We start from the raw sequence: 72089 nt of genomic DNA, 5'->3' as shown, positions 1-72089 counted from the left end.
GCTGGTCAAACAACACATAAAAGATGAGGCCAGGGCAACTGTTAAGTTCATGTTGGATGGGGCAGGAGAGTCCGTCGAGGGCATATTTGAGGTTCTCCTTCAAAACCTATGGAGACAAGGTCCCCATAGGTACCAGGTTGAAGGAGTTCTATGAGAGAAGGCAGATGTCCAGCGAGACGGTCAGAACTTATGCCTATGACCTACAGGAGAAGCTGGCTTTGATTAAGAGGCGAGAACCCAACCGCGTTCCCGACTCAGAGACAGTGTTGAAGGAACAGCTAGTGCTGGGCTTGCGGGATGACCTTTTGAGGCGAGAGATGAAAAGGAGGGTCAAGGAGGAAAAAGGCCTAACCTTCATCGGGCTGCTGCAAGCCGCAGTTGACTGGTCCGAGGAAGAAGAAGCCCAGTCCTCTCTCGCCTCCCAAAGTAGGCTCAGAACTAGAGGTGCGGTGAACGCTGCAGTACCGGCCGAAGATAAACCATCCCCCCTCACCCTGGAGATGCTCCACGAGGAGGTTAGGAAACTAGCTGCTCGTCAAGAAGAGCTGTACTTAGCACTACAGAGCAGGGAAAGAGGGAGCAGCCAGCAGAGTGCACAGCGCAGGCGAACACCCCTGAGGGACGGCGAAGGGCGATATATTTGCTACAGCTGTGGGGAGCCTGGCCACACTAGCCGGCATTGTACCAAAAAGCTAGACGCAGGGGCTCTGGCCCCTATTCCCATAGACCCGGCGCAGGTGGCATTTTCTGGCAATCCAAACGCCAAGGGTGGGGCCAAGAAACACCCCACCACACCGGCCATAGGGCGCCAAGCAGCCGAGTGTCTTCTGACAGAGGTGGAGGAGAGCCTCCAAAGGAGTGCTCTTGGGAGGTGTCGCACAGTCCACCTTAAGATAGGGGGGGTGGACACCACCTGCCTCTGGGACACGGGGTCAAATGTGACGGCTATTACGGAGTCCCATTTCCGTAGGTGTTTTGGGCCACAGGAGTTGAAGTCAGCAGACTGGATTGAGCTCACAGCCGCAAACGGGCTCGATATTCCTGTCTTGGGCTGCTTGGAGGCCGAGGTTGAATGCGCCGGGAGAGTGGTTGGTAAGAAGTGCATTTTTGTACTCACCGACACTCACCCTCAGGTAGACAAAGCTAATGGGCTCCCAGGGATCGTGGGGATGAATGTTATAGAAGACCTCGAAGCGCTCTTTATCGCAGATGGGGGTCGCGTCCACATGGATCCCCACGCTCCAGGCGAGACAGAGGCCACCATCCGTCGGTTGATAGCCCGAGCGAGGAAGGAGTTCCCGCGCACGGGTCCGGGGGGCAAAATCGGGTTCGTCAAGGTGGCCGGCAGGGAACCCGTTATCATCCCCCCGAGGAGCGAGAAAGTGGTAGAGGGCCGTTGCGGGGGTCTCACCTAGGGTTGAGTGCCAAGTGCTGGCAGAGGCGGCAAAAGAGATAGAGCTGCCGCGGGGACTGTTAGTTGCCAACACTATTGCGACAACCAGTGGTGGAAGAATCCCTCTCAGAGTGATGAACACAAGCGAGAGGGCTGTCAAGCTGATGCCAAGAGCCAGGCTTGCCGTTGTAAGCAAACCACGAGCTGTGCTCCCCAAAGAGCTTGTACGGGTAGAGGAGAGAGAGGGGGCACTCGTGGTTAAGCCGCTGGGTCAGGGTGAGAGTATAGCGACAGGGGGCGAGGTTGGGCAGTTGCCGGTCCCTGTACAGGCTAACACCCGGGACCTCACGGAGCTACAGCGTCAAAAGCTTTGTCGGCTGTTAGCCCAACACCAAGACGTATTCTCGGCAAGCGAAGTCGATTACGGCTACACCACCTCGGTGACACACAGTATCCCCACCGAGGCACCCCCAATCAAACAGAGGCACCGAAGGGTCCCACCCCATGTCTTTCAAGAGTTTAAGAGGCATGTTCAGGAGCTCGTTAGCCAGGGGATCCTTAAAGAGAGCTCCAGTCCATGGGCCTCACCTGCGGTGGTGGTTATTAAGAAAGATGGAAGTGTTCGATTCTGCTGCGATTACAGGCGGCTGAACGAAGTGACGTGCAAAGACGCCTACCCACTTCCCCGCATCGAAGAGTCGTTGGATGCGCTGGGCAATGCGCTGTTATTCTCGACCCTGGACCTGACCGCAGGCTACTTCCAAGTGGCCATGAGCGAAAGGGACAGGGGAAAAAACGGCGGTTACAACACCATTTGGCTTGTTTGAATGGACTCGGATGCCATTTGGCTTGTGCAACGCCCCAGCCACTTTTCAGCGGCTGATGGGTATGGTACTGGGGGACCTCAGTTTTGATATACTCCTTGTCTACCTGGATGACATTATAGTCTTCTCCCGGGACTTTGACAGTCACTGCGAGAGGCTTGAGACAGTGTTCGAACGTTTGAAGCAGCACGGGTTGAAGTTGAAGCCGACCAAATGCTTCCTTCTGCGGCCGGAGGTTAAATTCCTTGGCCACGTGATTTCTGCTAAAGGCGTCCAGGTAGATCAAGAAAAGGTCAAGGCCCTGGAGGCATGGCCGGCTCCAAGGAGCGTGCGAGAGGTGAGGCAGGTGCTTGGATTCATGAGCTACTACAGGCGGTTTGTGCCAAGGTTCGCACAGTTGGCCAAGCCTCTGCATGCCCTGGTTGGGAAAGGGTTGAAAAACACGTCAAGGGGCACCCAGATGTTTGTTTGGACCAGTGAGTGCCAGGAGGCACTGGACGAGCTGAAACGGTGCCTGGTGTCCCCTCCAATCCTGGCCTATCCCAACTTTGGCCTACCCTTTATATTGACCACAGATGGGAGTCTGCACGGACTCGGGGCTGTGCTCAGTCAAAAACAGGAGGGCGTAGAGCGTGTGGTAGCCTACGCGAGTCGGGGGCTGAGAGGCTCCGAGAAGAATGACAAGAATTACAGCGCATTTAAACTGGAACTTCTGGCGCTTAAATGGGCTGTTACCAAGAAATTCAGGGACTACCTGATGTACGCCAGATTCACGGTAGTCACGGACCATAACCCGCTGCGCTACCTGGCAACGGCTAACCTGGGGGCTGTCGAACAGCGGTGGGGTAGCACAACTCGCTGAGTATGACTTTGAGGTGTGTTACAAGCCCGGGCGGCAAAACACGAATGCAGACGTCCTCTCCAGAATCCCTGACCAAGAGGAACCTGAGCAGGAGGACACGGGAAAGGACTTTATCAAGGTGGGCCCGGAAGAAGTGCGTGCGTGTCTGTGGCCTGCTAGGTTGGAGGAGGATGGTAGGGCTGATCTGAAAGCCAGAGTGCAAGCGACTGCTGGGAAAGCTCTCGGTGGGCACAGCTGGGAGGAGGTCGAAGTGGCTCAGAAAAACGACCCGGTCGTCGGGCCCGTGTATCGGGTGGTTGAGAGGGGCACGGAGATGAGCCATGCCGATCTCCACGCGTTAACACCGGACGCGAGGCGGCTTCACCAACAGCTTGACCGCCTTAGGCTTTATAAGGGTGTACTGTATAGGCATGTCAGTGACCCTCGTGATGGGGAGGAGATCAGGCAGCTCATTGTCCCAGGGGCCTTACAACGTAAGGTATATGAGAACCAGCATGAGCATGGGGGGCATTTCAGTGCAAAGAGCACCCTCGCGGTGATGAGAAGGAGCTATTACTGGCCTACCATGAGTAGAGATGTTCAAGATTGGGTTCAGCAATGCAGGCGGTGTGCATTGGCAAAGGATGTCTTTCCCAACCACAGGGCCCCCATGACCTGCAGCAATGTCACCGCACCCCTGGAGGTCCTTGCTATGGACTATACGGTGCTAGAAAAGTCTTGTGGGGGATACGAAAATGTCCTTGTCCTTACAGACATGTTCACCAGGTTCACAGTTGCCGTCCCCACCAGAAACCAAACTGCTGAGACGACAGCAAATGCTTTGCTGAAACATTGGTTTACCTATTACGGGTGCCCGGCCCGGTTGCACTCCGATCAGGGGAGGAGCTTCGAGGCTAGTGTTATAAAAGAGCTGTGCAGGGCCTATGGGATTGCCAAGAGTCGCACCAGCCCTTACCATCCGCAGGGGAACGCGCAGTGTGAGAGGTTTAATAGGACCATGCACGACATGCTCAGGACACTGCCACCAGAGAAGAAACGGGATTGGAAAACGTACTTGCCAGAGTTGGTTATGGCTTATAACTCTCGTGAGCACTCCTCCACAGGTTATGCGCCCTTCTACCTCCTGTTCGGGAGGGACGCCAGAATGCCCTTGGACCTCCTGGGAGGGAAAGACATGAGGGAACCAGAGGCGGACAATCTGGACGACTGGGTCCGGGACCACCATGAGAGGCTTAGGACCGCCGTGGAGGTAGCAAGCTCGGCTACCCAGGAGGCCTCTAGGAAGAGGAAGAGGATCTACGACCGGAAGTCCCGCGGCGCCCTGCTTCAGTCTGGTGATCGGGTGCTGTTGCGCAATCACAAACCCAGAGGCAGGAATACGATCCAGGACAAATGGGAACCCAACCCTTATTTGGTGGTGAAACAAAACCACCCCGACATTCCTGTGTTCACGGTCAAGCCAGAGAAAGGTGGCTCAACGAGGGTCGTGCATAGGGATCAGCTCAAATTGTGCACCTTTCAAGCGCCGACATGGCGGCCGAAGCAGGCCAATAGGCTGCCAGCCGAAGTGGAGTCCGATACCGACTTCATGGAGGTTGTTTGTGTTCCACCACTCCCATGTGAGTCGAACCCGAGCGCTCTCGTTGCCCCAGGGGCGGACGAGGTTGGCGACTGTGTCGCCCAGGGGTTGGAGCCGGATTTAGCGGGGGAGGTACAACCAGTTGTGGCCCTAAGTGAGCCAGAGGAGAGCGATGAGGCCTCAGAGGCGAGCGATGAGGTGCACGAGGGGCGAGGGGAGGTTTTGCAGTTTGAACGCCCTTTGAGGCGAACCCGAGGGGTACCTCCTGCGAGGTATAGAGATTATGTTACGAAATGAAGCCATGGATTACTGTTATGCTCATTTGCAATGTAATGTGAGTCATATGTGAATGGTATAGAGTGTTACTGAACATGTGAGTTAATATGTGTTATTCTGTGTTTGTTACAGGGATGAACTGCTTGAGTCGTCGCTGGTGTGGCAGGGTTTAGCTGGGGGGAAATGTGAGGGCACATATTTACGACCCTCAAAAACACGGTCACGGGATTGTTTACAGCCTGAAGCAGCCAAGAGGAAGTGACGTAGCGTGAAGAGGACGGGCATGCGCGGTGAGAGAGAAGACGAGCGGAGCAAAACAAAACACACGTGTCTGGACGAGAGAAGACGCTAGGAAAGACCCGAACAAAGTGTAAACGAGAGGTTAGCGAGACAGTGTGCGGTACCGCAGCGAGTCTAGGCTGGGTTCCCGTCCATGTATGAACTCTGACTCCGGCTACAGCGGCCTTACGGGTGCAGCGCCGGGGCGAAGTGTCGGCGGAGATAGCGCTAGCAGAGGGGCTAATCGAGAGCTAAGGGCTAGCGGCCGCTCCCCTCCAATCTGCCTCAGTTTCCCGGCGTTGCCGGTAGAGTTTGACGGTGAAGAGCGTTTAGAAAGCGAGACAGCACGGCTGGCTGTCTGGCGAAGGACCAGCGAGTTTCCGAGAGAGGAATTGGGCGGCTTCGCTTCACCCGGCCTGGGGACTGCCGTAGCTCCGATAGCCCGCGGGACCGCCATTTTGGGCCTCAACGTCGGCGGTGTTTGGAGTACCCTGCCACCCAGACGACGCTCCGGATGTTCACCCTGCTTTAGCGGGCTGTATGTAAAAGCTTCGCCTACCCGTGAGTTCATCACACCCCATTTCAGGAGGGGCAAAGGTACTGTTTCTGTGTTTTTTCTTTGTTTTGTGTGGACCGGAGAATGGACATTCTATTCCGGCTGTGGAAGTTCTGGACAGCCTAACAGACTGTAACTCCGGTTAACGACACCTACCCCTAGAACTATCTGTCCGTCCCACCCCAGAGACAATTTACTGGATTAAACTGTAAAGACTGAAATGTTCTTTTGGTGTGTCGGACATTGTAAATGATGTGTTGAGACTGTGTCAGCCATTTTAGACAGGATAATTGCTGTGTTAACTTTTACTGTTCTTCTGTATTGTGAGTGCTTTCTCTGTGACTAAGGTGGGTTGTGCTGAGTCGAGGACTCCTAACACTGGGTCCCACTAGTCTGTTTTGATTTATTTTACCTCATTTTATTTCTTTCATCTCTTTGGTCCTGGGGAGGCTCCTTGCTGTTTTCCCCTTTGCTCTCCAGGGCCCGGTGGACATTGTTAACCAAGTTTGGGTTTTTTTTGAGGGCTCTCCAGATAAATAAAAGGAGCCACATGGTTTAAAAAGTCGTTGTTGAATGCTTTTGTCCGACCCAGGTTGCCTTGGAGTAGGGGCGCCCGAGTTATTTGGTTAGGCACAGGACGACGGAGTTAAGTGGGACCGTGCTGGTATTCCATGTGCAGGCGCTACTATCATTGCAGGTCCGGGCCTGGAGTCCTCCTTTTGTGCCTACTGTTGCCAGGTAACTAACCCCATTCTTACTGAAGTAAGTGTCCGGGTCAGTCGTGCTAGAGGGGGTTACGGACTTAGATCCCACCACCCGCTAGTCGTTCAAGGCAGCCTGTGCGCCCCTCTACCCCTACATAGCCGGGCTAGTAGCCCCTCACACTTTTCTTTGGCTGTCACTTCTTCACCCTGACCTGTCTTATTTGGCTCAGCAGAACTGAAATGCTTTTACACACGCACTCACATAAGATCAGCGATTCTCTGCGCGATCAACCTCTCACATGTTTAAGCTGCGGGAGATTTCACTTGTCATGTTTGCATAGTAAGCTAACGATTAATAAGACGATGTCAGAGGAATTGGTGCACAAATTATCATCACTCACAGATCAGTGCTGTCGCTCTCTATACACAGTTCGCAAGATTGCAAAGTGAAAGCAAAAAAACAAGTGCAAATTCAAACACGACTTCAATATGTCACATATTGACAGTGGCTCACCGATGCCAATGACATAATTACCCAGCTACATTTCTGAAAGAATGCAAAAGCATTGACATATATTTTTCCTACAATAGCCCGACGGGCAGGGCAGAGATAGATTTTGGTAGCCCGACTGAAAAAATCGCTAGCTCCGGGACGTCGGGCTAGCGATATTGCGAGTCCTGTATCTGATTGAGGAATCACTCATCTTTGGAAAAGAGAGTTTATTACAGAGAAATGGCTCTTTCCAAAATAAAAGCTATACTATCCGCTTCTTCTGGGCTATATTCTCAGCAGCATAAGGAGAATCATGTGCTAACAGCTGTCTAAATGACTCGGCTAAAGTTAGTAGCATGCTTGCTTTTTTTTGTCTGCTTCCACTTGTCTTTGCACTAGGATGATGTCGGCGTAAATGTGCAGTCATATTCGTTGTGTTCCCACTAGTGCTTTCAGGTTAATCTCGTTGAAATGACCTTAACGCCACAACACGGCAAATCTCCGTTAACGAGCTACTGCCGATCGCTCCGTGCATGGGGCCAACACGTTAACGAGCTAACTGCGCTAACACACTAGTTCACACCAATGTAATTGAGCATTGCATGGCACATCCAACATACTGTTTTACTTTAGTCCATGACTCGCTTACCTTCAGGGTCATACGTCACATGAAAACCAAAATAATTCCAAACGCCAGATCTGAATGAGAGTGGGGGAGGTCCATGTTAAAAGGAGAGCTTAACTTCTGTCTCGCTAGCTTGCCCTGCGCTCTTCCTTCTGACTATGCTGTCTGTGTTGAGCGCTCAGTGGATCTGCGCTCGACAGTGCAGCCTAGGCGGAGTAGTCGAACGCAGATTCACTGAGCGCTCAACACAGACAGCATCGTCAGAAGGAAAATTGATAAAATAAATTACAAATGTTGTATTGTTCGATACATATGCGTACCGAACCGAAAGCACTGTATCGAACGGTTCAATATCGATACTAATATCGTTGCACCCCTAGTATATATATATGTGTGTATATATATATATATGTATATATAATATATATATATATTATATATACATATATAAGTTAAGGTGTGTTTTCCGAACACTTCAACAATTTCTAGCAATTTCTACTAGGGTAAAGATTTTGGAAGCAAAGACAGTTCTGACAAAAATCTGGTTCAGATTTGCTGTACAGGAGTAGCTGGTATCTAATTTATTGATAACAAACTGTGGAAACATCATTGTACTGTATCCATGTTAGTATTTAAAGTCCAACATCTCCCTCTAGTGGTCATATATAAACCATGTGTGAGGATGGTGTTAATGTAAAATGTGAATCATAGTGTTCCAGTCAGTCATCAGTGTGTCTCTGCACAGCTGTAATTAAAATGTGTTCAGAGGGCCTCAGTGTCTGAATGGTTCCAGTTCAGCTCCATAACAGCAGCGTCCCTGGTTTGATTCCTGTGTTTCAGCTCATATCTGCCTCTCTCACTGAGGGGACGTCCACTACATGGACATGGATTTGTTCATCAACCAAACTACAGATCACTGGCACCAGACTGACAAATGAAAAACAAGATACTGCAGAGTATTTTTTTTTCTTTATACTAAGTAAAACGTTAGGTCCCCACCACTCTGAACCAATAGAAAAGCTGGTGCTCAGAGGAAGAGGGCGGGCTTTACTTGGTGTCAGTGACAGAAATGAAAAAAAGCTCAAATGAGTGAGAAGGACGATGAAGGAAACATCTGTGCTGTGTCTGCTCTGTAAGTAGAATCTCTGTGTTTGTTTGAATTCTTGTACTTTGACTGTCTGCTCTCCTGATAACTGATGATGGAGGAGAAGACATGAAAAACAAATCAGGCTGAATTCAAGTTCAAACACCACGAGGACCAACTGCAGGTCTGAACTGACTCTTTATCTTTGCTCATGAGTCACGGAAACACAGCAGGCAGTGAAAAGATCATATCATTCACTCATTATATCAACACAGCTGGACAGTGGACACATGACTTTACTGTGGTATTTAAATGCAGCTGATATTTTATATATACTCAGAGTCTGCGCTAGTCTGTGCTCATGATCACTGTGATCACAAACCTGGAGAACCCAAGAACCATTGTCTTCTATGGAAAATTATGAACTATGCCTTAAATGACTTATATAAGTTCACTGAACACCAAAATATCCACTTTTTCAATATTAACCCTTTATTCCCTGATTTAGGATTTGGGTCAAATTTGACCCATTGGTCTTTAGGCATATCATTTTAAAAAATCACAATAACAAACACTGTCAATGTAAACTATTTTAAAGTTAGGTAAATAAATCAACCTCACAGCTACATTTAACAAGTTTTTTTTCTTTATTTGTTCCATGTCAGAACTGGATTCAGTTTGAAACAAAAGAACACGAGGCATAGTTTTCACAGTCACTGCATATCAGTTTTGAGGTCCTTGCACACAGTTCAATGATGGCAATGTTCCTTCTTGACTGGCCAATGGGCGATTTGGTTGAAACGAACATCTGCACTCTTGTAAACTCAAACTAATTTTGGTGGTGATAGAAAAAACCCAAACCACGGGCATTTTCTTATCCATGAATTCACACTAGACATTGTAGTAGTCTTTGAAGCAATTTATTTTTTTGTTGATGCAGAGTGGAACAGCACATTTTTCACAGTGCATTTCAGTTTTGAGGTCCTTGCACACAGCACATCGACGGCGATTTTCCTCCTTGACAGGCCAAGGGGCGATTTGGTTGAAACGAACATCTGCACTCTTTTAAACTCAAACAAATTTTTGTGGTGGTGGGGAGGAGAGGCCAGAAGTCGTTGGCCTGCCCTGACTTCTTGCTGTTCCAACTTGAACCAAGCCTTCAGCAACCAAACCATGAAACTTGCGAAGTTTGAGTACTTTCAATGTTGGGATTCCCTGGGCTTCACAGTCACGCTGGTAAAGAAGCCATGCGTTGATCACCGCAACAGACAAAAAATGCCAGAAAAGTATCATATACCAGCGACGGGTCCTGATGGGAAACTTATGTGCATCCAGCATGTCAACTCCTCCCATGGAAGCATTGTACTCCTTGATAATGTTTGGCTGATCAATGTTGATGTACTCTTTTTTTAACTTGTCCCAGCGGCGGGCTTTTCCCAAAGGCTCTGGTCCAGCATATGCTGACATCAAAGTGACTGCTTTTGTGTCTTGCCATTTCAAACACACAGTATTGGTGTTGGACTCGATTCGATGATCATATGATCCACGGCCTTTCTTGGACAGATCTTTGTCTGTCATCAGGGTGCACTTTGACATGCGGTTTTTTCGAACAGTTCCTGTGTAGTAGATTCCCTTTGCCAATAATTTCTCAATGAGGGGCATTGAAGTGAAGAACTTGTCAGCAAAAATCAGGAAACTTACTTTCTCTGCAAGCGAGTCGCATAGCTTCACCACCAGTGTTGGGGAGTAACGGAATACATGTACCGCCGTTACGTATTTAAAATACAAAATATGAGTAACTGTATTCCGTTACAGTTACCGTTTAAAAAGGTGGTATTCAGAATACAGTTACTTTGTTGAAATAAATGGATTACACTGCGGTACTTTCCTGTTTCATTTTGTCGCGGGTCAGGACTGTTTGGGTTTTGTTTGACAGCTACGTTCTGTTGTTCCAGGGGGCAGCGTTACGGTTGCCATGGTTACAGGGCGACGCTCTCTCTCTCTCTCTCTCTGCGACTGTGTGTTTCCTGGGTGAGAGAGCGCCTTTTTCGTTGTTGTTGTGCTAAGCTAACAGGCAGAATGCTACAAGCATAGCTCTAAAGAATGTAGCATCATGGGCAGTGTAGTCCGTGCTGCAGGGAGAATGGACTGCCATACACGTTATGTGTCTGTGAGCGCGAGGAGGGAGAAAAAAGGGAGTGGAAAGGTATGAGTTGTCATCGAGGAAAAACGGGAGCTGGAAGCATGTAAATATAATAATAACCACTGCAGCCAAGAAGAGTGCCTGACGAGCCCAGTTGTAAGTAAGCTATTAAGACTCGACTGTACACCGTGTTCGTGTTTTCCTCCGAAAACAATAAGTTCCGTTGGAGCAGTCTTTCAACGCCTCTCTCTGTCTCTCGCAAGAAAAGTTGACCCACACAACAAAGTAAAGCTATTTTTCAGCTACGAGCCGACAGGGACCCCGCCGTATTAGTCAGAGGTCCCTTTACTACAGTTCGGAGTCGCGGACCTTCAGTAATAGTAATAAATCACACAGCAATAGTACATTCACGTTGTTGTAAAAAGCATGATAATATATTAAGTAATCCAAAGTATTCAGAATACGTTACTGTCATTGAGTAACGTAACGGAATACGTTACAGAATACATTTTGGGGCATGTATTCTGTATTCTGTAATGGAATATATTTTAAAAGTAACCTTCCCAACACTGTTCACCACAATGTCTCCACCAACTCCCAACTGACTCTTCCCTTTTTGCTCATTGGCACCTCCTTTTTCTTGATATATATCAAAATCATGCAGGAAGCCAGTGACACAGCAGCGCCCCCACACTTTGAATCCCCACGGATGTGGCTTCCCTTTGATGTACTGCCTTATGCTACCAAATTTCCTTTGTACAGCACCATCATCTCATCGATGGACTGTTTTTGGCGAGGCGCAATAGTCAAACATTGTCTCCGAAAAGAATCCAAAAACAGTCTTAGTTTCCACAGTCGATCCGTTTTAATTCTTCACTGCCCATTTCATTGTCTACAAAGTGAATGACAGAGAGTAGCTGGCTGAATCGGTTGCGACTCATTATGTCTGCCACAGGCCCATAACGAACTTCGTTTTCCCAGTACTGACGTACTCCAGACATTTGAACGAATCCCATCCTGAGATAAAGTCCAAGAACTTGTTCTATCTCTTTTACTGAAGTGTCAACACATTTCCTATGCTTTTGAATACTGTATTGATTGTTGTGCTCAACAATATTTTCCAACATATCAAGGGAAACAAAGCGCCAAAAGTAAACCAGTGGCGTGTCTGTTGTGGCATCCTGGTACGACTCAACTTGTTCACCAAGAAAGTTCACATCAGGCAACTCAAAGCCTTTCTTTCACCATATATACATTTTTGCGGCATGATTTGGCTCCATCTGTACGCTAGCAGTCTCAGCAAATGGCACATCTTCATCACTGGACGAGTGATTGGATGAGTCACTGTCTTCGGCAGAGAATTCACCACCATCACTTTCATGCAGTTGATACAATTCATCAGAATCGCCGTCGCTGTCCAGCTCAGGGCCAAAGTTACTATCATCAGCTTCAAGTTGATCCAATACTTGTTGTGGAGTGAACTTTCGCTGGTGCTTTCCCTGCCCTGAAAAGGGAGCAGCCATACTCCCTGAAAAGATATATTTACTTTATTAGTCTCTGACCCTGTACTACTTAGGTAACTTAGTAAAATGTATTATACAAATTAATTTATTTCGAGGCTTTTGTCAAATACAGGACTGTAAACATTCTCCATCTACAATGTCACTCAAAGAACCAAAGGGTCATTTTTGACCTGACAATTTTTAACCCATACACCCAGAGGGTCATTTTTGACCCATCGTTTTTTTAACTAGCTCAGGGTGGCTAATTTTTACAAAAAGAACACAAAACATTTTTTTAGGCATTCTGCAACTTATTACAAAGTATATTAACAAATAAAACACAATTTTACCAACATTTTATTTGCTACGAAGACGATTTTTTTGGGGGGAAAGTTTCCAGCTCAACAAAACAGCATGTGGTCAGCCATTTTCTAACTGCCACTCTGGCTCATGTTAGTTCAATGTGCATCCACTAGATGTCTCTATGCAGGGGTCAGAAGTGGCACTTTGGGATTTAAAAGACAAATTTGACCATTTTATTTTCTTTGTACATTTTGAGCAGCAGCAATTAACAGTGGCCAAATTTGACCCCATGGGTTCTCTAGGGTTAAATGCTGCTTCGTTGATAAAAATTATGATGAGTTCAAACTGTCTGGATACATTTACATCAGTAACAAACATAGAAGAAAAGTCTGCTAGACATCTCCAAATCATAATAAAAAAAGCAAAGATTTATTTATCATATCTAACCGTACAGGTGTTACAGAGGTGCAGTGTTAGTGTCTGTGTAAGTTTCCTCCACAGTACAAGGGCTTAGCTGGTAATTCTAAACTGGCTGTAGGTGTGACTGTTAGTCTGTGATGGATTGATGGCCTGTAGTTACTGTGTGACAGGGATGCAAAACTGAATTTACATCGAAAGTATCATCACAAGTTACGAGTGTAACTGAACACTGTCAGTGTGAAGACTTTTAAATGTAATTACTGAGATATCTTACTATAAGATCTTTAGTGCAGCTTCAACAGCAAATCTCAGTTTTTCTACCTGACAAATGTGTGAAAATATAGAAGAAATGCAGGTAACTCAGTGCCCAGACTGTTCTGTATTGATATTACAACTAGGGCTGGGCCATATTATACCGTTCACGGCAGAGGTGTGGACTCGAGTCACATGACTTGGACTCGAGTCAGACTCGAGTCATTAATTTTATGACTTTAGACTTGACTTGAAAAAATGTTCTAAGACTTGTGACTTGACTTGGACTTTTACACCAATGACTTGGGACTTGAATTGGACTTGAACCGGTTTACTTGAAAAGACTTGATATTTTACCCCAAATATAAAATTTAACATGCATATTATATAGAGATTGAAAATGTGACGTCATTCACGGGTAGAACCGCAAAGGATTCTGGGAACTCGTGGCAAGCGGTACTAGCGCACGCAGGCTTTCAATTGAAATCAGTCACACAGCGATAAAAAGAAACACAAAAATGTCAAGAAGCTGTTGTATTATTAACTGCAATAGCCGGTCGCATGACAGCCACGGGAAGCCGACGGGTAAAGAGATCGGTTGTTATCGGATTACGTCGTTGAAGAGAAATTGTTCGAGCCATGTTTCCGAAGTAACAAAGAGCCGACTGGATTGCAGCCATTCAAAGACCAAATATAACGTCCCAGAACCCTCCAGCTCACAGGTTAGTCTGCTCCAAGCATTTCCACAAAGGTCGGTGTTTTTTAGTAGTTAATACGTCATTTTCTTAACATAATTGGTGATATAGGTTACAAGCAAGTCTGGCGCTGAACAGAAATTGTCGCGCTATGCTCCTTTATTTATTGTGCATAAATAGTGAATTGTCCTGACACAATATTGCGTTTCGCCTCTGTTATTATGGTACATTGACAAAAACATATACTTTTATTCACAGGATAAAACAGTTGTTTTGTATCACTAATTGTCCAGTGCGATTACAGCATACAATATTATTGTCACTGCTACATTTCTGTGATGCTACCAGAAATTATTTCCACTGCTAATTAATTACCCTTGAGCTCAAAGGTCCTATTAATAAACGGTTAACGAATGTGTATTTATGACGACGATTTGTGAGACTGGTAAACTTATGATACGTACGATGGTCTTTACTTTCTACACGGTGCGTTTCAAGGTCCTGCACCCATCCGTCGGTAAACTGTACCTGGGCTTGTTGCAGTGACCTGAAGTTACTAAACTTCATGAGTGTATGCACTCACTCCGCGAACCGTATAATTATAAATATGCTACGATGAGATAGCTGACTTCATCTAACTAGCAAATGTTTTCCAGGCTACGTTGGTGATGCAGTTTTTTTTAATGTGTATGATATTTTTGTCATGCGATTTTAAAGCCGGTCCTACAACTGCATCCAAGAATAACATGCAGCTTATCTCAGAACTGTCGGTGAAAATTATTCTTGGAGCTAGGTTTAATTGAGCTGCATTTTAAAGAGGTGCAATTTCACAATTTGTGTATATTTTCTAAGTTCACTATTTTGTCATGTGTTGAGAAAAACACAGATTTAAAAATTACATGGTCTAATATTTACATTTAGCATAACTGCAACATTATTTTTTCGTTGTTTTTTTTTAAAGACTCGAAAGGACTTGAAATTCAAAGTTTCAGACTTGTGACTTGACTCGGACTTTTACACCAGTGACTTGAGACTTGACTCTGACTTGCCTGACATTACTTGAGACTTGACTTGAGACTTGAGGATAAAGACTTGAGACTTACTTGAGACTTGCAAAACAATGACTTGGTCCCACCTCTGGTTCACGGTAATACCGGTATAATGTTAGGCAACGATAGGAAAATGAAATATCGCGATAGAATGGGAGTAAAATGTGCATGCGCAGTGTCTTTGTTTTCATACGCACATGGCCGATTGTTGAGTGAAACAGATGAACCAGAATTGGTTTGTAAAAATGGTGCAACTTCCGTGATATGGAACTGGTTTGGTGTTTGTCCGTCAGATACACAACAAAGCACATTTTTTTTGCAGAACATACAAGCGGCCGTCATTATTGTCGTATTTTTTCTGACTAAGATGCTCTTAAATCTGGGAGTAATCTGGGTCCTAAACTCCGTATCTTCAGGTCAAACAACACTGCAGCATCACTGAGAGTTAAAAACTGTCTAAATTCTTTCATCTTTAATAAAACGATCAGCATTGCTGCTTTACCAGGTGTAACTATAAAGTTTAACTTCCAGGCATCCATGAAAACAAAAGTTATTACATTTAACGGAGTTAGAAGTTAGCAGGAAGCCAGCGGAAGTTAGCTCGCTAGTTTCGCTAGTTACCTAAGCATGATATAGCATGTTCTGACTGAGAGATTTCTGAAAAAATTCAAACGTACAGCTCTGCTATCACGTCCAACATAAATGAAGACAGAAAACTAAACAGCAGTGACGTTTGTAGGGTTACTGAAGTTGGGCTAGCTGGTATATAATGATGTGCTACGTGATCGCTAGGGACACAGCTATGTTAGCATAACATAAACAGTGAAGCTGGAGGACCAACACTAACACTTTTCCACTTATAAAAGTTAACGTGAAGGTTCCTCATGGTTAGAGACAAATGCAATCGCATGGCAGGATGCTGTAAACGGACCAAACTTCAGTCAGAACAACTGAGATAATCCATCCACAATACGAGGTTAGTCATTAATATACTGCAACAACATGGGAACAGAGCAGCTGTGATAGAATACAGCATTAATGAATCAATGGTACAGAAGTGGAGGAAGCAAGAAGAATGAGTTTAATAAAGTTTGATTTATCTGACTGCTTTGTTTCGCTTAATGTGCCTTATAATCCGGTGCACCTTATGGTCCGAAAAATGCGTACTGCACACTGCAGTTTAATGTTGCAAAGCACCTCTTTTTAACTTCAGTGGATATTATACATGGTTATGCTCAGGATATGTCAGCCCATTTCTACTGGAAATGCCTTTTGGTTAAACTTTCAGCAAGGAATTTGCATTTGCACTGTTACATTTTTATAAAGCTTTAATGTACATAAAAACCAGCTTCTTGTTTAAGTGAAAATAAATGGAAGGTTGTCTTTTTGCGCTAGTAATGTTGTGGAGTTGTATTTTGTCTCGCATCAATTATATCGTCAGTTATATCGTTATCGCAAATTTTCAAATATATATCATGATAAATATTTTTGGCCATATCGCCCTGCTCTAATTACAACACATTTTTGTTGATTGATGAAGATGTTTTATTTTTCTTGAGTAGGCAGTGAACATCAGCAAAAAAAAGATTCTTTAATTGATTATCTGTTAATTAAATACTTTGGAGTAGTATGAATGTCTTTGGTGACGTGTTTATCAGCAGGAAAAGTTGGAAAACAGTTCAATGTCGAAAGATTTATGTCCTGCTTCACATTTTGCAAAGCTGTCAAGCAGGCCAGATTGGTCACAGTTTGAGGACCTGTGCCAGAAGCACCTGCTGACAGCTGGGATAAGCTCAAACTCTCTCTCTGCCTCAAGTCAGATAGAATGGATAAAGAGATCTTCAACCAAATATTTTTAAACTTGTTGCTGGCTTTAAATTGAAAATGAGCAGATATTTCAGAGAGTTGTTCTTTATGTTCACCTCAAATCAACCTGAGTGTCATTTCTCTTTAGTTCTCATCTCACTGCTGAGCTGCACAACAAACCAAGGTCAGTAACCTTCTTCTGTCACAGTTTAAACCTGAGAAATTCTGACAGGTTTTACACATTTGGATTAAAACTTTCAGTAAAGATCTCAAAGACGTGATCATCAGTTTTTCATTTTAACCCTCACAGCTCGTCTGACTGTGAGTCCCAACAGCTCTCAGTTCTTTGAATATGACTTTGTGTCTCTGAGCTGTGAGGAGGACGACAGCTCTGCTGGATGGACTCTGAGGAGAAACACAAGCAAAGAACAGAGGACTCAGTGTGGAGATGGGTGGGGAGAAGGTGCTGGTTCTTCCTGTAACATCACTGTTTTCCCTCATGACAGTGGAGTTTACTGGTGTGAGTCCAGAGAGGGTCCCATCAGTAACATGGTTAACCTGACAGTCACTGGTAAGCTGAGTGTGTGGAGTTAGTGTTGATGAAGCTGTGTGTAAATGGATGAAATGCTGTAGTTTGTCTCTGTGTTGAGGTGGATCAGTGATCCTGCAGAGTCCTGTCCTCCCTGTGATGGAGGGAGATGACGTCACTCTGCTCTGTAAAACAAAGACCACTCCCTCCAACCTCCCAGCTGCTTTCTATAAAGATGGCTCCCTCATCAGGAAGCAGCCTACAGGTCACATGACCATCCAGCATGTTTCCAGGTCTGATGAAGGCCTCTACAAGTGTGACATCAGCGGTCATGGAGAGTCTCCATCCAGCTGGATCACTGTCACAGGTGACACACTCACCTGTCTGTGTTTCTGCAGCTTTCAACATTCACAATGTGACGACAACTTAATGACTGTGTTTGCTTTATTTTAGAGAAACACACCACCACACCTCCACCTACATCCACACCTCCATCTACATCCATGCCTACGGTTTCCTCTTTCATACCTGTGCTGTCATCTGTTGGATCAGTCTGTTTTCTGATTCTACTGGTGTTACTGGTTTTGTTGATTAGACAACATGTTCACAGGAAACCTAAAGGTGAGACTCAGATTTAATGAGTTTGAGTTGTTCAATAATCTAGTTATCTATTGTGATTACTCCTTGTTGTTATACATTATAAAGCTAAAATACCTTTTTTTTCAGTGCTTTTAAATTAAAGATTATTTTATATTGTTTTTCTCTCTTATCTCACTTTTTATTTACTTAAACAGATCAAGCTGTGAAAGATGAGATAACATACAGTGACATTAGAGTAAAACATCATCAACAACAACAACCAATAAAACAAAACAAAGGTAAAACTGAGTGCTTTGATCGGTGCTGGCAGTTGGGTAGTTGCAAGATTGTGTTTTGCAAGACAACTTTGTTTTTCTGAAATTTGAATACTGTAGAGGAACAGTGACATTTTCATATTGTATTTGTAAATATATAAGGACATCATAAGAAAGAAAGAATTTAAAAAAAACCTCAAAAGCTAAGCATATTAGCCAATTAGCCAATTACCAAAAGGTGACACCTTTCAGACCTGTACTATAACTGTAAACATGTTTGTCCTCTTATTTATCTATTAAACTGGGATTTCGGGTATTCATAACTAGCATGGTGTTTATTTAATCACAGATAGAAAGAGGCTTTGTGATGTCCATAGTAGAAAAGTGACCATAATTAGATGAGAGGATGGGGTGCTATGTTATCAACTAATACTGCCTGTCTTTGGTTAACAAACCACATCCACAGACACAAATTTTAGATTGTGCAAAGTAATGTAATATAGTAGTATAATAATGTAATATAGTAAAAGTTTGAAATGTGACTGTATGCATACAGTTTGTCGAGTTAGAAATAAAGTCACACTTCTCTCCTCATCTCTTTAGACAGGAGCTTGATCAACTGATGTATCTGCTGAATGGTCAGATTTGCTTCTAGGTGGATTTTGATGAAACTTTACAGGGCAGATCATTTTTGATAATATAATAATATTTCAGTTTTTGGAAGGAGATATTAATTTTATCCCATTAGCCACACAAATTTTTTCATTATTTCCAACTTATTTACTTTATTTACTTTGGAATTTAAACCAATGGAAGGTTTTAATCTTGATTTGTGTTTCAAACTTAAAGAGAGGGACTTTGTTTCAAACAGTCACACAGCGGTGTGCAGGTTGACAAATGATCCTTTTACCCCTGTAATGGCACTGTGACACATTCAGCTACGTTTCACCATCTACGTTAATTAACTATGTTAATTAAGCTCATCTTTGGACAGTTTCAAACTTCTCTGTTGTATTGTGACAAATATGTAACTTCGCTAAATACATTATCAAGTTTATGAGGATAGTTTGTGTGCTTCTCTCATAGTTTAGTCTAAGGTAACTGGACTGCTATCTTTATGTTGCTTTTTAACTTTACCTAACAGTCGAAGCATCCTTTTCAAAGCAGGCTGCAGTCATACACACATTTCAACACTCAGACATATGAACCTAAAAGGAAAACAAACCATCAACCCTCTGAATAATAGACACCCCACTCTAAATCCTGAGCCAGTAAATCAACAGTACTTTGGGATCCAAGGTGAGAGCTGGATAAATGCTGTGATGCATCAGGGATCCTTGCAGGAGAAAACAAGAAACAAGAACTATTAGTTGTACCAGTAAACCCCACACCCTTCTTACAGGGTGTTAAAAAAACTGGGGTTTTTTCTTCTTGAGTAATTTCAGACTTCTAAATTTAACATAGAAGAACCAACATGTGTCATTCTGCTGAATTCAACTGAGAATCTAAAGCGTCTCATTAGCACACAGAAGGGTAGCTTTCTTTTACCATGCATGATTTGACACTAAGCTTATCAGAAAGGCACGAGCAGTTTCAACTTATCTGTTGACATTACTCAACATCCTGAAATATTTATTGTGCTTTGTTGAAAAACTAAGAGATAATAAAGAGATTATCTACAAACTCTGATACTTCTATCCACCTGTGAAAAATGTACAGAATTTAAGACTTTACATTTAAGTTTGTATGTTAAAGTTTTTGCAATTGATGCTTTTTTATTTATTTTCTTTATCCAAAATCTAATAACTTGATTGTCTTTATCAAATGTGAGTCTTAGTCTTTAAAGTTTGCAGTTGTGTGTTGATTGTTGTTCTTTGCGTGCTGGACTGTGCGTTTGTGGTTGGTGGTTAACAGACACTAACAGTGCTGCAGTCGTCCAACATCCTGTTTCTCATCATCAAGAAAAAGTTTTAACACAGGCGTGAAGAGAAAGAAGAAAGAACTAAACTAACTTCAGTGTTTGCTTGCATCAGCTTGCATTTTAACTGACTTCACATTTATGTGACATCAATATTTGAAATTACATTTACTTTGGTTTTGTCCTTTATGTATGTGTGACTGTGCAGAAGGTGATCCAGCTGTAATCTACTCAGGAGTGAGAAATGACAACATCAATTATGAACAAATCGTCATCACAGACAAGAAAGAAAAATCAAAGACGAGAGGTACAGCAGCTCTTCTTTGTCTCCATCCTTCACTTCTACAGCCAGACTCTGAGGCTGTGGTTTAGCAGGGTTAGGCTTCACCATGTTAGTCATGCTAGCATCTTCTAATTAGCATAAGGCTGATGAAAATACAATGGATGGATGGTTAACGTTTATTACAGTTTATCGGCTGCACACACAAAATCACACACATGTCACCCACATTCTGGAAAATGCAATCAATAGGATAACTGCATTATGCACAAAATTATAATTAATTCAAACAAGATCATATTTTCATGCAAAATGATTTGTTCTCATAAGATCATCCATCCATCATTTCTTACTACTTATGTAGGTGCAACAGCTTAAACAGCTCAGCTCTGAAGCTCTTCTGGGGAAAAATCACTGCGTTCCCAACCAGCTGAATGACATGTTCTGAGAAAACGGTCCAGTCAAACTAATGGGTGGCTGTATTTGGATTCAAAATGTACAACCCAGGAAATTGCTGAATTCTGTTTAACAAGTTTATTTACAAAACTTAAACAACAACCTCCTGAGACTGGGACCAAACAGGTTGGTGAGACTAATTCAGAGCATAGTGTGAATAATGTAGTTGTGCTCAGTGTTTACTTGGTATTTCTCCACAGAGTGGTGGAGGGTGGTGAGTTAAGCAGGTGAATCTCAGTCCTCTTTCCAATCTAAATTCCAAGGTGAATCATGCAGAAGGTGATAATTTTATTTTTTAAAATCAGACACTAGTAGAATGAAAAAAACAAACAAACAAACAAAGAACCTACTCCCAGAAGTTGTCTAGTAGCGTTTTGTGGGAGAAACGTTTCGTCACTCATCCAAGTGACTTCTTCAGTCTCAGCTGACGGCAGGTTTCCCCAAACTTATAAACAGTATATTTGCATAATGACTGAAACCAGCCCACTGAAGGAACAATGGGCTGGGAGGTCAGTTCCTTAATCTTAATTAATCAATTAACCACTGATCAATGGCCATGAGTACCATTTAAAGAGAGTTGGGGAATGGCTGCAATCACAGCATTGTAAGATGGTGACAGATGTACCCTTAGGCCCCGTCCTCGATTCAGAGATGGTCTTTCCCTTTTCACGTAAATGGCCTCCTTGACTCCGCCCTCAAACCAGCGTTCCTCCCTGTCCAGGATGTGTACATCCTCATCATTGAAAGAGTGTCCACTGGCCTGTAGGTGTAAATAGACTGCAGAGTCCTGGCCTGACGAGGTGGCTCTTCTGTGCTGTGCCATCCGCTTCGCCAGAGGTTGTTTGTTTTCCCCGATGTATAAATCCTGGCAATCCTCCTGCACTTCACAGCGTACACTATGTTACTCTGTGTCGGGGACCCGATCCTTGGGGTGGACCAGTTTTTGGCGCAGTGTGTTTTGGGGTTTAAAACCCACAGAGATGCAGTGTTTAGAAAAAATGTGTCTCAGCTCATCCACTCCTGACACATACGGGATCACTAAGGATTCAACTGACAACTGCTACTTAGGCAAGGCAAGTTTATTTGTATAGCACAATTCAACAACAAGGTGATTCAAAGTGCTTTACTTAAGGGACCAGTTGTCCTTGCAGCCCGATTCAGAGAGGGAATGGTAGGAGTGCTGCATTGAATGTCTACACTAATTTCTGTTGGAATTAATAAAGGCTTGCAAAAATTGTGTTTCTCTGTTTCTGGCAGACCATGGGTAGGTTCACTTGCTACTAGGCTGCTTGTGGCCTGTTGGCTGCTGTAGATGTTGTGGTGCTGTCTTGATTGACACACCTCTGCAACATAGCCCGGAGCTCTGGATTGTGCCTCTGGATTGCCAGCCTAGAGTGGTGGTTCCCCTTTTTAAGAGAGCAGTCCATGGGTAGGCTCCAATCACACATTCCTCAGCCTATCTTGGAAGGTCTACACCTGAGTACTGAAGAGGAGTCTTTTAGTTAAACTTGGATTCAAGACAAACAGTGTGTTTTTTCCCTGGTTGCTAAACACCGGACCAGCTCTTTGTCTCCTTGAGAATATCCCAGGGAGCTTCTGTTTAGAGTTTTGTCCCAGTGAGCAACACTTAATAAATAGCAGACTTGTGCTTGTGTTTCAGGAAGGCATCTGAAAAGAGACTGACTGAACAGACCAATCAGTCAGTTCCCAATTTCTATTTTTATTTTAAATTCTGTGTGGAAACCACAGAAGTTACTTCCTCTTGCTGATTCCAGATAACGGTAGTCTGATGCTGATGACTCTAACCACTTGTCTTCTGCTTTGGGCAGTAACAGTGTTCATGTTGTGAGAACGAGTTTGCATGTTGCTCTGTGGTAAAATGTATCAGGCTGTCTGATAGAAGACAGCACCTTTGTGGTCGTCTGTCTTCCTTTTTTACAAACATCCCCCCAAAGTTCTTTGTGGTTACTGCGTTTCACAGCAGAGCTGCTAAGAAGCTGTTAGAAAAAAACACAGTGAGAATCTGCTGCTCTTTATGTAATTGATCACTTAATCTCTTCATAATCAAAATAAAAACTGTTTGCCATAGAAAAATGACACGGCTGTAGTTTTAACTTCAGTGTTTTACTCTGCAGAGTGCAATCCAGCTACAATCTACTCAGAATTGAGAGCAGGCGGCGTCTGCCATGGACCGAAAACCACCAGATCAAAGAGGCCCAAAGGTACAGCTGCACTTTAACTTTGTACAGAGCCGAGCAAACCACGTGTTCACTGAAGCTCAGTAAGTCTAATCTCTGTCAGAAAGGAAACTCTAAGTTTGTTTGAACTGTTTGCTTGTGTTCACACTTTAAACCAGAGCCAGACACCATCTACTCTTTACTGAAGTAGTCCACCAGTCCAACCACTGACGTCCAGCTGCTGGTCTCTAACTGGTCCTCCCAGCACCTCAGACCAGAGGACGTCCATAGATTTTCACTGAGATAATTCAAAAATAACTTCCTATTTTAACTTGCTTTAAATGTTTTTTATGGCAAATGAGAATATAAATATGTTAATATGATTCATAACTCTATTATTAATATCTTTATTCATGTTTGTTGGTTCCTGCAGTGGGAAATTATTTTCCGCATTAATAAACTTCTCTTCTAGTGTGTTTTAGTGTTTTTCTCACGTGGTCGTGGGCTTCACAAATATGTGAAATGGAAAATGTGACTTGTTTGGTTGTGGCTAATCGATGCACACCTCCTTACATGCAGAGAAGCTGAACAACCACATGCTAAAAACTGCACAGTGGCTGAAAACTGCACAGAAACACTTCACCACGTGTTTTGCACGTTTGAGGCCGAAGAATTTATTTAATTAGTTTTATTTTTTATTTTACTGTGAACCAAGCAGCAGCAAGTTACATGGCAAAAGTATTCATGTTTAATTATGGTTGAAAATTTACTAAAAAATATGCTAAAATTTTCTGGTAGCAGCTTCTCAGCAGAGAGACGTTTTTATATCTGATAAAGTAACTCAGACTAACTTCCTGAACCAGCACAGGGCCCTTCCTGTTTAACCTCTCGCAGAAGCTTAAAATGACCACAAGTCACTATCAAAATCTTTTTCCCTCTACTGGTTGACCTGCTTTATTAATGACATCAGTTTAAAGCCACGAGCGAGACAGGGCTACTGCTTTAACTGTTTTCAAAGCGGGAGATAAGACAAAGACTTGGTGTTCAAACTGCAGAACAAAGCAAAGACTGAGCAGGTTTGGTTTGTTTAAGGCGGCTAACAGAAACAACAGGAAATGAAAGAGACGAGCACTACAAACACCTGAATAAGAAGACCGACTTTTAACCAGCGACTTTGACTGAACGTCAAACAGACGTCTGACTGATGAGAGTTACAGTCGTTAAGATGCGAGCTCACCGTTTGTTACAGGAGACATTTCTCCCAACAAACAGCAGCAGCAAAGTAGAAGTAGAAAAGCAGAAATAAAGGCTGTCAATATTTAAATTTTTAAATATGTTGATGAGTGAATGAATTTAAATTAGAAAAAAGAAGAAATTTCACATTTTCTAAATTTAATTATTGCTAATCATGAAGTCTGGTTCTGCTGCTTCCTGTTAAAAGCTAGTTCTTCTTTCCCACAGTCACAAACTGGTGCTCACAAAGCATTTCATGATTGGTGAGCTTTTCCCTTAATGTTTATGGACTTTAAAATTTAAGGAACCTGTGAACTTGTGTAGAGAGAAAAAAATAATACAGTTATTATTAATTCTTCTTCTTTTGGTAAAAACTGGAAAACACAGGATAATATTTCACAGATGATTTCTCAATAGTCACAGATGGTGTTAGCGCACAGCTCACTTCCTCTTTGTCATGTCCCTCACTGTGGGCTCACTTTTCAGACTAAATTATAAAAGCTTCAATGATGGGGCTGTGCATTTAGTGAAACAACATGTAGTGCATAATTACAAGAAGAGCAAAACAACACAATTTATTTTAACTCATATCTGACAGGAGTTGGAACAAGACATGAACGACATTTTAGACATTTGCTCAACATCTGTTTTATATTTTAAATATTTTGAACATTTAGTCACACAGCTGCATTCATTAAAATGTGATTTAAACAAAATATGTGTTTTAATATTTTGTGAGTGCATTCGTTTCAGTGTTACGGACAGAAAATGTGCTGCAGTTGTGGAGTTGAACAGTTCTTTACAACATTCTTGTGTTTAACCGATTTCAGGCTCGGTCCACTAAAACAACACCAGTAAACTTGGATCCTTAGAGGTTTTTCTGTTTGTGGAGGTTTGGATGCACACTTTCTCACCACCTGTCTTCTCTCTTTGTCACGGTCGCTGACCCAGTGTTTTTGGTTTTTGCACTTTTACTTTTGATTTTATTATGAATTATGACGGTTTGTGTTTTGGTTTCTCGGTGTTTATTCTGTGGTCCCTCTGTTCTGTGTCGTCCCTGCCTGTGTATCCCTTCTAGTGTAGTCAGGTCTCTGTGTGAAGCCGCATCTCTGAGTCTGTCTTCTGTGTTTTGAGCTTCCTGTTTTGTTGTGATGTCCCGTCATGTCTGGTTACTCCCAGCTGTGCTCTCCCTCTGTGTATTTAAGCCTTGTGTCTGCCTTTATTGCTGGTTTGTCTGAATTATTGCCCTCTGTCATCCTGTGTGGTTGCGCTGCATCTGGTTTCAGGTTAGCTTTATTCTTAGTTTTCCCAATTTAGGTTTTGTCAGTCTCGCACCCTCGCCTTTTTGTTGTATGTCATCCTCCTCAATAAAGCTCACTCTCATCAGAAGCCATGCTTGCATTTTGGGTCCTTAAATAACTTACACCATGCTGGCCGTGACACTCTTATTCACTCTTGCAGACTGACCGCAGCATTATTTACTTACAAAATATTCTCAGAGCAATAAACTCCTGGAAAGCTTGTGTTGTGAAATCACTCATCCAATTGACTTCTTCTGTCTCAGCTGACTGCTGGATGGTTGAGCATGCATCAAGACGAGACGCAGTAAAAAACGAAAAAACAGAACTCATGAAGTTAAAATGGGAGGCAAGAAACAGTAACTTTCCTGTCACTGTCTAACCTCAGAAAGATTATCACCAGCGAAGCTCCAGCACAGTGTCACCGCATCGATTACACACTAACTTTACACTTAACTCTTTAAAGCCTGAACCATGAAATACTTGCCAAAAATTCTAATCCCTCCCTCCTCAAAAGAAATGAAACTTCTGACAAATTGAAATAAACAAATAAATTAATAAATATGAATTTAAAAATGAGCTTTAATTTGTATCATATTTTGTAACATCCGGCTTTATTATTTTATTTCGTTATTTCAGGGGCAAAAAATCGCAATGACGATGTAGAAGTGTCAAACAGTCACGAATCAGATGCGACTCTTTGAGACTCTTTGCTCTCTGTTCATAACTCACCAACACTTGAACCACTTTCTGAACCAGCGAGCGACATGACCAGTGACGTCACTAACCCTTAAATCGAGCTTCTCTACAGCCTTCCTGGACTCCTCGACACGCGCTCGGCGGAGTACGCCCCGCCCCCTCGGGTGGTTAAGGTTGTAGAAACGTCACATTATCATTAAAGTATTATTAAGCACGCGATCCAAACACGAGTGATTTCTGCGAATGAGTCCACTTCCTGTGGTGTGAAACTCTTCTTTCATACTAGAATGAACAGCCTCGCCTCTGTCAGTGCGCCCCAGCGTGGCTGTGGCTACAATGTAGCTGCCATCACCAGTGTGTGAATGACGTATTTGTTCTGGCGTGGAAGGGATTTGTAGTTTTTAAACGGTTCCACCAACTAAAGGAATGGAGTGAAACAGAGACTGTGATCGTGAACTCTGTGTTTTAAAGGATCAGCTCGGCCGTGGCTGTGGGTGCAGCAGGACAATGAACAGCCTTTACAAGCCAGAGCCCACAGACAGGAAACAAAGAGACACAGACTCATACTTTCAAATGAAGACAGTCATTTCTCTAAATGAAGATTTTGGGCTGTTTTAAAACAATCAAAGTAGTTTTAATGTTCACCGTGTTTCGGCCTGCATTCGTTTTATTTCAGACTTCAGGATGATCATGAATGGATTTTACTTCAGTCACAGAGTCTGAATAAATGAGCAGATATCCTGGATCATCTCTGCAGCAGGAAGCAGGAGAGATGATTTCATTTCTGTGTGTAGCTCATTTATTTAAATCTGCAGCCTTCTTTTGTTCATTATGTTCATCCATTAGTAAATAAAACTGTATTTCTAAAATAAAATGTTTTAAAACTGTTTTATTATTTTGTCTTTTTGTTCAGCGGCATTCATGTTTTAGCACAAATACTGTAAAATGGCAGAAATGCTATATTAAGCACAAATCATATAAAAAGCAGAAATACTATATGTGGTGTCAGCAGGCTGAGCAGGTCTTCTTTGTGTGTTCTGTGTATCGAGCAGAGCAGAATGAAGGATGATGGCATCGTATTCATTTTCTACATCACCGAATAAACAAACAAACATTCCTGTTACAAAGAGTTTGTGTTTCATTATGTGTTTTTTAAAGTACGGCTCAGAGAATCGAAACAACACTGAAAACATGCTGTGAATAAAATAGTCAATGAAAACGCTTAAAGACCATTTTAAACTGAATCACTGAACAGAAGCTGCTCCTGATAGTTTTAGTTTTCATTTCTAAGTTGTCTCTAAGAATCGATTCATTACTGATGCTCAGCAGAGAAACACAAAGTTAACCAGCTTGGCAGTGACATCACTGGAATGTGGCGTTAAACACCTCGAAACAATAAGTTGGCGTGACTCCATCAGTTTTCCTCTGTTTATACCTGCACCATAAAGGATCCACATGTTACTTCCTGGTATATTTTGGACGTACCGAGTTTAACTACAATGACTCTGTTAACATCAGCTGGTCTCTGCTTAACTCTGCTGTTTGTCTGTGTGGTGGATTTGGCCTCTTCAGGTGAGCGCTCCTTCAGGTACTACTTTCTGTTTGAACTTCATGAACGTTGCTCTCGTTTACTGTAAAACTGTCAAATGCCCCCAAGACAGTCTATCATTATGTCCTTGAAGTGAACAAAAAGGGTTAAACTGAAAGATACTGTTTTATTCTCAGAAGGATAGATTAAAAAAATACATCAGCTTTTCTGCAGGTCATGTAAGAGTCTCAGGACTCTTGTGCTACGAGGCAGGGGTGCAGTCTGGTAAACAAAAAGCCCCTCTCCCCTATTTTTACCCAGACTGCCATGAGGTAAAGGAAATGTGTGGAGGAGACTTTATAAAGAGTAGCTCAGAGAATCTGACAGATTAATAATGTGAGTGTGAACACAGCATTCACACTCAGGTGTGACCACAACAACCGATGTGTGAAAACAACAAAACAAATCAGTTTACAAACTCTAACCAGCTGACTTGCTGACTGCAGGTGTGAAAACGCCATTAGACTCCACCCACCATGTCCCACCTTATCCTGATGAAGCTTCAGAGAAACTGGGACCTGAGGTTTGTTGATGCAGCTCAGATAGAGCAGCAGAAACAGTATAAAGGTCGTGATTTTAAAGAGAAAGAAACGTACAGCTAGGAAATGACATCATCTTAGAAACTGCAGCACAGCAACAAACAGGAGAACCATGATGTTCAGTCACCTTCATATATTCTGATCTTCATTCAGAGAGAATCTGTGTGCGGACCCTAAATGTACCCCAGATTTAGACAGTTGCACTATACAGTTTTCGGCAACGCTGGGATGTCCGACTCCTCCAAAGATCCCCGTTTTCCACTTTGCTGATCATTCATTGCTGATTATTTATTATTCTAATAATTTTTATTATTATTATTATTATTATTATCAGAAACACAAAGACCTTAGATCCAACTGAAAACCTTTAGATCCTCCTGTTCTCTGTTCACACTGATCTCACCTGGCAAAACTATTTTCTGGTGATTTGATTGTAAGTGGGAAGTACCGGCGCAGCATAGGTTGCCATGGTAATGTACACAGGTAAGAAGTAAACCACCTTCACAGTGAATAAAGCTCAGAGTTAAGCTGCAAGTTATCTGAATAAGTCAAAATGCTGCCTCACAGCACAGACCTGTGACAAGAACTAGAACAAATCCAATTTTTCTCCTTTTCTCTGAAATGTGCCAACTTGGCTGTGACGTCACTGAAAGTAGATCAATGAACGAGCATCAATGTGCTTTTTATTTTGACTTCATGAACAAGCACCTGAAACTCTGCTCTCGTTTACTGGAAAACTGTTAAATCCCCCCGAGACTCAGTCTGTGCATGATGTCCTTGTAGGGAACAAAAACGGTTAACATACAAAATAAATAAATGAATAAAAATACGCAGCTCGTGTTCGCGGTTTGGCTGGAGTGGCGCATTACAGAAGGGAAGGGAGGGTTTTTTTGAGGTGAGACAGGAGCTGGGTGTTGTGCCAAAAAGTGATCTATAATCTATCCATGTTTTTTTTATGTGTAATATCTTTACATATGTTTATAGACTTCAGTGAACAGCGTTTGCAGTGTTATATATAAATAATATAAATATATATAAATAAAATTAAAAAACTTCTATCTTTATAGCTCTGTCTTCTTGTACTTACATTATAACCAATCCGGTCGTTTTGTCCACTTACAGAACTATTGTTATATTCGTTGCACATCCTCGAGGCCAGATTACTCTTGAAAAGACATTTTTAATGTCAATTAGATCTTTTTTAACTGGATAAAGAAAGGATATCTGAAAGTCACTGCCAAAAACTGATTGCGGCTGCTACCGTGTAACAGGAATGTTGTTTTTGGCTCAAGTTGGCTTGATGTCATTCAGGAGGGAAATATTTGATCTATTTCACATATTCGAAACCAACAAGGCATTTATAGCAGTTTGAATATAAGTAATCAGCGTTTGGCACAACACCTGTTCATAGTGGGCCGAGGAGAGGAAGAAGAGGAAGAGAGGATGGATGTATGGTAGGAACTCAGAGCATGGCCCGATGGTTTAGTTTGTTGAGAGACATGAAAAGAAGTTTGGAGGTGTAACATTAGCTAAAGTATTTAGAGATGGATGTTTGTATATAGCTGTTAAGACAGAAGAGCAGGAAAATAAAGTGTTAAATAGTCACATTAGAGGAAGATTTAGAAAAACAATTAGCCAAAGTAGGGCTCAGCAAGATTAAAAGACTGAGAACAGCCAATGAGGAAAGAGTTGACAGTGTCTGTAATGCTGGAATTATTGCAATAACCGGTTCTTCCAGGCAGAGTTAGGGTGCCTGAGTTTTCTTGGCGTTCACTTGGATTTTTCTCTCTATGCAAACAAAACAAACCGTGGGGTGTGGGAGGGGACAAGGATACAAACTCATCAGTTCAGTTACTGACTGTAGACTCCGCCCACCACTTTTATATGCTTTATTTTATGTGACGTTCAACAGTGAACTTTAAATTTTCTTTCTCATCCCCCTCCTCTCTGCTCCTCGTCTCTCTGTGTCTGACCTGAACCACTGCTCTCACTGTCTTTGGAATATCTGCAGGAGATTCAGCTCCCACATACCAACAGGACATCAATAATTAATAAATGCTATCTCATCTTAGTCTTGCTCTGTATTTCTTCCCTATCCACACTCTACAGTATCTGTATGGCTGCTGTAAACCAGAGATCCATAACTCTAATTTCAAAGGACACAAGGACATAAAACCTCTTAGATGAGTCAAACCTGATAAACTGCTTCAGAGTTTTGGTGACTGTAACAGATGCACGATGGAGCGACCACATAGCTCACTTATAACACTTTTATTTTCGGTTCTCGGAACAACAACCACCTCAGGACCCACTTCACTCTGCTTTTAAGTCGCTGAGGCGTGATGAGCTGATGCCACTCAGATGTGCCGGCCTCCCTCGCGCCACAGTGACTTTGTCCCAAAATAAAGTCCAAGAAGTGTCAGCAGAGCTCACTGGTCTCTGATCCTCTCTCTGATTGGCTGCTGTAGAAGTGAACAATTGCACTTTGACCTTTAACCTCTCTGCTCTGTGTGGCTTCCTCTATCAGACCAGACAACCATCACAGCTGAGTCTGGACAGAACGTCACTCTGACATGTCGAGCTCCACAAGGCAAACCCATCAGAGCTGTGAAGTGGAGCAGAGCTGACCTGGGAGATAAATATGTGCTTTTGTACCGAGATGAGCAGTTTGATCAAACAAGCCAGCATCCATCTTTTCAGAACCGGGTGGATCTGCAGGACAGACAGATGAAGGATGGAGACGTGTCTTTGATTCTGAAGGATGTGACGACTGCTGATGGTGGAACATACGAGTGTGGTGTCCTTGTGGGAGAATCAGCATCATGGGAGATCGTGGGAACCGTCAACATGAGTGTTCTTCCTCCAGGTGAGTGAGCAGAGTTCAGTGTGTGTGATCAGAGGTGAAGCTGCTTCCTGGTTGTCAGACTCTACCTGATTGCTGACACGTCTCCTTTTTCTCCTGCAGGTCACACAAAGGATGGATCTAAAGGACAGATGAATCATCTATCAGGTTCTGGTGTGTTTCTTCTTCTTTTCCTTTTTCTTGTTGTCACTGCTGCTCCTGTTTGTCGTTGGATTTTCATCTCCAGAAAATTAAAAAAGAAAATATTTCAGGGGTCATACTAGTCCCCTGATGGTTTAAAAACACTATTTAAAAATGATGTTGGTTCAAAAAGATGAAGAAACAGATTAGGTGGTCTAATTCATGATGGTTCCACACTACGTAACATTCTGATGATGGAACAACCAGAAGGAAGGTCGGCATAAAAAACAGGAATGTTTCAAAAACAATGAAGGTTTAAACAACTCTTAGGACCTCTAACCCTCGAAATATGAAAGCAGAAATATGAAAGGATTTATTAAATATATTGAAGGTATCAATAAAACCATGACCTCATGCTTATGAGTAAACTTTAACCAAACTCCTGCTTCATTTTCACCTGTGCTTTAAATGTATATAAAAGCAACGATGTGGTTTTGGGAGGTGGTGCAGCAGTGATGTTGTGTTGCTGCAGCTGGAGTTTCTCTCTTTAAGTCAAAAACAGACACCAGAGGAACACAGTCACATCTGCACAGGAGGACATACCTAACCGACCAATCACAGTCATCGTGGTCGACACAACATGCAGCTACATTTTTATGTTTGTATGTGACAGCGTTACAGGATCCCTCCGAATGTGAAGCTGACATGGAAAAAATAAATTTTAAATAGGAATTTTTTTATTTTTAATCTAACTTTTGTTTTTTTTAGCATTGAAACAAAGTATAAAGCTTCTTCTTGTGTTTATTTGTTTATTTTATTTGACAATGCTAAGATCAGTATAACAGATGTGCTGCACACAGTAGATGATTTGGGCACTTATTAAGCTTTTTATCTTAAAACGTCAGACTGTAACTTCACTGCTGAGCCTCGAGTTAAACTGTCTGTGGAGGAAACTTCACACTGAGCTGAGGAACAAACTCTTCATCATCCTCAGCAAACAGCAGAGTCTCATCCAGTGATGAAAACAGACACTCGAATTCCTCACAACGTCCCAACACAAGCACCGACATGGTTTTTGCTCCTTTATCATCATCATCATTAATATTATTATTATTATTATTGTACTTGTTTCTTTTATTATGTTTCCCTCAGTCATGTGCATCTTGTGCCAGATTGTTGTGCACCAACATGCTGAATATAAATCACTTTTTTGCAGTTCTTCATAAATCTGAATTTAAAAAAAGAGTTTTTTCATCCTGACATCTATCAGCTTCATGTCTATGTTCACTGTTGCCGTCCAATAAAGGCAAAATGCCAAAGAAGTAATGTTCAAAAATAAGGTTTGATGCTGATACCTCTTCATGCCACTTTATATGAAACAGCTCATCTCATAAATTAACCAGCAGAGGGCGACGGGGAGCCCGTCCATCCGATGCTTTCCCTTCTCTTCAAATAGAAAATAACTTCTCACTACTGTGTAGCATCTGTCCGTGACTGATAGTTGACTGTGTGCTGTTCGCTTTCACAGCACTAACAGTGTGTTTACAGGAGGTACTGCACGGTGGATCAACATCTGATGCTATTTTTCTGTGTTCATGACTCCATCAGTTTTAACAAGATCACCAACAGCACCGACTGAAATGAAGCTCCAACCCACAACAGAGCCTCCGCCCTGTTTTACAGCAGTAGAAGCTCACTGCTGTAACCTCTTCCTCCAGACATACTGAAATATATATCCAAATATATATTATTATTATTATTATTATATAGTTATTTATCTATATACTATATACTGATGATGATTTGAACCAAAACTGTAAAATTTGGATTCGTCACATTATAAGACCTGTTCCAATTTTCAGTGCAGTTCTTGTGTAATTTGAAATGCTGCCTTTTCATGCATCGTTTTTCTTTAGACCTGATTCTTCTTCTCTCCTCGACTTCTCCTGTTTCCACTTTAAACCCGAGTTTTGAGCTTTTAAGAATCACTTTGTTGGTGCAATAACATTATACCATAAAATTTATTTATGAGGCACTTTAACATAAAACCAGAGTTGACAAAGTGCTGTACATGCAAATAGCATAAGCAAAGTAAAAATAAAATAAGATAAAATAAAATAAAACATGTTAAAAACAAATTGAGTCAGTCCCCTTAAACAGTGCCAAAGGCTTCAGCAAATAAACATGCTTTAAACTAAAAATAAAAGAGGCCTTCCTAACGTGCAGATCATTCCACAACATTGGAGCAGCTACTGCAAAAGCACAATCACCATTAAGAGATTTAAAAACAAATAAGAGAATTTTAAAAACAATCCTAAAATGTTCAGGTAGCCAGTGGAGTGAAATTAAAATGGGGGTAATGGCCTCAGACTTTTTTGTTCCAGTTTGTTCTGAGTGGCCTCAGAAATGCCACCAAAAACCATCTCTTCTGTTTTCTGCTCATTAAAATGTAAAACGTTCAAAGTCATCCAGGCACTTATTTCATCTGAGCAGCGGGTCTACTGAGAAGCCATTTATCTTTTTAAGTGGGAAATAAATCTGGGAGTTTGTGTCTGTCAAACTGTGAAATCTTTGGCAGGTTTCCTAAATTTAACTAAAGAAATGTGAACAAATGTGTGGTTGTGACAGACTTCAGGTAACAAAGTCTCTGAAGTTACAGTTTAACATTGGTTCTCTGCTTAATTGAAAAATGTGTATAAACAAACTGGTTGATCCCTTGAATAAGTTCCTTTTAATGCCTGAATGATTCAGGCTCAGCTAATAGGACTGTGTTAAAAATGAGTGTAAAAGTAGCCAATGTCCAAAGACAAACCTTCATCCTGGAGAACTGCTGCTCAAGATCGCGTTTAAAAAAGGACAACAATGTGTCACCGACTGGAGGCAAAATAGGGAGAAATTTATGTTCATAGTTATATATTAGAATAAAATGTATCACATGAATCTTAATGAATTTAGCCATCCACCACTGTTTGTACGACTGGAGGAAGAAAGCGTGCTCAGAGGAAGAGGGCGGGCTTTACCTGGTGTCAGTGACAGAAATGAAAAAAAGCTCAAATCATCCACTCGTCATATCAACACAGCTGAGAATCTGAAACATGAAATTTAACATGTTCATCATTTCAGTCACCTGTAACTGTCTTTACAGTTTTGTGCTGCACATGGTGACCGTTACTCTCTGAGCTGTTTGTGGTTTAAGCAGAAACTAAAGCAGCTAAATTTTCTGTTTTGGGAGGAAAAGGAAAGAAAAGAGTTCCAGCTGTTCCAGCTGCTGATGTTAAGAAGAGGAAGTGAAATGTCTGAATCCTCCATAAACAGGCCGTGAATCTAAAGCTGTTTAACGAAATACGATCTGTTTTAAATACATTCAGTGAACTCACTCCAGTGTTTCTTTTTTACTTTTTAATCATATTTATGCGGCACCAACATTTCCATCTGTCAGATTGTAACTGACTACTTTTACTCTGCTTTTGTAGTATTTCTACTCACTGACACATGAGCGCAGCGATGACGGCGATTAAAATATTAAATAATATTAAATAATTTTATTTCATTAAAATAAAATACTAATAATAATTTGTAGACTTTGTACATTTTTACTAAAGTATTGCATTAAGTTTTTAAGCTCATGTGATTAAAAATAGTCCAGCTGCAAACATCTGCTCCTTCATTCTTCCTCTTTTCTCGATGGACATGTTGTCAGACTCCTACGTGTCCTCATAGTTATCTTTAACCATCATTAAAAAGAGTAAGGAGCTCATCAAATATATCTTTAACCATTTTTAAAAAGTAAGGAGCTTATAATGCTACCCTGAAAAGTTCATCTTCACCTACAAACCAGCTGGAATCCCCATTTATCAGGACCCATCACAGATTCAGCTCCTCTGTGCTAAATAGTCCATCTTTGTAGAACAGGAGTGTTAAACGAGGCCAAAACACAAAATATGTTTTTAGTTGCACCCAAACAGGAAAACAGACCGAAACAGAAAGAGCCAGACTACTGTCATTGTTCTCAACAATATATATTAACTTTTAAATATTTTCATTTTCCATCAAAATCTCTTCAGGATAAATTTCAAATATCAAAATGCTGATGAAAGCTTTAAAATAAACGTTGTTTCTGATCTCATGAAAACAACAACTTTAAGCTCACATTCAGACCTTTGGGACTCAGTCAAGCTCTCAGACACTGAGCCATGACTCTGTGATGCATCTCATCCAAATACACGTTTTATATAATTTATTTCATGAACTATTCAACACTGAACTGTAAATTCAATCTGTAGATGGATCCTAGTCTGTCTTTGTATGTCGAATGTATTCAGCTCACTTCTGGTTCCGTCTCTATGACCCTCGCCACTACATGCTGTTCGTTCTTGTTTTCCTGTCCCTCCCTCTTTCATTCACATTGATGAGGATCTGCCCGGACTAGTAGCAGCCACCTGTCATCGCTGAGGCCTTCCCCAAACTGCAGCCTCAATTCATCTACTTGAAATGCTGTCGAACCTAAAATGATGATGTGGTCTCAGCAGGCTGAGCAGGTTTTTATTTGCATGTTTCCAGCTGATTCAGAAACTCTTCAGAGTAAAATGAAGGACGGTGATTTTTTTTTACATATTTTAAATCAGCAAATGAACACATGGACATTCCTGTTATAAAGCAACTCAGCTTTTGCTTAATTCAAGTGATTGCATGTCTACTGATCTCTAATCACAGCATAGGTTACCATGGCAATGTACAGGTGAGAAGTGAAGCACATTTATAGTACATTACAACCCAAGGTTTACCCTGAAGTTATCTCAATAAGCCAAAATCCTGCCTCACAGCACAGACCTGTGACTGAACCAGAACAAATCTAATTTTTCTAATTTTCTCTGGAATGTGCCAACTCAGCAGTGACATGACTGGAATGTGGACTTCAAAAGACCGAAACTACATCGATGAGTGGGCGTGCCTCCATCGGTTTTCCTCGGTTTACACCTGCACCATAAATGATCCACAGGTCCTGTTTTTTTCCCAGTATATTTTGGACGTACTGAATTAACCTACGATGACTCCATTAACATCATTATGTCTCTGTGTGGCTCTGCTGTTTGCTGATTTGGCGTCTTCAGGTGAGTTCTTTACTTTCTGTTTCCAAAAAAGTTGATTCTGTTCATCTGGACGGAGTATTTTCAGTTTCTGCACTTTGTCTTTAGACTTCATGAACAAGGCCCTGAAACATTGCTCTCATTTGCTGTAAAACTGCTGAATTTCCTTGATACCAGCCTGTGCATCCTGTCCTTCTACTGGATAATGATGGTATAACTGATAGTGTTGTTTCTCATAAGGATAGATTAAGAGGAATCCTGAGCTACGAGGCAGGGGTGCAGTCTGGTAAACCAAAAGCCCCTCTTCACCCTTTTTACCCTGGTCGCAATGGAGGTTACACGAGGTGAAGGAACTGTTTGCAGGAGACTTTGGCTACGTCCACACTAGCCCGGATAGATTTGGAAACGGTGTTTTCGTCTGAAACCACTCCGCGTCCACACTAGCGCTTTCAGTCGTTTTCACAGAGTTGCGTGTCCACATTTAAATGGACAAAAACGCTTACGCTCCAGTTCTGCACATGTGTGAAACGCAAGACGTTTTGACCTGCCTCGTTTTTGTCCGCCATTTATTTACTTTTATTTACTTTACACCTATCAATGAGGTGGAGTTGCAAAAGCGAGTGAGAATTAAAGAATTTGAAGAAAAGCTATCTGGAGCATGTACAGACTGATATTAATCTTTTTTAGGGCTGTCACAAAGCAAACAAAACAATGCTGTATAATGCCCTCGGCTCTCTTTTTTTAACTGGTCACATGACTGCATCACATGACTAAAATGCGTCATCGTTTTCGAAAGTCTCCGTTTTCACTTCGACTTAAACGCATCGTCTTCAAATGTATGTGTTTCCGAGAGCGTTTTCAAAATGCTGCGTTTTCCATCAGCTAAAACGGCGTCTCAGTGTGGACGGGAGGTTAAAACGGAGAGAAAACGATTCGTTTTCAAACGAAAACGCATTAGTGTGGACGTAGCCTTTATGAGGAGTAGATGAGAGAATCTGATGGATTAATAGTTATGTGGGTGTGCCTTCGGTTGTTTACTCCGCTGAAATCAAACTCAAGTTTTCTTCCCCAACATTTGATTCTGTTCATCTGGACATTTTCAGTGGGAGAAACATTTCACTCATGGACTGATTCTTATATAGCGCTTTTCTCCCAGAGTACTCAAAGCGCTCTGTACAACATGCCACATTCACCCAATCACACCCACATTCCCACAAGCCCTGTCTCTATACTTGGTGCTTTCTGACGATTTCACACACATTCAGCCACCCTTCATCCAAGTGACTTCTTCAGTCTCAGCTCATTGCAGGTTTCCCCAAACTTATAAACAGTACATTTGCATAATGACTGAAACCAGCCCAGTGAAGGAACAATGGGCTGGGGGGTCAGTTCCTTGATTATTAATATGCAAATTCTCATGACGCTGGCTGAGGTGGTAGAGCTTATGTTATGATGATTGAGCATGAAACTCTTGGTTGGTTTGTGCAGGTGTGAACACAGTAATCACACTCAGGTGTGGGCCACAACAACCAGTCTCACTGCAGTTTGTTTATGGTGTGAACGTGATCCAAACTCGCTGCCAGGGGCTCGTTACAAGTTCGGGCTAAAAACGTCCCATAGCCACGTGTGCTTTATAGGCGAGATATCATCTGGATTTCTGGAGTGGGACCACTCCTCCTTCATGCTCTTCTGACCTCAGACTATAAATGCCCCCTTCTCCAATACCTGCTGTTCTCATTTCCATGCCCCCCTTTCCCCCTCTATTCTCCTCCTCCCTTCCTTCATTCACTTCTCGTTGGTGCATGGGGGTCTGCCCAGCCCGGGAGCCGTTGCCAGTCCCCTTCAAGGCCTTCCCCAAACCGCAGCACCAGTTCATACTTCCTCATCCCTCTTCGCTCATCGTTTCTGAGGATGTGGTCCCAGCTAGTGAATTCTCAATACAGGAAGGAAGTACAAGTGTGCAAAGGTCTGAGTGGTTCAGCAACATGCCCCTGCTGACTGTAGACTCCGCCCACCATGTCCCATCTGATCCTGATGGAGCAGAAACAGTGAAAGTTTCACTTCATTATCAGGTTGTGATTTTAACGAGGAAGAAACATACAGTAATGAAATGACATCATCTTAGAAACTGCAGCACAGCAACAAACAGGAGCACTGTGAGGTGAAACATGATGTTCAATCAACTTAATATAATCTGATCGGAATTTAGAGAGATTCTGTGTGAAGGAACAATCATGATAGCAGCAGCAAGCCAGCTTTATTTATGAAGGTCTTTAACCTCTGACAGAAGTGCTGAATATAAAAATACTCAGTGTTTTGAGCCATGTGCAGCTTGCTATTCAACAAGGGCGTAGATTTGGCATGGACGGAAGGGACATGTCCCCACCAATAATTTGATTTCTTCGAGCATAGCTGGACTGGCCATCGGGCATACCGGGCATTTGCCCGGTGGGCTGCTGGCGATTTTTTGTTTTTATGGGCCGATGGATTTATTTATTTTTTTTTTTAGGAAGGGTATATATAATAAAAGGTGTTGGATTGGCCAATTGGTCATGATCGACTCTGGGCTGGACCAATTACAGCCGAGGAGGTCAAACTTTAAAGTTAAGGTGAAAAGGAACGCGATTTGTCCCGTACTACTTCAGCTAGAAAGTTGCTAATTCAATCATGAAACTGATCAATGATCAGCTGATCGGCTTTTCTCTCTGTGCCAGAAAGAGGAAACCAGCGGATGTCGCGCTAAACAACAGCAGCACGTTTAAGCTTGATCAGCTGTTGTTGGAATTTATTTAATATTAATTTCTAGTATCAGCTGATGTTTGCTGGAGCCACAGCTGTAAACCTGCTGGTCATGATGTCGGTTTGGATATGTGGTGAGAGGGAAACATGAAGATGAAACCAGGAGATGTCCTTACTGAATCATCAGAGCTGTGATGGAGAAACAGGTTTACCTGTTAGGTGACATGAATGAGTTGAAGGGAAGTTATGAACTGTTTCTGAGAGACAAATAACACCAGGATCCTTTTCTAAGCAGCTGACAGCTGGTAACTGTGCAGGGGTGGATCTAGCAAAGTGTTGCCAGGGGGCCATGTAGGGCTTTAACAGGGAAAGGGGGGCACAAGGAAATACTTTTCTTTCTTATTCTCATTTAAAATGTCTCGCTTTTAAAAAATAATTATCTGAATCTTTCAACCAACATTTTCATCTGATGTAAAATGTATAGAAATCCATTATTGTATTCAGTAAATATTAAGTCTAGTTAGTATATACCCTAGTAAGTTATAGTATTCTTTACTTTGTTAAGGTACCATCTGTGCAGTCTGCAATTCTGTTGAAGAAAGATGTTGAATCTATTTAATTACTGGAGAAAAATAATAGATTTATGTGCATTTGTTTTATACGCGCATTAAATTTAAATCGATTTTGTTAGTTAAGCATCTTGAGGCAGAGGGACCGGGAGTGGTTCCCTACTTTTTTTTCTTTTCTTTTTTTGCTGGGAGTTGGCAACCCTTTTAGTTATAGGTATATGTAATTATAAATTAGGTGTTACTGTTTAGAATACCAGAATAGGGAAGGTGCTGTAGGTTTAAGCTTATTATAAAGGCTTTAAAGGATTTATGACTTTTCCTATAATACCTTGGTGGGCCGGTCACTAGTCAAAATGCCGATATTTTGTCCCAGTCCAGCCCTGCTGAATTTGAAGTTATTTTTATTTTTGTATGATATCTGATTTATATTGAATATGGCTGAAGGAAACTAAAGTCTAAAATACTCATTTGTTTAATTGTAATTTAGCATTATATAACTCACATATAAAACTATCAATTGTAATTTTAAATGGTTTAAAAGCAGGTAGAGTAGCATATGTAGGCAAATACATTTCTCCTTTTGTTGTGAAGAAGCAAAGACAAAAAGGGAAAAAAAACTGAATCATTCGTCCCCACCAATGCCAAAACGAAATCTACGCCCTTGCTATTCAAATACACTTTTATATGCTTTATTTTATGTAACATTCAACAGTGAACTTTAAATTTTCTTTCTCATCCCCCTCCTCTCTGCTCCTCGTCTCTCTGTGTGTCTGACCTGAACCACTGCTCTCACTGTCTTTGGAATATCTGCAGGAGATTCAGCTCCCACATACCAACATGACCCTAATATTGATTTATAATATTTCACCTTGCAGTCTTGCTCAGTTTTTTTTCTGTTCTCTGCGCTCTACAGTGTTTATATGGCTGCTGTCTAAATCACAGTAGAGATCCATAACTCTAATTTCAAAGGACATAAACACTGATTACATACAAACAGGAGTCAAACCTGATAAACTGCATCAGAGGTTTGGTGACTTTGTCCCAAAATAAAGTCCAAGAAGGTTTTTCTTTCTGTCCTCTGTGTCAGCAGATCTCACTGGTCTCTGATCCTCTCTCTGATTGGCTGCTGTAGAAGTGAACAATTGCACTTTGACCTTTAACCTCTCTGCTCCGTGTTGTTTCACTCTCAGAACAGAAAACCGTCACAGCTAAGTCTGGACAGAAGAAGGTCACTCTGACATGTGGAGCTCTAAACAAAAACATCATAGTTGTAGAGTGGAGCAGAGCTGACCTGGGAGATAAATATGTGCTTGTTTACCGGGACGGGCACTTTCTTCCAGACGACCAGCATCCATCTTTTAAGGACCGGGTGGATCTGCAAGACAGACAGATGAAGGATGGAGACGTGTCTTTGATTCTGAAGGATGTGACGATTAATGATGCTGGAACATACGAGTGTCGTGTTCAGAGAGATGGAGAGGACATGAAGCTCGTCAGCATCATCTATCTGAGAGTTGATCCTCCAGGTGAGCAGAGTTCAGTGTGTGATCAGAGGTGAAGATGCTCCCTGTCGTTGGATTCTGTGCTGTTCTTCACTCATTACCTACATGAATGCTGACATCTCTCCTGTTTCCCTCCTGCAGTTCAGCCAGAACACACAAAGGATGAAGGGAAGGAGGATATCGCTGGTCGACTTAAAATCGGTCTGTCATTTACTGGTGGGATTGTTTCAGATTTTATTTTATATTCAGTGAAGGTGAAGCTGCTTCCTGATTGTCAGACTCTACCTGATTGCTGACACATCTACTTTTTCTCCTGCAGGTCACACAAAGGATGGATCTAAAGGACTGATGAATTATGTGTTTGGTTGTGGTGTGTTTTTTCTTCTTTTCCGTTTTCTTGTTGTCATTGCTGCTCCTGTTTGTCGTTGGAGTTCAACCTTCAGAAAATTGAGTCGGGGGGTCTCCAGATAAAACTCACCAAATAAAAATCCAATAATCAGGATCAAATAATAATCCTAAACTAGAGCTCAGGAGGTTAAACTGAGTCAGACCAACTGTGTTGATGAAGAGATGAACTTTAATCCTGCAGAACTTCAGTCACAACGCAGGTTTTCAACAGGATGAAACCAAAAAGTTTTGTGTGAGTTTTATAAATGTGGGATGTTAAATGATGCAAAATATGTTTGAGTTTAAATACTGAATAAACTCAAAAGATTTTGACAGATGTATATAAACTTGGTTAAAATGATTTTATATAAAGTAGGAGTGTAGGAGAGAAGCTGCTGCTGTCTGAGCCATAATCTGACTGTTTTATTTTAAACAAAGACATGTGATTTGTAATAAAGAGATGTGTTATCCAGGGGTTCACTTTCTGTGTGGTCTACAGTGCTGTGAAACAGCACGTGTCTCCTAAACTGAATAACTGGTTGTGCGAGTGTGTTGGCAGCAACAATCAGTCTTTTTGATAACCTGCACCGATCGATGCTGATCTTCGGAGGCCTGTTTCACTACACTTTCCTGACCATGAACACCACTGTGCCACGTGTTCTCCATGTGTGGATAACGACTCTCATCATACTTCACTTCCCAGTCTGATAGATGTCAGTGACTTTGTTTCTCAGCTCTTCTGTAGATCGTGGCTTGTCGGACACGTTCTACTTCAGTGACTCTTGATTCAGCAAGTCTGTCAGCTTCATGTCTATTTTAACTGTTAAAGACAAAATGCCAAAATATAATATCTAAAATTAATGTTTGATGTTATGAGAAAATAAAGTGTGACAAATATGGAAGTAAGAAATCAGTGAGGAGGCTGATACTTTATATGAAACAGCTCATCTCATAAAGTCACCAGCAGAGGGCGATGAGGAGCTAACCTCGTTAAAAGGTCAAGCTGACGCAAGCTCATCCATGCAATGCTTTCCCATCTCTTCAAATACAAAGTAACTTCTCACTAATGTGTAGCAGCTGTCCATGACTGATAGTCAAATAAGTGTTTTCCTGTCAAAATATGCTTTTACAGCATTGACAGTGTGTTTACACGAGGTTCCTATGAGTAAATTCCTTTTTATGCCTTAATAATTCATGGGTCGGGTCGGGTACTAGGAATGTGTTAAAAATAGGTATAAGAGATAAAAAATTTAATCTGGAGAAATATTGTTCACTTTAAAATGAAAAGTTTGAGTGCTTGGAGGCAACAAAGATAGAAAATAAGGCTGGCTCAAGATTCAGAGTTCAGTGTTATTATTGATGTATTTTAGAATGGCTTTATCACATGAATCTTCATGAATTCAGCGATCCAACAGTGTTTGCACAAAAAGTGGAAAGACCTCATCAGAGGAAGAGGGCGGGCTTCACTTGGTGTCAGTGACAGAAATTAAACTCATTATATCGACACAGCTGAGAGTGTGAAACATGAAATTTTAACATGTTCGTCGTTTCAGTCATGTGTAGCTGTCTTTAAACTTTTGTGCTGCACATAGTGACCGTTACTGTCTGAGCTGTTTGTGGTATAAACAGAAACTCAAGAAGCTTTTTTTCTTTTTCTTGGGGAAAAGGAAAAAAAGTTGCTTATCTTAAAAAGAGGAAGTTAAACGTCGGAGTCGTCCATAAACAGGCCATGAATCTAAAGCTGTCTAATCAAATGTGATCTGTTTTAAAATACGATTAATAAATATATTCAGTGAACTCACTCCAGTGTTTTCTCTTTAATTTACTTTAATCACATTTATGTGACACCAACTATTTAAATTCTGTCTGTCTGATTGTAACTGAACCTGAACGTCTGACCAATCTGTGACCTGTGGAGACACGAGCCTCGAACCGTTCATAAGTGTTTGGAAAATCATAGTTTTGTAATTTTTGTAGGGCTTTAATAAAAGTCTTGCATTATATTATTAAGATCATGTGATTTAAAATAGTCCAGCTGCTCACATCTGCTCCTTTATTCGTCTTTTCACGATGGCCGCGTCATCAGACTCTTACACGTCCTCGTAATGATCTTTAACCGTCATTAAAAAGAGGGAGGAGCTCATTACACTACCCTGAGAAGTTCGTTTTCACCTACATACCAGCTGGATTAACCCTTTATTTTTAAACATAAAAATGCTGATGAAGCCTTTAAAATAAATGTTTATGATCTGATGAAAACATCAACATTATAACAACAGTAATGGCTTCAAGGCCCACAGGCACATTCATACCTGTGGGCCTCAGTCAGACTCTCAGACACTGAGCTATGATTCTTTGGTGCATTCAGATACGTTTTTATATAATTTATGTTTTATTCGGCTCACTTCTGGTTCCCTCTCTATATACACCCCCGCCACTACACGCTGTTCTTCTTGTCTTCGTGTCCCTCCCTTAATTCATTCACTTCTCATATGTACACGAGGATCTGCCCGGCCGGGAGCAGCCACCCCCTGAGGCCTTCCCCACACTGCAGCCTCAGTTCACGCTGAAGTCATCATCGAGTAGAAATGCTGTCAAACCTAAAACGAGGGCGTGGTCTCAGCAGGCTGAGCAGGTTTTCTTTGTGTTGTGTTTCCAGCAGGTTTAAAGACTCAGACTTGAATGTAGGACGATATTTGATATTTTTTCCAAATTGCCGAATGAACACATGAACACTCCTGTTGTAAAGACACTCAGTTTGTGCTTCATTCAGTGGGTTTCTAAGCTGCCGTTTTAAAAGTACTGCTCAAGAATCTAATTCACACTGAAAACAGTGTCTCGCGCCTCGGCAGTGACGTCACTGTGATGCGGCGTAAACGCCTCAAAAGCACACTGATTAGTGGGCGCATGTTAATTAGTTCTGTTTATGCCTGCACCATAAAGGATCCACGGGTCGTGTTTTTCCGGTATATTTTTTGACGTATACCGAGTTAAACTAGAATGACTCTGTTAACATCAGCGTGTCTCTGCGTGGCTCTGCTGTTCGTCTGTGTCGTGGATTTGGCTTCCTCAGGTGAGCGCTCCTTCAGGTACTGCTTCCTTTTTCTTCATGAACATCGCTCTCCTTTACTGTCAAACTGTCAAATCCCCCCGAGACCCCGCCTGTGCATTATGTCCTGGTAGTGGACAAAAACGGTTAGACCGAAATATACTGTTTTGTTTTTAGAAGGATATATTATTTTAAAAAGAGTGTACGCAGCTTGTGTAAGCTGCTTCGGGACACCTGAGCTACGAGGCAGGGGTTCGGTCTGGTAAACAAGAAGCCCCTCTGCCCTCCTTTCCTGTCACTTTATCCAGACCACCATAAATGACGTCACAAGCTAAAGGAAAGGTGTGCAGGAGAACTTGCACAGTAATGATTAAGGAGCTGACCTCACAGCCATCGTGCCAGTCATTGTTCCTTCACTGGGCTGGTTTCAGTCATTATGCAAACGTACTGTTTATAAGATTGAAACCTGCAGTGAGCTGAGACTGAAGGAGTCACCTGGATGAGTGACCAAACGTTTCTCCCACTGAAAACGTTACATCCACGTGAACCGAATCAACTTTTGGGATGTGCAGGAGACTTCATGAGGAGATCAGAGAAACTGACAGATTTGTAAATCATGTGGGTGTGGCTTGGGGTGTTCAGGCTTGTTTTCCTGTTTGCTTCGGTTGGTTTGTGCAGGTGTGAACACAGTAATCACACTCGTGTGTGGACAACGACACCGAGACCCTCTGAAGGAGTCGGTCTCGGTGGGGTTTGTTATGGTGTGAACGTGATCCCAACCAGCTGCCAGGGGCGCGTTACAGGTTTGGGTTAAAAACGTCCCGTGGCCACGTGTGCTTTATATTCTCAATACAGGGAGGAAGTACAGATGTGCAAAGGTCTGTGTGGGTCAGCAACCAGCCCTGAAACCACTGTTTTCTCACACAGCACACTACACCTGTATATACTTCTGTGAGTCTGACCAATGAGCGGGCTGAGCGTTCCCACGTGGTTTGTAGCGACGCCTTTTCTCTGTATGTAAACGAATCAAACCAGTTTACAAACTCAACAGCTGACATGCTGACTGTAGACTCCGCCCACCGTGTCCCACCTGATCCCGCTGGAGCAGGAACAGTGAAAGTTTCCCTTCATTATAAGGTTGCGATTTTAAGGAGCAGGCTGAAGATTCAGCTCCCACATACTGACGGGACATTAAGTAAAGGTCGTGATTTACAGCTATGAAATGACACCATCGTAAAAACTGCAGCACAGCAACAAACAGGAGGAATGTGATGTTCAATCATCATGAACTTTATTTATGAGGGACTTTAACCTCTGACAGAAGTGCTGAACACAGGATCAAACACGTCAGAATAAAATATAAATAAATAAGAGAAACACCTCAATTAAAATAATAACACACAATTAAAACTTTGTCTTCTCTGCTAAAGGACATAATAAACCTCGAAGCTCCTTTTTTACTATTTAGAGAATTCAGACAGTTCTGATCATGGCTGGAGAGACTTAAAGGTCACCTCACTCAGGTAGGCAAACTCACCAAGTACAGATGTTTGTGTCCAAACAGGATCAACAAACTGAAACTAAAATAAACTTTTGGATATTTTTGGCTTCCATTTTTTTGGGACAAATGATAAAATTTCAAATATAAAAATCCTGCTGAAGTAAATATTGTTTGTGATCTGATGGAAACATCCACATTATAACGACAATAATGGCTTCAAGCTGACATTCAGGCCTGTGAGACACAGACTGTCAGACACTGAGCCGTGACTCCATTCAAATGCACTTTTATTTTATTTAATATTCAACACTGAACTATAAATTTTATTTTTAGTTAAACGTTTTATTCAGTATTTTCATAAAAGTGTATTTTTTTAAACATTTAGTACAACCTGTGAGAACACAGGCCTGTGTGTTTGTCCTCCACAGTGGAAAAGGCTGAAAATAATCATTTTATAAATTCTGCACTCAGCTTTCTAATGTCCTGTGTCTTTGAAATTCAGCACAGCTTGTTTTTCCAGTTTTTCCTTGTTTCTTCTTTCCCGACACGCTCACTCTTAAATCCGTCTCCTCGTTGCTCTCTGTGTGTCTGACCTGAACCACTGCTCTCGCTGTCGTTGGAGTATCTGCAGGATATATAATCTCTCACCGTAGTCTTGCTCTGTATTTTTTCCTTCTCCACACCTTCACTATCTATATGCTTGCTTTCTTATTCATCAGGGAGATCCACAACTCGTTCAGTACTTTCATAAGACACAAGGACATAAACACTGATTACATACAAACAGGAGTCAAACCTGATAAACTGCATCAGAGTTTTGGTGACTTTGTCCCAAAATAAAGTCCAAGAAGGTTTTTTTTTTTTTTTTTTTTTTCTGTCCTCTGTGTCAGCAGAGCGCACTGGTCTCTGATCCTCACTCTGATTAGCTGCTGTAGAAGTGAACAGCTGTACCTTGACCTTTAACCTCTCTGCTCTGTGTTGTTTCCTCTTTCAGACCAGAAAACCATCACAGCTGAGTCTGGACAGAACGTCACTCTGACATGTCGAGCTCCACAAGGCAAACCCATCAGAGCTGTGAAGTGGAGCAGAGCTGACCTGGGAGATAAATATGTGCTTTTGTACCAAGATGAGCAGTTTGATCAAACAAGCCAGCATCCATCTTTTAAGAACCGGGTGGACCTGCAGGACAGACAGATGAAGGATGGAGACGTGTCTTTGATTCTGAAGGATGTGACGGTTAATGATGCAGGAACATACGAGTGTCGTGTCATTGTGGGAGATTCGGCATCATTGGAGATCATGGGAACCGTCAACATGAGTGTTCTTCCTCCAGGTGAGCAGAGTTCACTGTGTGTGAGCAGAGGTGAAGCTGCTTCCTGACGTTGGATTAGATTCTCTTCTGTTCTTCACTCGTCATGAATGCTGACACCCTCCTGTTTCTCTCCTGCAGGTCACCAGGGAGACACGGAGGATGGAGGGATAAAGGATATCCCTGTTGGACTTAAAATCGGTCTGTCATTTATTGGTGGGATTGTTTCAGGTTTTCTTTTGTGTTGTTTTGGGATCTTTCTTTGCATTTACTGCAATAATGATGCTGAGATTCGGAGTCAGGAGCTATAAGTCTCCTGACGACCATCACAAGGTTTAAAAAAAACCCTAAACTGAAAACACAGTTTAAAAACTGATCTTTGTTGAAAACGCCTACAGAAACACATTAAACACATTAAATATTTTTCAATAACAACGATGGTTTAAAAACCCTTAGGGCCTGTAACCTTAAAAATATTCATATTACAAAGGTAAAAAAAATCAATGGATTTATTAACCCTTGTGTGGTGTTCATATTTTTGTTACTCAGCCAGTGTTCATGGGTCTGGTGGACCCGGCAGAGTTTTGGCTTTCCAAATTAACACTATCAAACAATTTTATGTTAAATTACTCAACAGATGTTTACTTCATCCCAATTACAAGCCATATGAACAGCAAACATGGTTAATTTTTTCCCTTTACCTTTGTTAGATCACATTTATAAATTAATGTGCTTCTTTTTTTTTTTTTTTTTTTTTTTATAAAATGTTATAAAAAGCTCCTCTCTCTTCCAAAATCAATTGGATGGCCCTCGCCATCTTTTGCCATCTTGATCAGTTGTATTAGTTGCATAGTATTATGCCCCTAATTTGCAGGTGGGACAGGGTATGAGAAAATAAAATTTGGATCCCTCAAGAAAGAGGGTAAAATGTAAGAGCAGACGGTGTTGGTAGTTGAATTTTCAACAATGTTGCAACTTTGTGCGGAGCAGGAGGGGAAGAAAACACTATCAGCAGCACCAGAAAGGAGGAAGACAGAGTGTGGGAACACAGGACCTGCACTTTCAACACTTTTATTAGGCCTGGGTCCAGTGGACCCGAACACCTTGTATGTAATGTCTTTCTGTGTGGAGTTTGCATGTTCTCCCCGTGTTTGCGTGGGTTCCCTCCGGGTACTCCGGCTTCCTCCCACCGTCCAAAGACATGCAGCTTGTGGGGATAGGTTAATTGGATAATCCAAATTGCCACTAGGTGTGAATGTGTGAGTGCAAATGGTTGTCTGTCCCTGTGTGTTGGCCCTGTGACAGACTGGCGACCTGTCCAGGGTGTACCCCGCCTCTCGCCCTATGACAGCTGGGATAGGCTCCAGCGACCCTGAAAAGGATAAGTGGAAGCGAATGGATGGATAGACAAAAATTCTGAGGAGAGCTGAGAGGCACAGCCTTATTTAAAAAAAAAAAAAAAAAAAGAAGTGACCTCATACTTACTATGTCATTTGATCGAGATTTAACCTACTACTTAAGCTACTGCTTAATTTATAGAATATATATAGAAGCTACGACGTGGCCACTCGAAGTGTTGGGAGGTGTTATTAATGCCTGTGATACTGAAAGTTCACAGTTGCTGCCTGAGTTTCTCTCTTTAAATTGATCAAATTTTGTTTAAGTCAAAAACTGTCACCAGAGGAACACATAGCCACATATGCATAGGAGGAAAAAGGGCAATTCCTCACGTCTCAAAACAAGCATCGACATGTTTTTGTTCTTTTATTATTATTATTATTTTACTTGTTTCTTTTCTAATGTTTCCCTCAGTCATGTGCAGTTGACCAATAGGAGCACAGAGCAGTGATTGTCTCAGTTTTTCTGCAGAGTGCAGCTGTTACACCTGCAGACTGAGAATATTCTGCTTCCTGTACCAGATTGTTGTGCACCAACATGCTGTATATAAATGTAGTGCTGGGAAACAGTGAACACCTCCTGAACGGAGTAACTGGTTGTGCCAGTTTGTTGGCAGCTGTCACGCTGATCTTTGAAGAACTGAGTTCAGTCACTCAAGCATCGACGGCTTATTTCACTACACTTTCCTAACCACAAAGCTTCACCACTGTTCCACGTTTTCTCCATGTGTGGATAACGACTCTCATCGTGCTTCACCGGAGAGTCACACTTCTTTACATCACGTTATATGAAACAGCTCAACTCATAAAGTAACCAGCAGGGGGCGATGAGGAGCTGATCCAATGCTTTCCCATCTCTATAAATACAAAGTAGCTTCTTACTCATGTGTAACAGCTGTTCATGGCTGATAGTCAACTGTGTGCTGCTCCATCCAAATATGCTTCAACAGTGTGTTTACAGGAGGTACTGCATGGGGGACTCATCAGTTTTAACTAGATCATCAACAGCGACTGAAATGAAGCTCCACAACATGAAACTGTTCACTGATGAGACTTCAGTGAACAGTAGACGAATCAACTGAAGGCTCAGATGCATCTCTCAGGTCCTGTTTCTTCAGGACATGACTTTCACAGACTGTCTATCTGCAGATAGTTGTTTTTGTAGGCCTGAAACTTCTTCGTTCCTCTTTCACTTGTCCAGTTTAATCAGATTTTTAAGGACCCACTGCACACTGTACTGAGATACTCCAAGTTTTAAGATATCCGTTAAAGAATCAGATTGTCGGTGCAATTCTATTATTCTGTCTGTCAAACTGTCTTATCTTTGGCAGGTTCCATAAATCTAACTAAAGAAATGGAAACAAATGTGTTGTTGGGACAGGTTGCTTGTAATAAAGTCTCTGAAGTTACAGTTTAATGTTGGTTCTTTGCTTATTTGAAAAATTGTTTAGAAACAAAACTGGTTCATCAATTTGAATTTTTATACCTGAATGATTCATGGATCAGGTGCAAGGACTGTGTTAAAATGTGTGGGAAGGAGCCAAAGTCCAGAGACAAACCTTCATCCTGGAGAACTGTTGCTCAAGATCACTTTTTAAAGAATGTGCAACTGATTGGAGGCAAAATAGGGAGAAAATAGTGTCAGTGTGCTCATAGGTATATATTAGAATAGCTTCATCACATGAATGTTAATGAAGTTAGTGATCGGCCACTGTTTGTATGAATGGAGGAAGAATACATGCTCAGAGGAAGAGGGCGGGCTTTACTTGGTGTCAGTGACAGAAATGAAAAAAAGCTCAAATGAGTGAGAAGGACGATGAAGGAAACATCTGTGCTGTGTCTGCTCTGTAAGTAGAATCTCTGTGTTTGTTTGAATTCTTGTACTTTGACTGTCTGCTCTCCTGATAACTGATGATGGAGGAGAAGACATGAAAAACAAATCAGACTGAATTCAAGTTCAAGAGCAGTAAAAGCAATAGAAAAATACTATAAAATAGATTCAGATAAACAGAATAACATACTATGCAAAATAGAAAGAATACTATAGACGATAGAATAAGTACTATACAAATACTTTGTTACATTGGGAAAATTGCTCTTGGTGCCATACATATGTGTGAGTTTGAAACATGAAATGTGTAACTGTCTTTAAAGCTTTGTTCTGCACATAGTGACCGTTACTCTCTGAGCTGTTTGTGGTTTAAACAGAAACTACAGGAACTCCATTTTTCTGTGTCTGGGGGAAGAAAGTTGCAGCTGTTTCATCAGAAAGCTGCTTAAAAAAAAAAAGAGGAAGTAAAATGTCTAAAACCTCCATAAACAGGCCATGAATCTAAAGCTGTTTACCGCTTTAAAGCCGGTCGGAGCGCGCACGCTCCATTCTGCATAACTATTTTTAAATCCCCGTAGAATCGGAACCATGTAAACTAGCTATGAAGTAAGCTCTGGTGGACTTGGTTCTATGGTCGGTCTTAAAGGGTTAATTAAATATGATTAATAAATACATTCAGTGAACTCACTCCAGTGTTTTGTTTTGACTTTTTTATCATATTTATGTGGCACCAACATTTCCATCTGTCAGATTGTGAACGTTTACTCTGCTTTTCTAGTATTTCTACTCACTGACACCTTAATGTTACGTTCAGCCGAGCTTGAACCTGAACGTCTGACTAATCAGTGGCCTGTGGAGCCACGAGCCTCGGACCATCATCAGCAGCAGGTTTGTAGTTTTCAGTTGCATGAGCGCAGTGATGGCGGCCATGTTTGAGGAATAACTTCTTCTGAGTTTATGTAACCAGACACAGGTTCATACACATGATTCAGCTTTAAAAGAATAAAACTAATTTTGTTGTTTTTGTAGCTTTTTAACAAAGTATTTGATTAAGTTTTTAAGCTCATGTGATTAAAAATAGTTCCGCTGCTGTTTGTTTGAATCTGGAATAACAATTAACTTTTCTTTCAGACATTTCCAAATGTCAGGCCTTGCAGCCCAGTTTGAAATGTGAAAACCTTTCATTCTGTGTATTTGCTGCACCCACTTGAATCACAGAGCAACCCCACTCATTCGGCTCACTTGTGGTTCTCTGTCTCTATATATGAACACCTCACCCTGAAGTTATGTGAATAAATCAAAATGCTGCCTCACAGCACAGACCTGTGACAAGAATCAGAACATTTTTCTCCGAAACGCGCCGACGAGTGACGCGCAGTGACGTCATGGATTGCGGCGTTAAACAGAAAGTAGATTGATGAGTGTCAGTTTTTCGCCGTTTGTAGCTACTTGCGCTACAGAGGATCAAACAGGTCGTGTTTCCCCGGTATGTTTTGGACGTACCGAGTTTAACTACAATGACCCTGTTAACATCAGCGTGTCTCTGCCTGCCTCTGTTGTTGGTCTGTGTCGTGGATTTGGCCTCTTCAGGTGAGCTCTCCTTCAGGTACTACTTTGTTTCAACTTCACGAACAAGGCTCTGAAACGTTACGCTGCCTCTTAATGTAAAAGTGTTGAATCTCCCCTAGACTGTGCCTTATGTCCATGTAGTGACCGAAAAATGCTTGTTAATTATCAGAAGGATGGATTAAATCTAATAAATTAAAAAAAAAAAAAAAAAGGATGCGCAGGTTGTGTAAGCTTTCTCAGGACACCTGAGTTACGGGGTGCGGTCAGGTAAACGAAAAGCCCCTGTCCCCTCCGTTCCCAATAACTTTACCCTGACTGCTAACGGCACTAAGGCAAGGTGTGTTTTTACTCTTTACTGAAATCAAAATCTTCTTTTCCTGTTTGGTTCGGTTGGTTCGTGCAGGTGTGAACACAGCAATCACACTCAGGTGTAGACAGCAACAACCCCACCGAGACCCTCAGGAGGAGGAGGTCTCAGTGCGGTTCGTTTATGGTGTGAACGTGATCCCAAACACCTGCACGGGCGCGTTACAGGTTTGGGTTAAAAACGTCCCGTTGCTATGTGTGCTTTATACTCTCAATACAAGAAGGAAGTACAGATATGCAAAGGTTACGTGAGGGTCAGCAACCAGCCCTGAAGCGACTTTCTGTTTTCACTCACAGCACACTTTGCCTGTATGTACTTCTGTGACATCTGACCAATGAGCGGGCTCAGCGTTCTCACGTGGTTTGTAGTGACGTATTATCTCTGTGCGAAAACAAATCAAACCAGTTTACAAACTCAACAGTTGACCTGCTGACTGTAGACTCCGCCCACCGCGTCCCACCTGATCCCGATGGAGCAGAAACGGTAAACGTTTCCCTTAAAGACGAAGAAATGTACAGCTCTGAAATGACATCATCATAATAACTGCAGCACAGCAACAAACAGGAGCAATGTGAGGTGAAATATGATGTTCAATCATCTTCATGTATTCTGATCTTCATTCAGAGGGATTCTGTGTGCAGAATCAATCATGTCAGAGATCTTTAACCTCTGATAGAAGTGCTGAGCATCCGAATAAAACACAAATAAATAAAACAAACAAATTTAATAAAAAATAATGACACAAAATAACCACCTCCACAGGAGGAACTTCTCTCTGCCCCACAGCAGACACTCAGTCTTCAGCTCCCAGCCTGTCAAACTAGGCTGACTAAGAGTCAGCTCTCACATGTGTTTGCTGCTCTATTTGAGTGAGATTTGATCATATTGAGATGTATAAGGAAATTAAAATGGGTATAATTTTAGCCAGGTTCTTATTTGATAAATTATCAATCAATCCTTTATTTATATAGCACATTTAAAGACCAAAGTGCTTCTCAATAGTAAAATTATTCACTCAGCTTTGCAGAGTTTTGGTGACTTTGTCCCAAAATAAAGTCCAAGAAGGTTTTTTCTTTCTGTCCTCTGTGTCAGCAGAGCTCACTGGTCTCTGATCCTGTCTCTGATTGGCTGCTGTAGAGGTGAACAGTTGTACTTTGACCTTTTTTCAGACCAGAAAAACATCACAGCTGAGTCTGGACAGGACGTAGTTCTACCATGTCGAGTACCATCAAACAAAACCATCAGAGCTGTGAAGTGGAGCAGAGCGGACCTGGGAGATAAATATGTGCTTTTGTACCGGGATGATCAGCTGGATCAAGACAAACAGCATCCATCTTTTAAGAACCGGGTGGATCTGCAAGACAGACAGATGAAGGATGGAAACATGTCTTTGATTCTGAAGAATGTGACGATTGATGATGATGGATCATACAATTGTAATATCTTCAACGGAGAGACAAGGTCATGGGAGAGCATCAACACCGTCAGCCTGACTGTTTCAGGTGAGTAAGTAGAGTTGAGTGTGTGTGTGATCAGAGGTGAAGCTGCTTCCTGCTTGTTGTGTTTGTTTCTAAAGATGTTGTTGATGAGACTTTGTAGAAAGCAGCTGGTCTGAGTGATGTGATCAGAGTGCAGTAGATAATGTCTGACAGCAGTTTGAAGAGGAAATGGATTCTGTTCTGTTCTTCACTCATCACCTACCTGACAGCTGACACCTCACACCTGTTTCTCACCTGCAGGTCACACAGGAGGAGACAAACAGGATGGACCTGTTGGACTGATTGTTGGTCTGTCAGTTTCTGCTGTGCTTCTTGTTGCTGTTGTTGGATTTTTGATCTACAGAAAACATAAACAAGCACAGAGTAAGGATCCATACCAGCCTCCTGCTGAAACGCAGCCTGTTTGAAACGTCTCAGAGTTTGTTTTTTAACAGCTGAACTCCTGCTGATCCAGACTCTCAGTACTGTTATTGTTACATGTGGAACATTCAAGACTTCATAATTCAAACAAAGAAAAGTTACAAATCTGAGAATAAGATCAGTGATATTCAACAACAAAAACCATTTTATGTGACAAACATGTTTCTGTCTCTGATCTCAACAGAAATAAGTTTGTTCACAGTGATGGATTCAGCGTCGTCTCTGTCACAATATCAGAATCAGTGAGTTTGTCTCATCTTCAGGTTCAGCTGTTTGTGAGGTCAGACTCAGACTGATCCTCATGTTTAGATGTTACACAATAATTCCAGACACTGACTGACAACACAAACACAACACAAAGTGCTCAGGGTCCATTTATCAGCTAGAACTGAGTGACTGAATAATCTGATATTATTATGAAACCAAAGAGAAATGTGTTACATGGAGCTGCAGAGTCACATGTTTCCTCTGATCTATGAAGCCTTAACTTGTTCCTCCATGAAGGAGACTCTTCAGTTTAAACATGTCAAGATTATTTATTATTGATTTTTATATGAGCTTGTTTATCGATAAAGTTTTACGCGTGTTGCTCTTGAATGTTTGTCTTTGCTTCCTGTGGCTGTAAATGTTTTTCTGACCTGCTGTTTGAGTGTGAGCAGTTTTGATCTCACCTTGAGTGTAACAATGTGAATATTTATACATTTAACCTGATATTATTACAACCTGTGATCTGTGGAAGCTCAGTAGCGCCTCTCAGAGGTAGGAGATAAATAACAGAGCTGAAACCCTGGCAGCTCATGGGATATCCGTATAAACATGTTACAGACTGCATACAGTTTTGTGTATTAACTTCTTTGTGCCTACCATGTGAAACAAGCATGTTAAATAAGAACATTGTTAAATTATTGGAATGTTAAAGAGTTACAAGCTGAAGCTGTTCTTTTGTACTGTGAAGTGATAAACCACATATATTTCATGACAGACTTTCTGCTTTAGTGCTACTAAAACATGCTGTTCTCCTGTAAAGTGCAAGAACAGATTCTGTTCATATCCACAGCATAAACATAATCTCTGAAAGGTCGGTGGGTCTGTCAGTCAGTCACAGATGGACAGTTTGATCATTTTAAACACACTCAAATAACATATTCATGAAAAAATAGCTTTTTAAAGAGTCCTCCTCCTTCTGTATATTTCAGTGTTGGCTAGTCCTATTTTGCATGCTGAAGGTTGTTAATTCTTTTGCAGCTTCCAATTGTAATCCAACCCATGGATTCAGTGTGTGTTACATTATTAGGATCAATGATTTTGTTTTAGCTGCCACACAATATACAACATTGCTATCAATAAATTTTTTTAAAAATGCCTCTCTGTGCAAAATGGGTTTAAAAACATAAACAGCTGTGGGATACTGTTAGTCCGTGATTTGAACTGAGGGAACAAATCGTGGCAGAATCAGGCTGATGTTATTTGTATCCCACAGTAGAGCAGGGCGATATGACCAAAAATATTTATCACGATATACATTTGAAAATTTGCGATAACAATATAACTGATGATATAACTGACACTAGACAAAACACTTTACAACTCCACAACTTTATTAGTGCAAAAAAAAAATCAATGTATTTGCACTTTAACAAGCAGCTGTTTTTTATTTGCATTAAAGTTTTATAAAAATTAACAGTGCAAATGCAAATTCTTTGCTGACAGTTTAACCAAAAGGCATTTCCAGTGGAAATTGGCTGCGGAACCAGACAGTGGTGATGCTGCAGGCGGTGATGCTGCAGGAGGCCGCGATGCCAGCGGCGGCGATGAACCCTTTCCGGAGGCCGTCCCCGAAGGCCATGATGCCAACTTAGAGGCCCGGAAAATGGCCGGCAGAGGCATGAATTTTATATAAGCAAGAGTGAACGCCTCGTTACTGTCTGTGTGCGTTTCTTCCACAGTCTAAAGTATAAAAGTTTCGCTAAGCTGTGATTCTAAATTTGCTGCACGTGTAACTTTGAGAGTGGATAAATGGATAACATTCTTCAACAAGCTATATTTATGATTACACACTGAGCAGATACATCAGACAGAGACGAGTTTGTGTGTTTGTCAGCTGTTTGTGTGGAGTTGTTCTTTATGTTCAGCTCAAATCAACCTGAGTGTCATTTCTCTTTAGTTCTGATCTCACTGCTGAGCTGCACAACAAACCAAGGTCAGTAACCTTCTTCTGTCACAGTTTAAACCTGAGAAATGCTCACTGATATGACCTGATTGGGTTCATGTTTCACAATGAATCTATTAGTATAACAAGGCAAGGCAAGTTTATTTGTATAGCACAATTCAACAACAAGGTGATTCAAAGTGCTTTACAGAGACATTAGAAACAAAAACAAATAAAAAGCATGATTTAAAATTGATTAAAACAAGCAAACTAACTAACTAACTAAATAACAAACAAACAAACAAACAAAACAGTATGTAAAATCAAAACAGATAAAATCAGAACAATAGATCAAATCAGTAGTTAAAATGTAAGTTTTGAAATTTAAGCTTAAAAGTGTGGATTTGGTGCTTTATTCAAATGCAGCTGAGAATAGGTGAGTCTTCAACCTGGGTTTAAATAAACTGAGTGTTTCAGCTGATCTGAGGCTTTCTGGGAGTTTGTTCCAGGTATAAGGAGCATAAAAGCTGAATGCAGCTTCTCCGTGTCTGGTTCTGACTCTGGGAACTGATAAAAGACCGGATCCAGATGACCTGAGGGATCTGGAAGGTTCATACTGGGTCAGGAGGTCACTGATGTATTTTGGTCCTAAACCATTCAGAGCTTTATAGACCAGCATCAGGACTTTAAAGTCTATCCTCTGACGGACAGGCAGCCAGTGTAAGGACCTCAGAGCTGGACTGATGTGGTCCACTTTTTTGGTCTTAGTGAGGACTCGAGCAGCAGAGTTCTGAATGAGCTGTAGTTGTCTGACTTATTTTTTAGGTAGACCTGTAAAGATGCTGTTACAGTAATCAAGCCTGCTAAAGATGAATGCATGGACTAGTTTTTCCAGGTCCTGTTGAGACATCAGATCTTTTTTCCTTGATATATTCTTGAGGTGATAGTAAGCTGATTTTGTTATTGTCTTAATGTGTTTTTCTAAGTTTAGGTCTGCATCCATCACTACACCCAAATTTCTCGCCTGGTTTGTGGTTTTTAGATGTATAGATTGAAGTTCTCTGGTGACCTGTAATCGTTTTTCTTTGGCGCCAAAGACTATTACCTCAGTTTTGTTTTTGTTTAGCTGGAGAAAATTGTGGCACAGCCAGTCATTAATTTCCTCAATGCATTTACCAAGAGCCTGTACAGGGCCTCGGTCTCCTGGTGACATTGTGATATATATTTGTGTGTCATCTGCATAGCTGTGGTAGTTTATTTTGTTGTTCTTTATAATCTGTGCCAGTGGGAGCATGTAAATGTTAAACAGAGGGGGTCCCAAGATGGAACCTTGGGGAACTCCACATGTGATACTTGTCTGCTCAGATGTGAAGTTACCTATTGATACAAAGTATTTCCTGTTTTCTAAGTATGTTTTGAACAAGTTTAGTACAGTTCCTGAAAGACCTGCCCAGTTCTCCAGTCGTTTGAGTAATATGTTGTGGTCAACTGTATCAAATGCTGCACTGAGATCCAGTAAAACTAAGACTGACATTTTTCCACTGTCTGTATTCAGACATATGTCATTAAAAACTTTGGTCAGAGCGGTTTCAGTGCTGTGGTTCTGTCTAAAACCTGACTGGAAGGCATCGTAGCAGTTATTCTGTTTTAAGAAGTAATTGAGGTGTTGAGAAACTGCTTTTTCAATGATCTTACTTAAAAATGGGAGATTTGAGATCGGCCTGTAGTTGTTCATTTGTGTCTTGTCAAGATTGTCCTTTTTCAGTATAGGTTTTATTACAGCAGTTTTTAGTGGTTCTGGAAACACACCTGATATTAAAGAAAAGTTGACGATCTGTAACAGGTCTGACTCTAAAGTCTTTGAGACCTTTTTGAAAAAACTTGTTGGCAGGACATCTAAACAGCAGGAGGAGGAGTTCAGTTGACCTAAGATGTCCTCCAGGTCTTTGCTGTTAATCGGGTGAAACTGTTTTATGATGTTTTAACTGTTTTTCGGTGGACACAGTACATATCCTGGATCTGCTGTTGATGTACCAACTGCTTGTCTAATCTTTTGGATTTTTTCTGTGAAGAATTTGGCAAAGTCATTGCAGGCCATGGTCGAATGAAGTTCTGACACAGGAGGGTTTGTTAGCCTGTCAACTGTAGAAAATAAGACCCGAGCATTATGACTGTTTTTAGTGATGATGTCAGAGAAGTAGGACCTCCTTGCATTCCTCAGTTGTAAATTATAATTGTGAAGTTTCTCTTTATAAATGTCATAATGAACCTGGAGGTTTGTTTTTCTCCATCTACGCTCAGCTTTCCTACACTCTCTTTTTTCATTTTTCACTAGTGTGGAGTTTCTCCATGGAGACTTTTTCCTTCCAGAGATAACCTTCACCTTAATGGGAGCAATTGTATCCATTACATTTAACATGTTAGCATTGAAGCGATTGATGAGCTCATTGACTGAACCCCTGGACAGGTCAGGTGTTAATGGGAAGACCTGGTTAAAAATTGCACCACTGTGTTCAGTTATACACCGTTTTGTGATCACTGCTGTTGATATATTTGTGTGGGCTGAGATTTTACTTTCAAAGAAAACACAGTAATGATCAGACACGCCCACATCAGACACAGTAACCTTTGAAATGCTCAGGCCTTTGGAGATCAGTAGGTCAAGAGTGTGTCCTCTATTATGTGTGGCCTCTGTTACATGCTGAGTCAGCCCAAAGTTGCCCAGAGTGTTACTCAGGTCTTTAGTCCCTTTGTCCTGAGGGTTGTCCACATGGATGTTAAAATCCCCAACAATAATTACACAGTCAAAATCAACACGATCACAGACAGCAGTTCACTGAGGTCATTAAAAAAGTCTGTGCAATATTTGGGAGGCCTGTAAACATTAAGAAACACAACTTTGGATGGGGCCTTCAGCTGTAAAGCCACATATTCAAAAGACTGAAAACTTCCAGGAGATAGCTGCTTACATTGAAATGATTCATTAAATAAGACAGCAACCCCTCCTCCTCTCCTGCTCGCCCTGACCTCACTGATAAAACTGTAGTTAGGAGGGGTCGTCTCGATGAGAACAGCTCCACTGTTACTTTGGTCCAACCAAGTTTCAGTTAAAAACATAAAATCAAGGCTGTGCTCAGTGATTAAATCATTAATTAAAAATGTTTTCCCAGTATCAGATTATTCTGTTATTATATGTTACCTTATATATGTAATCAAAGTAGTTGAAGTATGATACTGCTGTAGATCATATTATACCCTTTAATATAGAGTGTGTGATCTGTATGTAGTTTAGTTCTCATTATACTTTTGAGTTAAAAGAACATATTCACTTATTAGTTTATTAGACAAGTGTGCATCACTCTGTATCCTTGATCTGCTGTGAATGTATTACATGCTTAAGTGTTGAATCATGAGGAGAAGGTTGTAAGCAGGAGACTCTGTGTCTAAGACAGGGGAGATCGACAGACCACATTCCACACCCCCACCTTACAGAAAGCAGAGAAACAACTGCCGAGGTCATAAATTAGGCGCCGTAACAGAGAAAGAATGTTAATGTTTGGTCTTTTACGACTAGGTGGGGGCCGTTAGAGGGTATAAGAAGCTGTGTAAACCGTCACCATTTTGAGACTTGCTGTGACCCTCTTCATGCATGTCTTCCCATCATGATGGTCCTTATGCTCTTAAGTGTTGAATTGTATGGAAATAAATGATTGTTGATTGAGCATAAATACACTGAGTATTGTCCTTCCTTCAGCCCAAAGATTCAAGAATTGGGAGATTTCAACACCAGCTAAAGATCTAACGTTTAACAAAGCCAACTTAAGTGTTTTAGAGGTATTACTTACTATAACATACAGTAGATCTATTATATTACATGTATTTCTCATTTCATCCCTCACAGCTCGTCTGACTGTGAGTCCCAGCAGCTCTCAGTTCTTTGAAGGAGACTTTGTGTCTCTGAGCTGTGAGGAGGACGACAGCTCTGCTGGATGGACTCTGAGGAGAAACACAAGCAAACAACAGAGGACTTAATGTGGAGATGGGTGGGGAACATTAAATAATTATTCCTGTACCATCAGTTACACTGACACAGTTGACAGTGGAGTTTACTGGTGTGAGTCCAGAGAGGGTCCCATCAGTAACATGGTTAACCTGACAGTCACTGGTAAGCTGAGTGTGTGGAGTTAGTGTTGATGAAGCTGTGTGTAAATGGATGAAATGCTGTAGTTTGTCTCTGTGTTGAGGTGGATCAGTGATCCTGCAGAGTCCTGTCCTCCCTGTGATGGAGGGAGATGACGTCACTCTGCTCTGTAAAACAAAGACCACTCCCTCCAACCTCCCAGCTGCTTTCTATAAAGATGGCTCCCTCATCAGGAAGCAGCCTACAGGTCACATGACCATCCAGCATGTTTCCAGGTCTGATGAAGGCCTCTACAAGTGTGACATCAGCGGTCATGGAGAGTCTCCATCCAGCTGGATCACTGTCACAGGTGACACACTCACCTGTCTGTGTTTCTGCAGCTTTCAACATTCACAATGTGACGACAACTTAATGACTGTGTTTGCTTTATTTTAGGGGAAGACACCACCACACCTCCACCTACATCCACACCTCCACCTACATCCACACCTCCACCTACATCCACACCTCCTCTTGGTTCCTATCTTCTTCCTGCATTGCCATGTGTTGGATCAGTCTGTGTTGTGGTTCTACTGGTGTTACTGGTTGTGCTGGTGAGACGATGTGTTCACAGGAAACCTGAAGGTGAGACTCAGACTTCCTGATCTTTCATGTTTTAATTTTATTGTTGTGGATTTGAATAATCTACACATTAATCATGATTTAATGTTTCAGTGTTTACATTTTGTGTCCATTCAAATAACATTTCCGTTTGTCTTATAAATATTTTCACTGTAAATTTTTATTGGATCCAGATAAAGCTGATGTCACATACATTCAAGAATCACATCGCAGGCTGTGAAACAAAGCAGAAGTAATAACGAGGGACCTTTGGTGGGTGATTTGGTTTTTCCAGTGTGGAGAAAATAGGATGTTTATAAAATTGTATCACTTGAAACTTGGATGTTTTCTAAGAGTTCAGAGAAATGCTTAGTGGAAAATTATTACACAGTGCTCTAAGAGCAATATTGATGCTGTTTGAGTGACAGTTTCTGTGATGTGTGATTGTAGTAAAGATGTTGGTCAGTGAACTTACAAGACTGTATATCAAAGATGGAAAACACCAGAATGACTTCATCAACTGGTTTCAGAAACTAAAAGTTACACATTTTTTAACAGCATCATGTTAGCTTTTATAGCCAGGAGAGACTCTATTTATCAGCTATCAGCTAATGTTAGCTAGCTTGGTTATCAAGCTTCTTCCATAGGTCGTGTCCAAATTCATGGGCTGCATCCTCCTGAGGACCCGGCCTTCGCGGTATACTTGGGCCGGGTCCTCAGAAGGCCGGGTGGGCCGGAAGTAAACAGCTGTGGAATTGGCCGGTCTAGCCTTCTGATTAGCGTCTCGGTGGAGTTTAATAAACTCGGCCGTCTGCTCCCTGCTGTCTAAAATATAACAGGACACTGGTGTAAATTCTCGACCGTCTCACACTTCTGTTTAATCAGTTTTCTGTTTGACGTTTAGTCAGCTGTGTGAAAACCAAGGAGGAACCCACCCGGGGGATTAATAAAGTTTTATTTTATCTAATCTAATAACTTTAATCTCAGCCAAACTAATTTACTCACGAACAAATAAAACACTGAAAAAAGCCCAACAATAACGCCCACTCACATCCTGGGCCATCTGATCTCAGGAATTCGCATGATAAGGTGGGGCCAGGTTTCACAATGAACACACCCGAAACTCTGGCTGATTGGGACCCACACCCAGTTTCCCACCTTGGCTCAGGCGATTAGAGGATCATCAGGGGGTGCTTTTGTCCCTCTGTGGGGGGTCACTCCCACTAGGTTTATATCTGGGACTCTCCACCATTTGACCTTAGAACTGAAGAAGCTTCTCGGATGAGAGGTGAAACGTCTTCAAGCAACTTAAAGAAGTCCAGACGCTTTTCTTTGCAAGCTCCTTTGACTACGATGACCTGGATGACTGAGAACCTTCACAGACACCCAACAATAACATTTTTAGTTTGTCTAAGTGACTTATATATTACGTTTAACCCGAGTAGAGAAAGTCCGCGGTGATCTGAAAATTATGTGCCGAGAGCTCGAGGGTCACTGAAGCCTCGAGCTCCCGGCTAGCTGGTGGGTAACAGACTTTTTAAAGATTTTCCGCCATTGCCGGAAACTGGAGTTTGGCTGGGCCGCGCTATGAATTCTGGGATATGATAGGCCACGAAGGACACACCCAACCCATCCTTCAAATTTGGGGAAAAGGAGGACGCATTTGTCCGCTGCATTCGGAGGAGTCTACGAATTTGGACAGCCTTCGGCACGTTGCTGTGACGTAATCGGTCTACAAATGCAGCCTCAGGAGGAAGCAGCCCATGAATTTGGACATAACCATAGACTGTATGGGAAAAACAGAAAGGCACTGCTAATTAGAGCTCAGTAACATAATTTCTTCAGCAGAGGTCCAGTTCAGGGACTCCAACTAACTAAAGTGAAGCCCAACTGACAGCTGGCAGATATAAATAGGCCACGCCCCTAATAATGCAGACTGTAAGCTTTAATAACATTTAAACAGGTCAGTTATAACAACAATCACCTCATGTACAGCAAATGAATATCAGTCTGTCTGTAGATTTTCACACCATGTTAAGTTCTGTGTTTGCTGAACGGTGTGTTTGTCGTCTGTGGTTAACACTAACGAGTCTGCCACTGTTTCTGAGAAAGAAACAATAAGAGCTTCATCTGCAGGTGTTTCAACACAGAGGTGTGAATGTTAAATAGAGGAAGAAACACGTGAGTTATTTGTAAGAGCATTTCTGTAAACTCACACAGGTCAGAGACTGTTATCATATTTACTAAATATGAAATATACTTATTGTATTGTAAATTTCCAATTACTATAAACTAATCTCCTGCAATATTGTTCATGGTTTTCCTTTTAAGATTTACTCTTTCATATTTATGACAGCAGCATCTTAAATTTGTTCTGCCTCACTATCTAAATTCAGAATTTATCTTTTATAAAGTCAATAATTTAACAGTTTGTTTATCTGTGATTTTGATCAGCTGACATGTTAGTCATTAGGTTACTGCTTTGTCAGGTCCCTTTATCTCACATTCGACTTCATGTTGAAATATTTTAAACTTTTAAAATAATCCTAACAGTTTTTATATAAAGATTTGTGAGTGGCAGCAGTTTCATGTCTGTTATCAGCTGTTCTGTCTGCAGTGACGTCCTCTGTGTGTGTTTTACTGTGCAGACACTGATCCAGCTGCAGTTTACTCAGCAGTGAGAACTGAAGACGTCACTTATGGAAAAATCATCACAGACAAGAACAAACGATCACAGACGAGAGGTAAAGCTGCTCTTCTTCACTTCTACAGTCAGGTTTCTCTCAAATCTAAACATTAGAGTGCTGATGTTTCCCCTGCAGCCTCCCTGGACACGTCTATGCCAGGGTGCTGGACAGGGGATAAAACCTTGGGTTCAGGAAGAGCAAAGAGGTTTTTCTTGTGGTCTTGTAACACTGGACCAGGTCTTTATTCTTCTGTATTCAAGTGTGCTTCAGAGGTTTCCAAACTTCAGCTGCATCTCTTTGGGTGATTTGCCAGTGTGCTTCAGGAATATTGAGTATCTAGCCTGCTGCTCTTTGGTCTGTCTCCACCTGGAGGTGACATCACGACCTGGTGGAGCTTTTACTTCTGTGTTTATAGGGACTTAGTAGTTCAACAGTGGAGCTCCCTGTTGTGTTTTAGGAAGAAATTTGCCCAACTTTTGTTTGGTTAATCTGATGGTAAACTCAGGGAAAGTCTGCTGCAACTCAGCCACAGGTCCACCTTTCATAGATCAGCTGTCCTGTTTGGTGCAACAGAACACAGGTAGTGATGTAACTCAGCCATGTGTACCAAAACTGCCAAAATGAGGCCCAGATGGGTCTGCTGTCTGTTTCTGATACATGAATTTATTGCTAACATGAGTCGTATAAAGAAGAAGGCTGAACAGACCAAAGAGTGTTTTCAGCCTCTCAAACTGTCCTTTAATGAAATGAATCCTTTAAAAACTTTGTAATTATTTAATTTCTAAAAACTGAGTTCAGTAAAACGATAAAACTTCCTGTTGCTGGCTGCAGTCAGACTGAATCTGAGGACACTGATGAGAACATGTCGGCTTTCTTCCTTGTAGATATTGTATCTGCAAAGAAAGAAGATGGTGGCTTTGCTTTCAGCACAGGCGACTTACAGATCTGTCCATTCAGACATTGGTTCACAGCAAAGGTGCTGAGAAGAGAAAGAAACTGAAACCCACTGCAGTCTTTAAAATACCCCCCCCCCCCCCCCCCCCCCCCCCCACTCTGTACAGGTTCTCAGTCATCCAGTTCATCATAGTCTAAAGAGCTTGGAAAGAAAAGCGTCTGGACTAAGTTGCTTGAGGTGAAACGTCTTCAAGCAATTTAAAGAAGTCCAGACACTCTTTCCAAGCACTTTAGACCACTGCTCGATATTAAGTGCAATCTCAACAGTCATGAAAACTACTATGTATAGACCCTATAGACCTAGTAATACAAAATACAGAAAAGAACCCAACAATCATATGACCCCCTATGAGCAAGCACTTTGGCGACAGTGGGAAGGAAAAACTCCCTTTTAACAGGAAGAAACCTCCAGCAGAACCAGGCTCAGGGAGGGGCGGGGCCATCTGCTGCGACCGGTTGGGGTGAGAGAAGGAAGACAGGATAAAGACATGCTGTGGAAGAGAGACAGAGGTTAATAACAGATATGATTCAATGCAGAGAGGTCTGTTAACACATAGTGAGTGAGAAAGGTGACTGGAAAGGAAAAACTCAATGCATCATGGGAATCCCCGGCAGCCTACGTCTATTGCAGCATAACTAAGGGAGGATTCAGGGTCACCTGGTCCAGCCCTAACTATAAGATAAGATAAAACTTTATTAATCCCTCGGGTGGGTTCCTCTGGGAAATTCGGTTTCCAAAAGCACAGCACCGACAGAAGTTACAGAGTTACAGAATATTATATACACACACACACACACACATATATATATATATATATATATATATATATATATATATATATATATATATATATATAGCAAAGGTGTACTCTCAGTGGCAAGGGAACAATAAGAGAACAGCACCACCAAGGCTGGAGACGGAGCAATACTGGAAGAGCATATGGGAGAAGGACGCAACACATAACGGCAATGCTCAGTGGCTAGAGGATCTGAGGGCAGACCACAGCGACCTCCCTGAACAGGGTCCAGTAACCATCACAGTGGCAGATATCCAAGAAAGGGTCTCCAGTATGAAGAGTTGGACAGCACCAGAGCCCGACATGGTTCACGCCTACTGGCTAAAGAAGCTGACTGCACTCCACGAGCGTCTGGCAGCACAAATGAACCAGCTGCTAGTTAACGAGAGACACCCGGAATGGCTAACTGAAGGCCGGGCGGTCCTGATCCCCAAGGACCCCAAGAAGGGACCGGTCCCCTCCAACTACCGACCAATAACCTGCCTCAGTACTACATGGAAGCTCCTGTCAGGCATCATATCGGCTAAGATGAACAGGCACATGAGTCAATACATGAGCGGGACACAGAAAGGAATTGGCAAGAATACCAGAGGCGCAAAACACCAGCTACTGGTAGACAGAACAGTCAGCCGAGACTGCAAGACCAGACTGACCAACCTGTGCACTGCCTGGATTGATTACAAGAAGGCCTATGACTCAATGCCCCACAGCTGGATACTGGAATGCCTAGAATTGTACAAGATCAATGGGACCCTAAGAGCCTTCATCAGGAACTCAATGGGGATGTGGCGTACAACACTAGAGGCCAACTCCAAGCCCATAGCACAAGTCACCATCAAGTGCGGGATCTACCAAGGAGATGCTCTGTCCCCACTGCTGTTCTGCATAGGCCTGAACCCCCTCAGTGAGATCATTAACAAGACTGGCTACGGATACCGACTACGGAACGGAGCAGTTGTCAGCCACCTCCTGTACATGGATGACATCAAGCTGTATGCCAAGAGTGAACGAGACATCGATTCACTGATCCACACTACCAGGCTATACAGCAATGACATTGGAATGTCGTTCAGACTGGAGAAGTGTAGTCGGATGGTAACAAAGAGAGGGAAGGTAGTCAGAACTGAGGGGATTGAACTACCAGAAGGCAACATTGCAGACATAGAGGACAGTTACAAGTACTTGGGGATCCCGCAGGCAAATGGGAACCATGAAGAGGCCGCTAGAAAAGCTGCAACCACCAAGTACCTGCAGAGGGTCAGGCAAGTCCTGAGGAGTCAGCTGAATGGTAAGAACAAGATCCGGGCCATCAACACGTACGCCCTGCCCATGATCAGGTACCCTGCTGGGGTAATAGGCTGGCCAAAGGAGGAGATAGAAGCCACTGACATAAAGACAAGAAAGCTCCTTACCATACATGGAGGGTTTCACCCCAAGTCCAGCACCCTGAGGCTGTACGCTAAGCTGAAGGAAGGGGGCCGGGGACTGGTGAGTGTCAGCACCACAGTCCAGGATAGATGGCCCCAACTGACCGAGTGCTCAGTGAATACCTCAGGCAGCAGAAACCCAAGAAAGAGGAGGGAGACGAGGAACCATCATGGAAGGACAGGCCCCTGCACGGTATGTACCACCGGCAGATAGAGGAGGTGGCTGATATCCAGAAATCCTACCAGTGGCTGGACGAAGCTGGACTGAAAGACAGCACAGAGGCACTAATCATGGCAGCACAAGAATAAGCTCTGAGCACAAGATCCATAGAGGCTGGGGTCTATCACACCAGGCAAGACCCCAGGTGCAGGCTGTGTAAAGATGCCCCAGAGACAATCCAGCACATTACAGCAGGGTGCAAGATGCTAGCAGGCAAGGCATACATGGAACGCCATAACCAAGTGGCCGCATAGTGTACAGGAACATCTGTGCCGAGTATAACCTGGAAGTCCCGAGGTCAAAATGGGAGATGCCCCCAAGGGTGGTGGAGAATGACCGAGCTAAGATCCTGTGGGACTTCCAGATACAGACGGACAAAATGGTGGTGGCTAACCAACCGGACATAGTGGTGGTAGACAAACAGAAGAAGACGGCCGTAGTGATCGATGTAGCGGTTCCGAATGACAGCAATATCAGGAAGAAGGAACACGAGAAGCTGGAGAAATACCAAGGGCTCAGAGAAGAGCTCGAGAGGATGTGGAGGGTGAAGGTGACGGTGGTCCCCGTGGTAATCGGAGCACTAGGTGCGGTGACTCCCAAGCTAGGCGAGTGGCTCCAGCAGATCCCGGGAACAACATCGGAGATCTCTGTCCAGAAGAGCGCAGTCCTGGGAACAGCTAAGATACTGCGCAGGACCCTCAAGCTCCCAGGCCTCTGGTAGAGGACCCGAGCTTGAAGGATAAACCGCCCGCAGGGGCGTGCTGGGTGGTTTTTATTTATTTATTTATTTTTTATATAAAATATACAAAAGGGATAAATAGGAATAAAAATACAAGTGACTTGTATTTACTTGTATTTCTAAGCATTTCTAAGCTGAACTGCAACCTAACTCTAATGCTCCAGTGATGACCTGGTGGACATTTATGAAGCAGCTGCTCTGCTGTAACAGCCGGTGTCACAATGAGATGGGAGCATGCTATCAGTGTTATTCATGATCAGCTTCGTGTTGATGAGTTTGTAGTTTATCAGACACTAAAAAGAAATGATCTCTCTTTTTATCCTAAATTATTGAATCAGCATAAAAGTGACTGATTGTAAAACACTGAAAAGACAACTTACAGAATCAGGTTTATTCTCCTCTGTGCATGTTTAGTTATGAAGCACAATATGTAGGCTATGATTAAAAATCCACATTTTGAGTTGTTAAAAAGCTAATTTTCAAATTTAAGGAGATTTTATTTAAAAAAAAATCAGTATATGTGCTTACAAAACACAAATTAAACACTTCTGTTGTTTGAGCATGCAGAAATAAAAACTGCTGCGTCAAACACACCCATCGTGAAACAAAGCTTTTCTGCAGCCACTGAATGATGCTTCCGCTATATTCAGTGTGCAGGAGGTGGAAGGGAGGTGTGTGTCAGTTAGCCACAATCAAACTAGTCAAATTTTCCATCAGACAGTTTTTAGAAACCCACAGAACCACACGAAGAAAACCAGTGAAACCAGATCACTGACATGGAAACAAGAGGCAACAACCATGAATAAAACTACAACAACTACAACCAGTTAGCGAGGGCAGAGAACATATTAACATAGTGCTGATTTTGCATATGTCTGTGAAGAGACCAAGGAGTGTGTGTTTCTGAAAGCAAGGTGTGGAATTTCCTGCATTGTCTTTCTTTTCCTTTAGAGTGTTGGGCCCACTGAGCCTTGTCCACAAACTTGTGAACCTCTTCTAAGATCGGAGAGGGTAGAAGGGTTTTCAGTTCCTGCAGAGTCTGGCTAATCTTGCTCTGAAGGGCATCTATAGTGAAATGGACCCGTCTTATCCTCTCACTTAGAAGCTGATTTTGTGCTCTCCGTAGAGTCAAATCTGCTCTGTATCCCCTGACAGTGGATCCAAGGCGCAAACTCTTAGGAACAACTCTGCTTTGTATGCATCTTAGGTTGAAACGAAGATGGTTCCTATAATCCGCTAGTTTCCTTGATTCCTTTTCATACTCCTGCACCAGAGTGTTCCTCCCAAAATGAACGGCAATATGTCTGCATATGGGTCATTTGAGTCTAGAAAGAAAGAAAAAATACACAAAATATATAAAAATCTTTAAACACGTGGATGTCCTTTGGTCTGAGGTGCTGGGGGGACCAGTTAGAGACCAGCAGCTGGGTGTCAGTGGTTGGACTGGTGGACTACTTCAGTGAAGAGTAGACGACGTCTGGCTCTGGTTTGAAGTCTGAACACAAACACACAGTTCAAACAATTTGATTTAAGATTGTGCTTTACAACTTCTGTCACCGCTGTGCAGGACATCTTTTTTCTCTCTGGTTAAACCTAACATGGTACAACACAAACTGTATCTGTACAACTGAAGAAGATCTACTCTTCTCATCTCCAGCTTCTAATTGCATGCAGCATGCAGATGGAAAGTAAAGTATCATGCCTCTGTGCTGGGTCAAGCCACAGGACTTCACCCACAACACATGTTATGGTCTCCCTTGCAGTGTAATGAGCCCGAGCAAGATTCCAGTCCTATCTAACCACATGCTCCATTCATTGCTTGAAGTAGATTTTCCTTTGTGTAAGGGTTTCGGTCGTATACTTTACATCTCCATGCTGAGAAAAACTCCTCGATAGGGTTCAAAAAGGGAGAGGATGATGGAAGAAACACATTGATAAAATGCTGCTCATTGTGAAACCAATACATAATATTTTCCCGCTATCTCACAGTGTTTTGTATTTATTTCTGTAGTGTGTAATCGTTGCTAAGATGTGTTTGCAAACTGGCTGGCTTGGTGTGGTTTATGACAGTAGCGCTTGATTTTGAGAAACGTTCAAATAGTTTGGGGTCAAATGATTGGCTTTACAAGACAAGTTTAAGGTTATGTGGGTGTAGCTTGAATTTTAAAGTTTGTGTTTAGTGTTTTGAGACAAAGAGAAGAGATTTTAGGAAATGTGTTTTAGCAATTCAGAAAAACTGTAATATATATTAGCGTCCTGTCTCAAAGTGTTGTGTAACACCTCTTATGACAGTTTTTTCTGGTTGCCTAAACCAGTGGTTCCCAAATTTATTTATTTTTTTTGCTAGGCCCCCCTTTGTTTTACAAGAAAAATGTTTGCGCCCCCCCCCTTCTCACACGCACACGCACACGTCCTCCAACCACACACACACATATTTTGCTCCATTGCGGTTTCTTTCACACCTCAAACATTTAGTAAACAATTAAGCAAATACAAGTAATCTGCAATAAATTACAGGTAGTAGTAAAATAAACTGCTAACTCTTTTACGCTGCGTCCGCACCTGCACGGGTATTTTTGAAATAGCAGCTGTTTCGTCCACACGTAAACGGCGTTTCGAATCACCGAAAACGGAGATTTTGTGTTTCTGTGGGCGCCCGTGCTAGCAGTGTCCAAGCGTTTTGTCACCCCCCCCCTTTTCACACCGCGCCCCCCCTGCAATGGCTCTGCGCCCCCCACTTTGGGCCCCACACTTTGGGAAGGTCTGGCCTAAACCCTAACTGTGATTCGTATAGCACAATTTCTAAAACTATTAATACTTATAGCAAAACCACTCACTGAGTTTGCCAAACTAAAAGCACAAACACTGCTTTGCACTCAGTTTGCCATTTTGTAACACACACTTTGCAAATCCGCCTAAGCACTATAAATAAGCTTCAGGTAAGCTGTCCGTGTGGAGTACAATGGAGGGAGCAGGAAGAGTGAGAAGAGTGAGAATTAGAGGAGGCCGAGGAAGAGGACGTGGAGGTGAAGAAGTAGGATGAAGAGGACGACAAGGACAAGGAGGTGAAGTTAGAGGGAGAGGACAAGGAGGAGCAAGAGGAGGACGAGGAGGGGGAAGAGTAAGAAATAGAATTGTTGATGACATCAGAGCTACAATAGTAGACGATGTAATCAACCGTGGAATGACCCTGAGGGAAGCTGGCCAACGGGTCCAGCCTAACTTGAGCCGCTACACTGTAGCAAGCATCATAAAGACATTTCAAAATGAGAATCAGTAGGTACAGTCACTTTGCACTAAGATTTGTAGCACTGCCATATGCTAATGAGAAACACAACAATACCGTAGATGTAAAAATACTGAAATTGTTACTTTACAGAATTGCTAGACGGCCAGATGCTGGGGCAGAGGAAGATGTTCACTGCAGACCAAGAAACCCATATAGTCAATATGGTGATTGCAAATAATTCCATAAGGCTACGCAAATTTCAGCAGACCATAATTGAGGATGACACCACCTTTCAAAACATACAAAATGTGAGCACTTCTGTATTAGGTCGTGTTCTTGCTCGCAACAGAATCCGAATGAAACAAATCTACAGCACCTTTGGAAAGAAACGGTGAACGTGTAAAACAGCTGGGATATGACTATGTGCAGGTAAGCTGTAGTATCATTGGTACTGAATCAGGAAGTGCACACTGTAGTGCTGTGCATGTGCCTGCTGTGCTGAATTTGTTTTGTTTTGTCTA

General features: G+C 42.1%; 1 protein-coding gene and 1 long non-coding RNA gene across 2 annotated transcripts; both read left to right on the top strand.

Annotated features, from left to right (window-relative positions):
* The first annotated feature begins 24390 nt into the window (after positions 1 to 24390).
* On the top strand, positions 24391 to 31295 carry LOC120741456. Its single transcript, XR_005697671.1, has 3 exons — positions 24391 to 25416; positions 29251 to 29255; positions 31283 to 31295. It is a non-coding gene; the product is annotated as an uncharacterized LOC120741456 (long non-coding RNA).
* A 6993-nt stretch (positions 31296 to 38288) lies between these two features.
* On the top strand, positions 38289 to 55978 carry LOC120743250 (CD226 antigen-like). Its single transcript, XM_040047134.1, has 4 exons — positions 38289 to 38436; positions 40985 to 41320; positions 47228 to 47566; positions 54446 to 55978. Exons 1-4 carry the CDS (start codon positions 38289 to 38291, stop codon positions 54610 to 54612), a joined length of 990 nt encoding a protein of 329 aa, XP_039903068.1. The 3' UTR covers positions 54613 to 55978.
* Positions 55979 to 72089: the final 16111 nt, after the last annotated feature.

The sequence above is a fragment of the Simochromis diagramma genome, unplaced genomic scaffold (assembly GCF_900408965.1).
Source record: "Simochromis diagramma unplaced genomic scaffold, fSimDia1.1 OVJJ01000393.1, whole genome shotgun sequence".
Classification (NCBI taxonomy): Eukaryota; Metazoa; Chordata; class Actinopteri; order Cichliformes; family Cichlidae; genus Simochromis; species Simochromis diagramma.
Note: the sequence above shows the minus strand (reverse complement) of the source record. Positions and strands in the feature narration are given on the sequence as shown.

Excerpts from the sequence above, each read along its gene's own strand:
- LOC120743250 (XM_040047134.1), top strand. The coding sequence starts at position 38,289 with ATGGGGGTCTGCCCAGCCCGGGAGCCGTTGCCAGTCCCCTTCAAGGCC. Across the intron at positions 41,321-47,227 it reads TCTGAGAGTTGATCCTCCAG|ACCAGAAAACCATCACAGCT; the intron begins GTGAGCAGAGTT and ends TTCCTCTTTCAG. Across the intron at positions 47,567-54,445 it reads CATGAGTGTTCTTCCTCCAG|GTCACACAGGAGGAGACAAA; the intron begins GTGAGCAGAGTT and ends TCTCACCTGCAG.